Source organism: Gossypium hirsutum, chromosome A07 (assembly GCF_007990345.1).
Source record: "Gossypium hirsutum isolate 1008001.06 chromosome A07, Gossypium_hirsutum_v2.1, whole genome shotgun sequence".
NCBI lineage: Eukaryota > Viridiplantae > Streptophyta > Magnoliopsida > Malvales > Malvaceae > Gossypium > Gossypium hirsutum.
In genome coordinates this window covers 8,492,238-8,564,326 of record NC_053430.1, presented here as the reverse complement: position 1 = coordinate 8,564,326, position 72,089 = coordinate 8,492,238, and the positions used below count along the sequence as shown (strand labels likewise).

The 72,089-nt window shown below is 32.0% G+C and overlaps 4 protein-coding genes, 1 long non-coding RNA gene and 1 other non-coding gene across 9 annotated transcripts in view; 4 read left to right on the top strand and 2 right to left on the bottom strand.

Moving 5' to 3' along the window:
- Window positions 1-2,414, top strand: part of LOC107926582 (uncharacterized) — a 5,045-nt gene extending 2,631 nt beyond the window's left edge. Inside the window, exons 6-7 of the mRNA XM_016857467.2 lie at window positions 1,405-1,480; window positions 1,717-2,414. Of these exons, the coding sequence (XP_016712956.1) occupies window positions 1,405-1,480; window positions 1,717-2,222 (582 nt within the window). The 3' untranslated portion in view covers window positions 2,223-2,414. The remainder of the gene's footprint in view (window positions 1-1,404; window positions 1,481-1,716) is intronic.
- Window positions 2,415-12,885: 10,471 nt separating this feature from the next.
- Window positions 12,886-14,241, top strand: LOC107926663 (protein C2-DOMAIN ABA-RELATED 4). The gene is made up of 4 exons (XM_016857556.2): window positions 12,886-13,240; window positions 13,326-13,564; window positions 13,647-13,742; window positions 13,823-14,241. The coding sequence occupies exons 1-4, from the start codon at window positions 13,237-13,239 to the stop codon at window positions 14,120-14,122; spliced, it is 639 nt and encodes a 212-aa protein (XP_016713045.2). The 5' UTR covers window positions 12,886-13,236; the 3' UTR covers window positions 14,123-14,241.
- A 4,609-nt stretch (window positions 14,242-18,850) lies between these two features.
- Window positions 18,851-20,814, bottom strand: LOC107926705 (guanine nucleotide-binding protein subunit beta-like protein). Its single transcript, XM_041117479.1, has 2 exons — window positions 19,725-20,814; window positions 18,851-19,075 (listed from the first exon to the last, which is right to left on the bottom strand). The coding sequence occupies exons 1-2, from the start codon at window positions 20,604-20,606 to the stop codon at window positions 18,974-18,976; spliced, it is 984 nt and encodes a 327-aa protein (XP_040973413.1). The 5' UTR covers window positions 20,607-20,814; the 3' UTR covers window positions 18,851-18,973.
- An 8,479-nt stretch (window positions 20,815-29,293) lies between these two features.
- On the top strand, window positions 29,294-31,870 carry LOC107926726 (uncharacterized). Its single transcript, XR_001692248.2, has 2 exons — window positions 29,294-30,553; window positions 31,462-31,870. It is a non-coding gene; the product is annotated as an uncharacterized lncRNA (long non-coding RNA).
- Window positions 31,871-38,464: 6,594 nt separating this feature from the next.
- LOC107926642 (protein REVEILLE 2) lies at window positions 38,465-41,773 on the bottom strand. 4 transcript variants are annotated; one of them, XM_041117476.1, is made up of 7 exons: window positions 41,561-41,773; window positions 41,210-41,275; window positions 40,567-40,683; window positions 40,330-40,441; window positions 40,179-40,240; window positions 39,572-39,991; window positions 38,465-39,476 (listed from the first exon to the last, which is right to left on the bottom strand). In XM_041117476.1, the coding sequence occupies exons 2-7, from the start codon at window positions 41,219-41,221 to the stop codon at window positions 38,826-38,828; spliced, it is 1,374 nt and encodes a 457-aa protein (XP_040973410.1). In that variant the 5' UTR covers window positions 41,222-41,275; window positions 41,561-41,773; the 3' UTR covers window positions 38,465-38,825. The 4 variants fall into 4 exon arrangements, with proteins under 4 accessions (XP_040973410.1, XP_040973411.1, XP_040973412.1 ...); XM_041117477.1 differs by having other exon boundaries at window positions 41,585-41,773; XM_041117478.1 differs by lacking the exon at window positions 40,567-40,683.
- A 20,324-nt stretch (window positions 41,774-62,097) lies between these two features.
- LOC121204022 (small nucleolar RNA R71) lies at window positions 62,098-62,204 on the top strand. Its single transcript, XR_005898950.1, has one exon. It is a non-coding gene; the product is annotated as a small nucleolar RNA R71 (small nucleolar RNA).
- Window positions 62,205-72,089: the final 9,885 nt, after the last annotated feature.

Here is a 72,089-nt window from a genome sequence, read left to right as displayed (position 1 = left end):
AGGGTCAAGAAACAGAATTGGGTGAGATATGATGTGGGACCGAAGAATTGTCTCGTGCAATTTATGCTAGGACAAGATGGGTGCCCACAAGCAGTTTAATGTACCGAAAGGTAGTCTTGTTGAAGAATTTGATATCGGTGAGGAAGCAAACCCCTTTCATGATGTTGGACAACAAATCGTGCTGTACTAAGTGGATTGGAGGAGTGGTTGGTACATGCCTTTGTATTAAATGGGAGCAGAACGACGAGCGAAGTTGCTAATTTTCTTGGTAAGATGCATGTGGAAAATTACTTTGATTGGGAAGCTAGCTTGGAGAATTATTTCGAGTGGAAACCTTTGGTGGAGGCTTGGAAGTTGTCATTTGTGAAACTAAAATTGAAAGGCACTATGCTTCAATGGTGGAAGGAAGTTGAGCAACATGCACGCTAAGGTATGCCTAAAGTCATCACGTTGGAACACATGAAAGCGAAATTGCACAGGCAATTTCTACCAACTGATTATGAAATGGAGTTGTATGAGAAGCTTCACTCATTAAGCAAAAAGGATTGTCTATTGAGGAGAATAATTCTAATTTTAACAATCTTTCCATTTTAGGTTGAATGAGAGTAATGAACAGATGTCATCTTATTATCTAGCAGGGTTGAACCAATATATCAAGATGAAATACTAGTGATTTGGTTATTCAACATTGAAAATGCACGAGGCCATGCTTTAATGGCTGAGAAGCATGTTTGGTGATAGATTGCAAGAAAGCCTATGTCTGGAAGGATTGATGGAGTAGCGGAAAGGGGGTTGGGGCTGTCGAGGCGTTAAAACTGAACAAACAACCTTTAAAAATCCAAAGGGAGTGACGCGAGAGCTGCTAATTGTTTTATATTGTTTTATTATTTCAGCTTTATTTTTTAATTATTAGACATATCATAGACAGGATGTAAGTTAACTTTAGGGTTTAAATATAGGGCTAGTATTATAAGTTATCTTAGGGTTTCAAGCTAGGATTAGTATTAAATCTTTATTGCAACCCTAGCATAAATAAGCTGAAAATATTTACAGCAACAAAATTATTATTTTCTTCGAATTATAGACAGAAACTAGAGGTTCTTATACCTCTATGTTTTCAAGAGTTCCAACTTCTATCTTGTTTTTAGCCTTAATTCTATTGATTTACTACTGTTTTCTCCTAAACTACACCACTTTAGCCACAGCCATTGACTTAACTGTTTATAATATGATATCTGGTCTTATATTTTTCCATTACCATTGACGTTCAAAACTCCAAACACATTAAGTAGACTTCTTAAACATCTAAAGCCCGAAGAAAAATCTTTGAGTCTACTTTTTGCATTAAAAGAAACTCTGCATGTTTACACTACTACTTGCTAATATAATTTACTAATTTTGCAGGCAATACCAAAGGATACTAAGCCTCTGTCAGAACTGAATAATACATCAAGGGTCATATCTACTGCTCATGGCATTGGTCAGTGACATTTCTTTGTCTGTTTAACCAGGGAAGTGTTTGGTTTTTGTCCTTCTGGAAGCACAATCGATCATTTCTTGGTTTGGTTTCTCGACTCAGTAGTAGGTTACACAAGGAAAAATTCTTTAGCTAATTTAATTTGGAACTCTTTGGATGGACCACAAGGCCACTGGTGTTTTTCTAAAATGTAAACCCGAATGTTACTCTGACTTGTCAATCCATGTTTGTTGCTACAGGAAACACCAAAGAGTCTTGGAACCAACAGAAAGTGTCCAGTCTGTCACCAGACAGAAATGCAAATATTATGGATAACCTCGGACAGACTGGTTATATGAGAGGGAGAGTGCTGAATGATAATGGAAATGAACCAGACGCAACATTGGGAAGCAGCTGCTATGTTAATGGAAGAAATAGAAGTCAACATGGCTCTGCAGGAAAGGAACCCTCAACGAGTCAGGTTATCACCAATGGAATGAAAAAACCTGCATTGCTAGCCGGCATCAATGGTCTTGAGGAAAATGTTGTGGTCAAGAAGCAGCCGGGTTCACAGAATCTGGTAGGGAGAGACTATCACCTGAAAAGCAAGCAAAGCAGTGGTGATCCAAATTTGTTTGGCATTGGTAACGAGCGAGAGAGTGTAACTATTGATGCAGATAAGGAACGAAGACATGTACCAATTTCAAGAGGCTCCCTTCCGCAATGGACTGATGAACAATTAGATGAGTTGTGTTCATTTGATTGAGTTGATGTTGAAGAAGGATCAAATTGAATTGATAATGAATATGGGATCATACTAATTTTGTAGTGCATATATAGTGGTGAGTTTGGTAACCATATACTAATTTTGCAGTGTATAGATTGCGAGTTGGTGGTTGTACATTCTGTTGTTTTATTATTATTATTATTATTAATCGATAATCTGTAATCTATATTATATTTAAGTGTGACCTGGCAGCATAAGTTAATATAATATTAGAGAAAATACTAAAAGTTCAAATTTTAAATCATAAATAAATATTATTATTATTATTATTTGTAATTTCATACATTTATATAAAATTTACAAAAAAAGAATTTGAACTTTTGAAAAATATGCAAATGAAGAGTTTTGAATTTAAGGCATTAAACATTTAAATATTTAACTTTTCCATTTTAATTATGATTTTACTATTTCAATAAAACTTTATTATTTTATATGAATTATTTACATAAAATTTGTTTATCATTCAGATTGTGTTCTGTGTCTATATTATTATTATTATTTAAGTGTATGTTATTAATTAATCTTATATCAATTCGATCAGAAAAAGAGTTAAAAAAGAAACTAAAAGATAAAATTTGTGAATAATAAATATTTATATATATTTAGAGTAATAAATAAATATTATTATAGGATTTTTTTTGTATTTTTATACATTTATACAAAATTTATGAGGGAAAAATTTTAACTTGAAATATGTAAATAATGGATTTGGAACGTAAGACATTGAGCATTTAAGTTTTTAACTTTAGCATTTTATCTAAAGTTTCACTATTGATATGTGTCAAAACCATCAAAAATAAAAATTTTAGGCCTAAACCAAAATTAAATGTTATAGTAGGGAAATAAGGTCGACCCTTAGAGATTAACTTGACTAATTTCGGTGGTTTCTTACTACCAGAGTTTTTGTAAGCTAAGGAAATTAAAGGTTAATGGCATATTAATCGAAATAGGTTAATGACTGGTTAATATCTTGATTGGACTATTTATTCAAGCCGTACTTATTTGCCTATCTTTATGAAGTCAGGTTAGTAGAATTCTAGGGATGTTACGAGAGTTGACCCTTATGACCTAATTGAATAATTACCAACTTTGCTCATATTTTCACAAATTGTTAGGTTCAGTTATAAGATATACACCAACTTAAGTAGTCATAATCGATGATAGTGATGATTAACGATTTAGGGTAGGTTTGGGGCTGCGGTGCAGTGCGTTTAGCTTACTTTTTGTCTCACGCTACAGTATCTAATCTCACCGTCAAAGCTGTCTTTATACTAACCGCAGGTAAACGCACCGTCCATCCAAACTCACTCTTAGTTAATGCCTAAGTTATAAACCAACTAATGTATTTTCTAAACACCTATGAACTAGACACAGACTCAAGTGCCTCTATATGGATAACTATACTAGTTAAGAACCTTTGTAACACCCTAAAATTTTGATATGTCATCTGGCATTATTTTGAAATCGAATATAATAAAAATTCCGAGGATATTAGAAAATAAGTTAGACAAAGAAAATTCATGAGAGGGAAATTGATATTCAGATCGAAGTCATGAAAAGTATTAAGGATGTAGAAATGTGACAAAAAAAAACTAATATGCTAATTTTGAAAAGTTTGAGGACTAAAGTGAAAATTGTGATAAAAATAGATATATGAATCATTACTGATTATTTTTGCATAGGAATAAATTAGAATATGTATTGATGTGAGGAAAATCACTTTTGAGACTAAATTAAAAAGATTAAAAAGCACAAGAGTTAAATTATAAAATTTTCATTTTAACGAAAGAAGGGTGAAACTATAATTTTCACCATCCAAGAATTTTTATTAAGACCTAATTGTGAATTATGAGAGTTTAATCCATATTTGTTGCGAGCAAAAATCATTTCTCAAGAATTTTATATTAGAATTATTATTTTGACATGATATTTGATATTTGAATTAAATGTAAATCGTTGGGTGTAGAATGTAGATTGCATGTTCGTATTTTAACTTTGACTTTGACTTGGCTAAAGAAGGATGAAAATTCATCCCTTTCAGCCCCTTAGCCGAATCTTCATCTTCCCATAGATCACTCTCTCTCTCTTCCTTTTCCTTAATTTTCTCCTCAAATTTCTTAAGAACTCAACCCTTAATTTTGAGTTTTTGTCAAAATCATCTAGAAAATAACCTCCTTGTTAGATTTCCACCTTTAAATTCTCCATTTTCAGCAAGCATATAGTTGGGTATAGAGAGAAAAATCTTATATGTATATTATATCAATTTGAGATTATAGAAAATGGAAACAAAACTTACGTGGCACATTTTATATGCTACCATTTGGCGCATTAATATAATGACAATTATAATTAATATGTTTCATTAAAAAAATCTTATAGGTTATCATAAACATAAGTAATTCTCATTTTTTTTATTTGGTAAAATAAAACAACTTTAAGCGGCACTATTAAGAAAACGCATTAGTTTCTTATATACTCAATATATTTTGCCTGAACTAAACCCAACATAGAACAACGTGGTTCTTCAAACACTTAAACCTTTGTGAATCTTGTAGTCGTTAACTTAGCCATATGGTCAGCAACTGCATTATGAGCTCTCGGAATATGGTGTATACAAACCTTAACTTAGATTTATCATTCAATGAATAGAGCATGATCTTACTATCAGTTGCTCACCACCCACAATCGTCTCCACCAAAAGAGCATTATCAAACTCAATATCTAACTGTCGAATCCCCTTCTCCCATGCTTAGCATAAACCCTCTAGAATAGCTTTTGCTTCAATCTTAAAAATTACGTCTTTACCTAGCAACATCGAGAATCCCCATAGCCAATTAACATCAGTATCTCTAATCACACCCCCAATAACAACATAAGATTGTTGGAAAATTTGGACATCACATATATAATAAGGATAATTACATGTTATTATTTACTATCATGATAGGTTAGCCCAAATTAAAAGTAATCTAATTTAGTTAGAATTTTATTGGGCTTTTAATTATTAAATAAATAAAGTATGGGTCAAATATGTGTAGATACTCTTCTAATCAAATTCTAATTAATGATGGGATAATTAGAATTTGATTAGAACTAATATGCTAAGGTTATAAATATTAGGGTTATGGTCCCCAAATTATACACAAGATATCTTTTCTAATATCCCATCATTAGGAAAGAGAGAGCAGATATTATCTGGATTTCTTGTGTGCTAATTTGGAAGATCAAATCCCCAAGTTCCAGAAAGTTTCAAGAAATCTATGGATTCAGGTACGTTTTCGCATCTAGTTTTGTTCTTGATTTATTCTTAATGATTTGACATGACAGATCTTGGTTTATTAAGTTATATTGTAGATTTATTTTATAAATTCTAACAAGTGGTATCAGAGCCTCGTCATATCGAATCAAAATAAAGGTTAGAGACATTGCTTTTGAGAATGAATTGGATTCTAACTCAATTCCTACTATCACTTTTGATGATGTTCAGGTTCTTATACCTATCATTGATCAAGAAGTGAATCTAGAACCTCTATAAGACAATGTTGATCAACTCCCCATTCAAAATGAGGTAATTGTTCCAGAAGAACAAACTCAACAACCTCAAGAACAAGTGCCATTAAGGAGGTCCACAAGAGAAAGGAGAAATGCTATTCCAGATGATTATATTGTATTTCTCCAAGAACATGAGGATGATAATGGAATGATGGAAGATGATCCAATCAACTTTCATCAGGCCATGAAAATTTCTAACTCTCAAAAGTGGATTGATGCCATGAAAGATGAGTATAAATCTATGCAAGACAATAAAGTTTGGGAATTTGTCCCATTACCTGAAAGTGCAAAACCAATTGGTTGTAAATGGATATTTAAAACCAAGAGGGATGCAAATGGTAATGTGGAAAGGTATAAGGCATGTCTTGTAGCTAAAGGATATACTCAGAAAGAAGGTATTGATTTTACAGAGACCTTCTCTCCAGTTTCATCGAAAGACTCCTTTAGGATAATCATGGCACTTGTTGCTCATTTTGATCTTGAGTTACATCAGATGGATGTTAAGACTGCGTTTCTTAATGGCGACATTGAAGAAACAATTTATATGGTGCAACCAGAAAATTTTGAGTCGAAAGGCTCAAAGAATATGATTTGCAAATTGACAAAATTCATCTATGGACTCAAACAAGCTTCTCGTCAATGGTACCACAAGTTTCATCAAATAATTATTTCGTTCGGTTTTGAAATGAATATTGTTGATGATTGTGTGTATCACAAATTCAATGGGAGTAAGTACATATTTCTAGTTCTATATGTTGATGACATTTTGCTTGCCACTAATGATATAGGCTTATTGCACGAAACCAAGAGATTTTTATCCAAGCATTTTGAGATGAAAGATCTTGGAGACGCCTCTTTTGTTTTAGGAATTCAGATACATCGAGATTGATCTCGAGGTATTCTTGGATTATCACAAAAGAGCTATATCAATAAAGTACTCAAAAGGTTTGGCATGTAGAATTGTAGACCAGGTGACACCCCTGTCGCTAAAGGAGACAAATTTAGTCTTACTCAATGCCCTAAAAGTAACCTTGAAATTCATGAGATGCAAAAGATTCCCTATGCATCAGCTGTTGGGAGTTTAATGTATGCTCAAGTATGTACACGTCCGGACATTGCGTACATTGTTGGGATGTTAGGCAGATATTTAAGCAACCCTGGTATAGACCATTGGATAGCAGCCAAAAGGGTTATGAGATATCTTCAGAGAACAAAAGATTACATGCTTACTTATAAGAGATCAAATCTTTTAAAGGTCATAGGGTATTCTGATTCTGATCAAATCTTTCAGAGGTCATAGGGTATTCTGATTCTGATTTCGCTGGATGCCAAGATAGTAGGAAATCTACATCAGGCTATATTTACCTGTTAGCCGGAGGAGCTATATCTTGGAAAAGTGTCAAACAGACACTTGTAGCTTCGTCCACTATGGCAGCAGAGTTTGTAGCATGCTATGAGGCATCAAACCATGGAATATGGTTGTGAAACTTTGTCACAGGGCTGCGCATTTTGGAGAATGTAAAAAGACCACTCAAATTATTTTGTGACAATAAGTCAGCAGTGCTGTATTCCAATAACAACAGGAGTTCATCTAAGTCAAAACATATTGACATAAAGTTCCTAGTTGTAAAAGAAAGAGTGCAAAATGGTCAAATCTCCATAGAGCACATTGGGACAAACTCCATGATAGCGGATCCGCTCACAAAAAGTTTACCACCCAAGGTCTTTCATGAGCACACTGCTTACATAGGTGTTACATTGTTTGAGGATATCATGATTTAGTGGGAGTTTATATTTCAAATATTTATGTATTTAGTTATTTTCTGATCAGAAATAAAGTATTCAGTTTATTCACTCTGTTTATTATTTTGAAATTGACCTCACTTAAGCTTAAGGAAGGACTAGTTGGAAATAGACATGTTTAGATCATATTGCATCTAATTTCCATGCTACACATCTATACTTGATCTATGTCATTTGGTTGTGTTAATATACGTGATCATGGATGGATTTAGTTACGATATTTGTAACGAAAGTCGCCTTGGTTCTATGTTAACATAATTAATGGACGAGATTGTGCGGAATGCCTTTTGGATATGATAGTAAAAAATTTTGAGCTCATAAGGTTATATAATGACATATAATTATAAAGTAATTAGTATATATATGTGGTCCAAGTGGGAGATTGTTGGAAAATTTGGATATCACATATATAATAAGGATAATTACATGTTATTATTTACTATCATGATAGGTTAGCCCAAATTAAAAGTGATCTAATTTGGTTAGAATTTTATTGGGCTTTTAATTATTAAATAAATAAAGTATGGGTCAAATATGTGTAGATACTCTTCTAATCAAATTCTAATTAATGATGGGCTAATTAGAATTTGATTAGAACTAATATGCTAAGGTTATAAATATTAGGGTTATGGTCCCCAAATTATACACAAGATATCTTTTTTAATATCCCATCATTAGGAAAGAGAGAGCAGATATTCTTTGGATTTCTTGTGTGCTAATTTGGAAGATCAAATCCCCAAGTTCCAGAAAGTTTCAAGAAATCCATGGATTCAGGTACGTTTCAGCATCTAGTTTTGTTCTTGATTTATTCTTAATGATTTGACATGACAGATCCTGGTTTATTAAGTTATATTGTAGATTTATTTTATAAATTCTAACAAAGATCCGTTTAACGACACTGCCCCATCTGTATTAAGCATACTCCAACCTCTATTCGGATTGACCACTACATAGCAAAAACGATAAGATTAACATGTAACACAGGTGCAAGAATCCTTACACAACTCCTTGTCCAACTAACACCCATATCCACGATCTCCTGAGCACAACTATGACTACTAGAAAACACATACATATTCTGATTTTTCCATAGCAACTAACACATTATAGGAAAAAAAATTGCCATTCTATCTCTTGACTATCACAATCTCCAATGTTCTGTAGGTTCCACAAGATCCATTCATCCAGTGGCAGAGAAAAAAATCTTTTCCAAGCATGAGTTAGCACAACTGGCCACCAAACAATCCTAGAAAAGATGCAATTCCGAACACCATGGATCCCCAATTCATATACATTGCTACATCTCAGACAATGGCTTTTATTCGCCATATGTCTTCTTAATCTCTCTTCATTAATCAGTAATATATTCTTCCACATGATTCAAATGAACACCCTAACTGTTTGGGGCACTTTGTTTTTCCAAATCAAATTCCAAACACTAGAATTATCGACTGGGTCAAGTTGGTGAATACCTCTATGAGTCTCTGCCAATGAAAAATTATCTCTTGTCCCCCATTAAAGATTTAGCCAAGGGTAATTAGAGATTATAATATTTATTAAAATAAAAGGTAAAAAAATACAAAGATTCAGCTCGGCATAATTAAAGATTGCACAAATTTTCATGTAAGTTACAATTTTATTCTATAATATTTATTTAATTTACATTCAGTGTTTAAACTAGAGCAAAGAAAAATACATTATAAAAAATCAAATACTAATAATTTTAACATTAAAACAAATAAACTTAACAATATATAATATAAATAACTTATAAAAATTATTTAAATTATAATAATAAATTAATATTAATATTCAAACCATAATGATTTTCTGTGTTGTTTTAATATTAAATATTTTTAAGATTAAACAACATTAATATAACTAATTCTAAATTTGTTATGTGTTTTTAAAAATATTTTGAATTACATTATTTTTTATTTTTTTTTTGAGGAAATCCATTAATGATGTTAAACAAAAGCTAATATTATAAAAATATTATAAATGTAATATACACAATTGATCCATGCATCGTACGGGTCAAGAGAGAAAGCTTCAATAAGGTAAGAAATGATATTTTTCCCCTCTCTTAACTTGATATTTGAGTCCGATTACCATGTGAAAGTTTGAAAAGCTTTTGTGCTAATTTTTGGTTATATTTTTGTGTGTACAAAAATTGAGAAAATGTTAGAGAATGAAAATTCCAAGCTTGTTGAAGATGGATTCATGTGTTTAGAATTTTGCTATTGAGATAATAAACATCCAAGAGGTAAGTACTCTTTAGATACTCATACTTATGTTAAGCTATTATGCTTAGGAAAAATTATAAATTTGTGAAATAAATATGAAAATAATATTGAAATCTATGCGTGTGAATTCTATAAATTAAAGTGTTGGAAATAAGTGATCTTGAAAGTTATAGCTTAATGAACTTTGATGATAAAGTATCAAAATTCTCAATAATGTGTTATGAGAATTTAGTTAGTTTGGAATGCCTATTAAATGTGATTTAAAATATATGTAAATTTGCGAAATATAATATTAATGTAGTAATTATGTGTATAATATGTTAATTTTATAAAGTTGTCAATAAAATTGGTACATTATTTAAATGTAGAGAATTTGTTAACAGGCCACCATGGGAGAATTTAAAGATTAATAATATGTTGTTATCAGCATCTTATTCAATCAATGAACTTGGTATGTGGTAAATTGTACATGAACTATAAATGAAAATTTGATTTTGTAAACAAGGTCATAATGATCATTTCCGAAAACTTGGGATTGTGAAAACCCAAGTTTGAAAGTTATAGTGTTGTTTGAGCAGAGGTTGACAGTGTAGTAATAGCTTAGTGTCTTCTTCGATATATAGAGTTTATAGAGGGAGAATTTGGGTGGGTCCACCTGAACAGATTGTCTACTTTATAGGGTTGATAGTAAGGTCATTGTCTGCTTTACTAGCATGCGATGGGATGTGACATGACTTTGCTCTGTAGCGTCAACAGTAAAGTTCTTTCCGTGGACATTGATATGAGGCTATGATTTTCTATGTAGCACGTATATAAAAACCTTCAATTGAGTTAGTATGGGTTGATTCGGGTTTAAATAATGTGTTAAATCAAATTTTTTTCTGTTCAAATTCGTTTTGGTAAAAAATATAAATTTAAAATTTTATTTAAGTCTAACTTAATTTTAGATGAGCTAATTTGAGCCTAACTCCGCTCAGAAAATTTAATTACATCTTTGTAAAATAGTAATTATAATTCAATTAAAATAATTAATGTTTTGATTAAGATGTGTGGCATGTATGTTAGATTTATTAGTTCTTTTTAACAATCTCAATATAAGTTCTAATCATATTTGTTTTTTTTACTCTGCTATACTAGGATACGCTTGTAAAACGACAAAGAATAGGATGAATGAGAAACATAAGGAACTTTGAACCACTAACAAAAAGGGTAGGATAAAATAAATAGACAGTAAACGGGCTTTCTAGGGTTAAGGATAGAGGGACTTGAACCCTCACGATTTTTAAAGTCGACGGATTTTCCTCTTACTATAAGTTTTATTGTTGTCGGTATTGATATTGACATGTAGAACGGGACTCTATCTTTATTCTCGTCCGATTAATCAGTTTTTCAAAAGATTTATCAGAGTAGTATTTAGAACTAACTATAATCCCTCTCCAACCCATAAATATAAGGGTAATGCGCTTCAGTACACTTAAACTCATATCTTCCTATATTGACAAAAATTAAATGTCAATCAAGTTAAGACTCAATCGATAATTTATTAATTTATTTAAAACATCTTTAAATTTAAAAAAAATACTTAAGTGGTAAACAAATGTTGCAATTTCAATTAGAAAAATTGTGATTAGATGTAACCTAAAAATTAAAATGAAATACAAGTCTTACAATAATTCAAAAGAAATCAGACCTTCTATTTTCAGGGTTTTGAGCTTCTCCCAACACATCATATTTTGCGAAGATACAAAGCAGGTATTACAAAAAAATTTATATTTGTGTCATCTTGTGTAATCAGCTTTGTGGACTTAACAACGTATTTGCAAATTTTATTATGTATTAATTATAAAAAGTTAAACATATTCGAATTTAGATAATTTGTCAATCCTAACTCAACGAACTTTTAAGATTATATAAAGATTACATAAAACGTTATAGAGACCTGAAATAATTAATTGCTAATCGATCATGTCAACAAATAAAAGGATCAAACAACCAGATAATCTCTCATTTTCGTTCTCATTCTAAATCTCTAAATTTTCTCTAAGAAATTTCATTCTATTTTCATCTTCTTTCCTTATTCATAACAATATTATTTTTTATTTTGGAGAATCATTTCAAAATTCTGAAAAAAAAAACCACATAAGTCCTTCTTCTTCATTTATTTACAATGAAAAAAAGAGAGGCTAAAATACAAACCTCGAAAAGAGATAGTCAGACGAATGGATGATAGACGGACTGGTGGTCGAATGGATGAAGGAATAAGACCATTAAACAGAACATAATTTGAAACCCTAAATTATCGTGATTGTGAAAAATACAGTGACAGGGGGAGGACAAATAAGTTTGAGAGCTGAATGAGTACTGGAATAAGAATTAGGTTTTAGCTTTCGAATTTATTAAGTATTGGGTTATATCTCAAAATGTAAATTATATATTTTAATCTTTATGTATTATAATTGGGTCCAGCTCAGATAAAAAAATTTATTCAATGCTCGACTCAATAAAAAACGGGTCCAAATTTCTACATAAGATTATTTTTTAGGCTTTATACTTTTGTTCGAATCAATTTATATTTCAAATAAATCTTTGAATTTTAATGACTAATCAAACCTTTAAACATGTCTAGGTGAGTCATTTGTTGGTCCTAGCGGTTGAGAGGTGGTTATTATTAACAATAGGTTAAAATATGCCTATAGTCCCTATATTTTTAAAAATTTAAGAATTTAATTTTTGTACTTGTTTTTTCAAAATTTTAGTTCATTTATTTTTTAGATTTCAAAATTTAAGTTTAATTATTAATATTACTAATTTTTTTGTTAAATTCGAATTAATTGTAACATCTTTTTTTAATTACATGACTATCTGGTGATTTTTTATTTGTCACAATAATTAATTTAACAAAAAAATTAATAATGTTAACAGTTAAATCTAAATTTTAAAAATTAAAGTATATGAAATAAATTTTCAATTTTTAAAAAATACATGAGGTGTTGACATATTTTATCCTTAACAATAATGTAATGTAAAGTCCAAAAATAACCAATTAAAACTAGTAAAAGAAAAAAAGAGAAAGGAAGGCAAAAAAGTTGGAAGAATGATAGATTGATCCGCAAAAACAGTGTAATTTAGACGTTGGTGATGGTTTGTCGGAGGTGAACTGAAGAAGCGGAATAATAGGAGGACCAGTTCCCTTCCAAGAACACTAATCGGGATCTCTGGGTCATCCTCCATTGATATTTAGCCCCCCACATCCCCTATTCTGCATTTGGGTCCACCATCCATACCTCCAACTGACAAGCTCCTTGATCATTCCTATAAAATTATCTCATTCTCTGCCTATCAGGTGCTTGAATAAAGAAACAACCCAGGTGGATCCCAGCAAACCAAAAACAATGAGTAATGCTTCATACCTTTCTCCTTCTGTTACTTATCGATTAAAAGATTTAGTTATTTATTTAAATAATCTGTTTTGGTTGGATAGAGGTAGAGAAAGGAAAGAGAAACCTCTTTCAGTTGGCCGTACAAAGGAGGAGAAGATTAAGAGCGAAAATGCACAGTTTAATAGAAGGGGCATCAAGAGCAGCAGACCTAGAATCGAGTGAGTCTGTGATGGACAACTTGATGGGTTTGCTGCGGGTTCACGTTAAACGGGGCGTTAACCTTGCCGTTCGTGATGTCCGTAGCAGCGATCCTTATGTAGTTGTTAAGATGGGCAACCAGGTTCTCTTCTTCTTCTTCTTATGATGATGATGATGTTATACACACACCTTTAATTATATATTTTGTATATATTCGTTTGCAGAGATTGAAGACTCGAATAGTAAAGAAGGATGTAAACCCTGAGTGGAATGATGATTTAACTCTTTCAATAACAGATCCTGATATTCCAGTCAGTCTGGTAAGTACGCAAATAAAGATTCCCAATTCATTCAACATAAACGCATGCATCATATATTAAGTCTTTGAACTAAATTGTAGACTGTGTACGACCACGACACATTTAGCAAGGATGACAAAATGGGAGATTCAGAGTTCGAGGTGAGGTCATTCATAGAAGCTTTGAAAACGTATACGAATTTGGAAGAAATACCAAGTGGAACAGTAATATCAAGGTTGAAACCGGGCACCGACAACTGCCTGGTGGATGAGAGTGCCATATACGTGAATGATGAAGGGAAGATCATCCAAGACCTCTTCCTTAGATTGAGAAATGTGGAGTGTGGGGAAGTGGAGATCCAACTGCAGTGGATTCATTACCCTGGCTCTAAAACCTTTTGATTTTTATATATGTTTATTTGTTTGATTTCTACGCCACCTTTCTACACAACTCAATTTGTTGTCCACTTATTTACCTCATTTCATTATATTCGTAATTCAACAATTTTCTTTCCACTTTATATGCTAATTACCGAACCTATAAATAAGAGGATAATGTGCTCGAAACCACATCCTCTTGTACTAGCAAGAAAACCAATAATAATCGAGCTAAGACTTAATCTAATTAATGATTCGATTATTGAATCTATTAATATAATTATATTTTTCATACATATAAATGTTTTAACTGATCTGATATCTTTATCATATCGATTTAACATATTTTCTATATTAATATTTATTAAACAATTAAAATTTTAATATATCATTAGAAATATTGGTATCTATTAAAAACTATGGTATAGACTAAAGTCCTCACACACGAGGGGGAAAAGGAAATTTTTGATATACCAAAACATCTAATTAATAGTTTCCATTAGAAGTATCAGTATTGCTTAGAAATTGCTTCCTAGAAATTTTACCATGGTAGTTGTTATCCACGGGCTTTCTTCCAAGGTGAGTAGAAGAACCAAGTTTCCAATTGAGAGAATCTCCACATTCCCTACTCCCACCAAGAGAACGCGTGCGGGTGTCAGCTCCACTCGTGATATTCTCATTTCTTCCATCGTTTGAAGGTAGAGGGTGTCATGGGACCTTCCGTTGTCAAATAGAATGCCCGTCATCATGCTCCTTTAGATGTTAGCGGGAATGATGAAAAGATTGTTTCGAGGTCTTTCATTATCACCACTCTTCTGGTCCAAAAATGATATGTAGACTTTTTAGTGCATTATTTCATATGACGTTTCTCCTAGCAATACATGCTGATTTTGTTCCTCCGCGTGGATGTGTATATTGTTTCAACACGTCTCCTAAGGGCTCTCCTTACAATTCTCGGTATGTCTGCCGCAACCTTTTTAGGAGGCATGCTTCTTGATTCCTCCTCTAAATGAAAGCACCAAATGTTGCGGATAAGACGAAGTTAAAGGTGGAGCGGATGAAGCTCATGGTTGTTCTAGAGAGAGGGAAGGACCTTGGGTCGCTATAAGGAAGCGTGGATGCATTGGGTGCTTTAAGGGACAAACAGTGATCGTGATGAAGCCTTCGGACAGTAGTGAACGCCTAGGATGCTTCAAGGAAGTGAACTTTGGTTATGGCGAGACCTTTGGACCAAAAGGAGACAAAAGTGAGAGGGTGTCAGAGATTATCCTCCTGGACACACTCCAACGATCAAATCAGTCTATTGAACAAAGGATTAGTAAAGCAAACGGAAATAAACCAAGTGTCAGAGCAATGTAGTTAGTGGCGTTTCTCGCTGGTGGGATCTCAGGATCGTGGAAAGAGAATTCTAAAGAGATGCTCTAAATGTGAAGAGTGAAGAATGGATTCTATAGGGATATGGTCAATGGGAAGAGTGGAAGGATGTGTCTCTAGCTAAAAGGTTCTTTTAATGGAGATTGAAAGTGTTGCAACAAGTGAATGGAATGTATTGAAAGAAGATAGAGAGAAAGACAAAAGTAAATTCGGTAACATTGATTTAATAGCAGGAGGTAGTTGATAAAGTAGATAAAGGAAAATGTGGTTGATTATAAGGCTAAACAAAAAGAAAAAAATTAAGAAATTTTAGAAAAATTGAGAAAAAGTACTATCAGTTGGAGTGAAAAAACCTTTTAAAGAACATTTAAACTTTTAAACATATGTTAATTACTATATATTTTAAGGAAAGAAAGAAAAAGGAATCTTCGGTAGCTTTAATTATTATTATTATTATTATTATTATTATCCCAACATGTTTATGAGGAGGATAATAAATTTGTCGGTGTCCTAGCATTATTGGCTTGGGGGCAAACACTATAAAGTGTTTTTTTATTATTCTCCTTCAGTGACACTTATTGATCAATTTGGTGTTGATGTTATTGGTGTTATGACTCCAAGAATTTTATATGTTTAATTTGTGTTTAATATCAATCTATGTTGTTTCCTTTGTCTTGGGGAAACCTTATAGTATACTCTTTGGAAACATAATAGTAAGTCTATTTTTACTTTTTTACAAAAAATATTATGATAAATTGTTTTGAAAACATTAAATTCGAGAATTTTCACCTTTTTTTAAAAAAAAACACTATAATAAGATGTCCCATATTTATTTAGTGATGCAATATAACTAATTCTTTTGGACACACTTTGCCTAGTTGTTTCCATTTTTTAGGAAAGCGCTATAAGAAGATATTCCTATTTATTTAGCCAAATTATATAACAATTTACCTAGTTGTTCTCATTTTTTTAAGCGAAACACTATATGGATTATTATTACCAATTTTTTAGAGAAGTGCACGAGCTTGTTATTCCTAAATTTTTAAGAAAAAAATAACACATGCTCTTCCAAAATATTATAACTTGCTCTTCTCAAAACCTTCAAAACAATTCTTGCATGTTCTTTCCAATTTTTTTATTAATATTTTATATAACTTGTTATTCTAGAATTTCTAGAGAAACATTCTAGCACCTTTTTCTAGATTTTTTTTTAAGAGAAAACGTTATCATATTTTTTTTCCATAATACACTTATTTAGGGGTGAGCAAAATTTAATTCAGTTTGAAAAAATCAAATTTTTTTTAAATTTTGAGTTAAGCGAATCGAGTTATTCGATTTTTACAAGTCAACTTGAATAAGTAAAATTTGAGTTTCGAGTTTGAGTCAAGTTGAATTTTAAAACTCAAATAACTTGAATAATTCAAATAAAAAATTGATGCAAATACCATTTTGGTCCCTGTCAGTTTTGAAAATGAGTAAATTGGTTTCTCTCGACAAAAATTTTTAAAATTTTCAAAATAATTTTTAAATTTCAAAATACTTATAAAATTTCCAAAATTTATATTTTAAAAAATCTAAAAAATATATAAATAAAGTTAAAATTTTAAAATATTCTAAAATAATAATTTTGAGACCTAAATAAGTTAATTAACAATTCAAGTTTATCATATTAAAGTATTTTTTTTCTTGTTTTACTTTGAAAAAGTTTTCAAATATACATGGTTTCAAATTTATGTGCTCTTTTAACATGGAATTAGTTATATTGTAACAAAATTTTAGTTTCGCATGTTTAATTTTTTAATTAACTCGAATAATTTCACTTAATTCGACTCAAGTTTTATTTCACTTTAATCGATTCAAAAAAATTTAACATTGAGTGAGGATGATAAAATAAGACTCGTCAACTCAATTAACTTGAAAACTTTCACCCCTATACTTGCTTTTATACATTTTTTTTTCTTTTCTCTCATCAAAACAAAAATTCATGCAGGGCTCAACAAAGTGGTAAATACTTTTTTTTCTTCTCCTACACAACGTGAACTTTTTACTAGTATAACATTATTATTTTTTTACTACACTCTTCTTGCATGACTACTTCTTCTCTTAAGAATTCTCATGCAGGGGCAAAATAGTGATACTCGATTTTGGCTATTAACATTTTATCTCTTCCTTAAGATAAACAATATTATATTATAGGAAATCATGCTACCTAGTATGGAACAATTGGCATTGTTGTTTCACCTATTATTTATTCTAGAGCAACAATTCTTGTTTACTTAGTTATTGTGAAAAGTTGTTCGAGAATAATTATGTTCAGAATAGGGTTTTAGTTAGAACAATTGTCATCCAATGTCATTATTTGAGAACTACTTTTGTTGAGAACAACTAAAGTTCAGTAGAATAACTTATGTTTAGAACAATCATTGTTTGTAACATCTTGTATTTAAACCAATTGTATTTTTTTTTTGAAGAGTCCTTACTTAGAATAAGCTCTACCAAAAAACACATTACCACAGAACAACTCTTGTTCGGAACAATCTCTACATTGAGAATAAGTCAAAATAATCATTATTTGGGATATTCCACTAAAGATGTTTTACATAGTACCGTTTCATAAAAGTATAAGTGGAAATAACCTTAGAATATGGTAGGGTTCCAAAGAGTTTTTTCCTTTACTCTTGGGATGTTTCTTGTGAAATTGACTGTTTTCTCTTCTTCCAAAAATAGGGTGAACTCTTCTTCACTATTTATACCATTATTAACAAAACTTTTCACCGTCCCCACGTAATTAATTAATTAATTTACCCATATTAATTAACTCCCATTTTCTAAAATATAATATTATTTATTTCAAAAAGAGAAAAGGTAAAACCATCTACAATACTGACTTGTGGTGTTGTAAGATAATATTTATCCGAAAGGAGAGTCCCCTCTTTTATACCCAAGTCCGTGAAGGATCAACTTGACAAGATGTGCAAATTGTTATCCATGGTGTGTGGTTGAGTTTGTCACCTTCAATTATTGTCAAGGGTGCAAGCGGTCATGTAAGGCCGTACGAGGCATTTTCCATAAATGGACTTCATGTCCAGATTGTAAACCTATTTGGCCAACCAAATGCCCAACAATGAGCGCTCATGCCTTTTGGTGATCTCATAGGCGAGAGAGTGGGCTACGAAACCCGTTCGAATTGAGGACCACTGTTGGATCCAGCCTAGCAACAATGTCGACGGACCAAAGGCAACACAGATTTCTGAAAAACTACACTTAACAAGTTTTTCACATAATACTATTATTATTATTATTGAATCATGATATAAAAAAGGAAGCAAGCAAAACTGAGAAAATTATACTCCATTCAATTCAAACCTAAGCCGGTAATTAAATAAACCAAACCAAATTAGAATAGAAGAGGGCAAGGCCTCAATATCCAACCATATTAAGAAAATAAACCAAAAAACCTTCCGACATTTGAAACAAAATCTTAACTCAAGACAAGCATATCTAGTAACGACCAATCCCCCAAACTCTGATTACACCATCAGTGTACCCACTAAACAAGGTGCTTCCATCGGCACTCCAGTTCAAGCTAGTGCAGTATATGACCTGCAATACATGGAAAATAATTCCATCATTTTCCTAACAATTAATGAACTCTTAAACCAAATATCAATCTAGAATTATACAAATGATTTTAAAGAAAGTCTTACATCACAACTTAAGGGCAAAAGCTTGTCAAAGTACAAATACTAACAATGGCATGTTTTGAAACAATAAACTGAATAAAAGAAACATGAGCATTTAGGTGAATTTAATCCGACTACTACTACGGTACTTTTACCTGATTAGCAAAATAGATACCGCAATATGTAACGAGCAAATAACTCCATATTCATAATTCACAATTCACAAACAAGATAAAACCTAGTAGTTATACACTCAAGAAACAGATTCAGTACAATTCATAAAAACAAGTGGGGTATCTAACTTGATTGTCTTAATAAACAAATTTATGGTAAAATGGAATTGACCAAGCAGCCTAGCCTAATTTCCATCTACAAGTTACGTTCAGTTCACTTCATAAAAACAAGGAATCTATACCATCATCATAAAATCCAAAAGCCAATTATTCACAATAAATCAAGTTGCACCTAAAATTTCCAACCAAAACATAGCATTCAAATTACTTATCATCTTGAAACCAAAAAGGAAAGCCCATAATATAGAATAGCAAAGGATGAGAAAGCATTATTACCTTCTTCTTATTTCCGATGTCAGTGACGTCAGACTTCTCAGCCTCAGCCTTAAGATCAACCTTCAAGTCCTCCACTATGCTCTTACTCTCCAGATCCCAGATCTTGATACCCTGCTCGGTGGCTGCGCAAAGCCAGTACCTATTAGGACTAAAGCAAAGCGAGTGAATGACGGAACCTGCATCAAGACTATAAAGCTTCTTTCCTTCAGCCAAATCCCACAACAGAATCACTCCATCTTTTCCTCCACTGGCACACAAAGACCCATCAGGTGAAACCGCCACCGTATTCACATAACCGGAGTGTCCGGCCAAGGTGTTACGAATCTTACAGTTGGTCAGGTTCCAAACTTTAACAGTCTTGTCCCATGAAGCTGAAACAATGGTGGGTTGAAGAGTATTTGGGCTGAAACGAACGCAGCTAACCCAGTCGGTATGAGCGTCACCTTCTTGGATTGTGTATTTACATTCTCCAAGGGTATTCCATAGCTTGATAGTTCGATCTCGAGAAGCAGAAACAATTTGACGGTTGTCAATTGAAAAGGCAACGGAGAGAACATCTTTGGTGTGGCCGACAAAACGGCGAGCTGAGATACCGGCAGATAAGTCCCAGAGACGAAGCTCACCATCCCAGGAACCAGAGAGAGCGAACTGAGAATCGGAAGAGAGGACAACGTCTTGGACGAAGTGAGAGTGACCGGTGAGACGACGACGAGGGACACCGTAGGTCTTTTCGTCCTTGGTTAAGTGCCAAAGGATGATGGATTTGTCGCGGGAGGAAGTGACGATCATGTCGGAGTTATCGATGGGAGTAGCAATGGCTGTCACCATGTCGGTGTGGGCACGCATGGTGCCACGTAGAGTCAATCCCTCAGAACCGGCCATTTTCGAACACGTTCAGGAGGCGAGGACAGCTATTAGGGTTTTGAAGGAAAACAGTGAGAGGCCAAAGAGCTAAAGAGGAGGAAATAAGTGAGTATAACAAGTATATATAGTTCCGCTTTATAGGGATTTAGGGTTTTGGAAATATGGGTGTTTTGACTCTATCTAATTCGATTCAAAACTCATATATGACAACCAGAATTGCATTTACAAAACAATTTTCTAAACCCATTTAGGTTCGTTTATATTATTTTTAATTTTTTAAAATATTTATATTATTTTATTTTATAATTTTTTATTTTTTTATATAATCATCTTAACATTATTTTAATACTTATATTCTAATAGTATTATATATTTAGGATATATTTATTTTTCTAATGTGTTCTAATTATATAATATATAAAAATAACATAATATAAAATATTATAAACTTAAAAATATGTTGTGCCAAACCGAACTCGAGCCTTAAATATTCAAGCCTGAGCCCGACCCATATTTTAAACAAGTCTAATTTTTTTATCGAAGCTCATTTTTCAGACTTAATATTTTTATCTAAACCCTTCCAAGTTTCAAATGAACCTTTGAGCCTAGGGAAATAATCCAGCCCATAAATAAGTCTAATGACAACACTATATAACTAAAACACAAGACCCACGATGTATAATGGACTTAAACTTTAGCACTTAAAAGAATCTAGAATTGGCAACAATCCTAATTCTTCATTTAGTTTTTATACTTCAACAAAATTTGATATTTCGTTCTTGTATTCTAAAATTAAAAATTCAATCCTCATTTTTTTTATTTGAAAATATCAGTCTAATTATTAAAATTGTAAGTTTTTTATAAAAAAACTTCAATTTAAGATTTTGATTGGGCTATTCTCATGGGACAATGGAAGTTGCCAGTAAAAGAATCATGAAAGTTCTTATATTAGGAGTTGGATTATATTTTGCCCATTTACTTAAAAAATAGACAAATTAGTCCTTGTATGTTATAAAAAAGTGCAACTTGGCTCTTATGTTAATAATTTCATCATTTGTGCTACTAGGTTGTGCATGTTTTAGGTTATGTATATATGTGAATGAATGTATTTAATTATTTAATTATATATATGATAAAGTAATTTAGTCAAAGTTCTGATTTTTAGAAAGTAGATTAGGTGTAATTTTAGATTTTAATAAATTTTGAGATATGTAATTAGATCATGGACTATCAACTTTATGTAGGTTTTATTTTATTTTTTAGAATTATTCATGTGAGCCAGAAATGGACTTAAGGTTATTTAACCTAATTTTTCGATGAAACACAGAGAACTGATACATATCCAAAATCGATCGAGATGATGCAAACCCGACTCAAACAATAGGAAAAAGATCAATTGTAGGTTGACCATTACCGATCGATGGCAATGACGGTGGCATCGGCGACGACAGCAATGACTCGTTGTGGTGATGACAGTTCAATAGTAGATCTTTTTGATGATTTTTCTAGTCTTTTGGATTTTGGGAAACCCAAACTAAGATATTTGGCTTTCACCATAAGACCCAAAGATAGCATGATGATATTTAAAGTGACTAAAAAAGTGTGTTCATGCATATGCATGACAAGCATGTCATATAGTTGAGGAAAAGAATGTCACGTATACTTGTCATGACATTTTAATCATATTCATGATTGAACTCAAAAGTAAAAATATTGCATGTTTTCTATAAGATTGTGTGGGAGAAGGTCTCTAAAAAAGACCTACAGAAGGTCTCTAAAAAAGACCTACAGCTTCCATCAATGGTCTCCTGTGATGACATGATAATTTGTCGGTCCTGAGGTAAGTATTGTCATGTGGATTTCACTGAGGAGATTTCCTAAAAAGAGATAACTATCTTGTAATAGCATATGATAATTTGTCAATCTTAAGGTAGGTATTATCGTGTGGAATTCACTAAGGAAGTTTTTTTTTCTGTGACGAAGCTTTACTTAAGTTAGAATGATGACCAAACGAGAAATGATTACTAGTACATGTGAATACCTAAGAATTTATGTTAAAGTATTAATGCTGGAAAAAATTTAGTTTAAAAATGGTTTTCTATTACAACGAAAATTTAAAAATTTGAAAGCCAAGTCGGTTTGTGATATTTATAGCGACAAAATTTTCTAGAAAAGTACATGTGTTTTGTACGAAACGAATCCTGTGCATTCCCGAATTTTAACCAAACGACCTTCTCCACTATTCACGTACCACAAATCGCTCCAAGTGTGGGTTCGAACAATTATGAATCAAACACGTAAGCAAAAACAATTTTCTTACTTCGAGTAGGAATGTAAATATTTCTCTCAATTGAAACTGGTAGAATTGTTATTCCTAGAAAATAGAATTTATACTTAGAAAATAAATTCTCACTATTTTCGGACAATATCTCAAAGTTGTGTTTTTTTAGCCCTACCAGTGTCATCTATTTATATGGAGAGATAGAAGAATCTCGGTTGAATTATTAGAAAGAAATAATACTTATCTAATAGAAATACTAGTCCCCCAGTTCTACTAGGAGTGAGGTTTCTAGGCCTCTCCTGTATTAGGTCAAATTATATGTGCTTTCTAGATTTTTAACCTAGCACTTTATAATTTAATCTAACCCAATACATGTTTTTCTATTTCCTAAAATAAATTTTATTTATTAAATTAATTTAATTAGATAAATTAATTTCCCAATTCAGTAATTTTCTCAACCCAATTCTAATTACGTTAAAGTCATAACAATTTTACCGTAAAAGAATCTATGAGAAAATATATTTAATTTTCAATGGATTCATAATGACCAATTAATTTAATTCCATTTTCGAACTTCAATTATTTAATTAAATAATATTTCGAAAAACTTAAACTAATTCTTAGGTAATTTCCGTACTCAGTAAGAAACACATTCATTTCCAAATGTAACTCATTTCTCAAACTTTATCATTTCAATTCATTTACGTTCATTTGGTTCTACATGCAATTCATTTTTGGTTTCAAAAAGCTAACGAAGGGACTGATTGAACATATATTATTAGGGATCAAATGATTTATACTTAAGTTCCAACTTTTCACCTATTAATTTTAAACTCATTTAGTCACGAAGTCATTCCACTATAGTATCATGACTAAGCTCTCCTTAATTACATTCCATTATGAAAGCTACTTCATTAGTGCTCGCCCAATGACCATGTTATAAGTGTATTACCATCATAAGATATCCTTAATCTCTTTGAGATAATTTTATTCTCCTAATATGATTATATTTTATCTTATGGTAATCATTACATCTTCCTTCATGAAAAATCAATTACTACCAAATAGTAATTAAGTCATTTATCACAAAGATAAACAATCCATGAGCACATTTACTTTTCATCTATCATATAATGTCAATGAAAGGTTATCATTTACCCATTTCTTGGGCTATGAATTTTACTTTTGTGAATGATACTACATATTGCAGAAGTCATATACCTAACACACTAGCTTTCGGTTCCTTATTTATTTGAACTCAGGCTTTTACTTAAAATCAAAGTATATGAGTCAGACATACATAGTCCATCATCTACTCAAGATTAAGATGTGCCACATTACAAACATCACAAGTGAATAAATCCATAAACAGATTCAGGATATATTCTTCTTCGGTCATGTCTGATGTACTATCAGTCCAGTTAGCCACATATATGTCTCTATCTTTTAGGAGTCATTTGGTCCTATGCTCAAGAAAAAAAATCTCCCCAATTGGTCCTGATAGACAGAATATTATTCTTTCAATCTATTTTCTTATTTCCAATTAGACTAAGGACATGTTTAGGTTAATCTACTTATATAAGTTGTCTTTCCGTATTATGGTCCGACCACATAATATCGCTTAGTGTTACTTAAACATTAAATAACTAGTGAGTCAATATTTACTTCCATTTGGCTTTGCGTGCAAAAACCATTAATGATAATATATAAAGGTTATTAATGTAATTCATAGAAAATATTATTAAACTAATTTGTTTGAGTATATAGACGAAAATATTACACTAAGGGCACCATATCCAATAATTAATTGGATGGAAATCCATGTTCTTACTAGTTGATTAACATTGCCCTAAGATGACTTAATTCAATGGGTGTAGAAATTATCATTGCAACAATTTTTAATATTTATTTAAGGTTTAATGTAAGACGTATGCATCATCTTAATGCATATTGAATGTTGCAAAAGTTTTTCAAAATATTTGTTTAACACAAAGATATTAATAAATGAACTTTTTTTTTAATTTCAGTTCAAAAATGACACCAAATCGTTTATTGAATAATCATTCTGAGAATAAAATTGAATAGAAATAACTATAAGGAGTGGAAAATAAACCTCATGATTGTCTTAAGCTATGAGAAACTCAAGACAGTTCTTGATGATAATTGCCCTTCGACCAACCAAGTTGAGGCTAGAAATTGCTGGAAAGAATCTAATGATATAGCTCGTTACTGTATGTTGGCAATCATGACTAATACTCTTTATAAGCAACCAGAGAGTTGTGATTCTGCCAAAGCGATTTGGACATATTAAAGGATTGTTGGATCTGGTGCCTTGAGTGTAGTATATTTGTTTGTAAACTTGTAATTTTTTTGAACAAATTGGTTAATAATACAATTCATGGATTACATTAATATACTTTGTATAATTGTCTTTATGTGATTTTCGCATGTAAAGTAAAATAGAAGCAAATATTGGCTCGCTGTTGTCTAATGTTTAAACAAATACTAAGCGATATTAAGTGGTCGGATCGTAATATAGAAAGAAAGCTTATTTACTAGAAGAACCTAAACATGTCCTTAATCTAATAGAAAATGAGCAAACTGATTGAAAGACTAATATGTCATCTATCAAGTCCAATTGGGGAGATACCTTATCTTGGGCATTGGAGCGAATGGCTCCTAAAAAATAGAGACATAGATGTGATTGACTAGACTGACAGTAACCAGATGGGACCCAAGAAGAATAGATCCTGAATTCGTTTATGTACTTAGTCACTTGTTACGTTAAAAGTGTGATATACCTAAATCTTGAGTGGATGAAAGACTATGTACGTGTGACTTTTATACTTTGATATAAGTAAAAGCCTGAGTTCGAATAGATAAGGAACCAAAAGCTGGTTTGTTGGGTATGCGACTTCTGTAGTATGTAGTGTCATTCACAATAGTGGAATTCATAGCCCGAGACATGGGTAAATGATATCCTCTCATTGGCATTACATGGTTGATGAAAAGTAAATGTTGCTGCGGGTCTTTTATCTTTGTGATGAATGACTTGATTACTATTTGATAGTAATTTATTTGTCATGAAGGAAGATGTAATGATTACTATGAGATAAAATAGGATCATATTAGGAGAACGAATTTATCCCAAAGAGATTAAGGATATTCTACGAAGGTAACACACTTATGACAAGGTCATTGGACGAGCACTAATCGAGTTGCTTTCGTTGAAACTAGAAATGAACTACATGTTTAATCAAATGAATATAAATGGATAGAAATGATAAAAATAGAGAAATGAGAAACATTTGAAAGTGAATATGGTTTTTTTTCAAAATGAAAATGACTTGGAAATGAATTTATGGTTTTTGAATTAAATGAAGTTCAAAAATGGAAATAAATCATTTGGTCATTGTAAATCCATCGAATATAGAAATATTAAATATATTTTCTCATAGATTCTTTTACGGTAAAATCATGATTTTAATGCAATTAAATTTGGGTTGAGAAAATTATTTAATTGAGAAACTAATTTATTTAAGTTGTTTATTTTGGGAAATAGAAAAACAAATATCGGGTTGGATCAAATTATAAAATACTGGGTTAAAAGTCCAGGAAGTAGTTGTAATTGGACTCGATATTGGAGAGGCCCAAAAGCCTTTCATGTTTAAAGAGAGGGATGACAAACCCTAGTTTGTTTAACTAGGGTTTTCGCCCTACCTAATCCTAGTTAGACTAAAAGTTCGTCTTTCTATTAAAATAGACTTCTACAATTCAAAAAGGGTTTTACCTCTTCTCCCTATAAATAAATGACATTGGTAGGGCTAAATACACAACTTTGAGATATTATTATTCTGCCCAAAAATAGTGAGAGTTTATTCTCTAAGTATCAATTCTATTTTTCGGAATAATAATTCTGTCAATATCTGTTGAGAGAAGTTTTGCTTTCACACTAAAAGTAAAGTAAACTATTTCTGGTTGTGTTTGATTGAAAATGTTCGAGCCCACAGCCTAAATAGTTCATAGTACAAGAATAACAAAGAAGGTCATTTGGTTAAAATTTGGGAACAACGAAGATCCGTTTAGCCGAAAACATAGGTGTGGTTTTGGTAAAAGGTTTATTGCTATAAATATCAGAAATCGGCTTGGTTTTCAAAATATTTATTTTTCGCTGTATAAGGAAGTTGTTTTGAAATCGAATTTTTTCCAACAATTAATATCAGAGCGTTAGGTTGTGCTATGTTTATAGTATAAACCTAGACCAAAATGCTCTCTTCTTCGTGTGTGATTAATTTTGATAAAATGTGATATTATTGTAATTGTATGCATGTCTAGGGGAATATATGTGAATGAATGTATGACATTGTTTTATTATTAGTATATAAAGTAATTTTGTCAAAATTGTGATTCTTAGAAACTTAAATGTAATTTTATTAATCTCTCGAGCATGTATAAATTAGATCGTGGACTATCATCTCCACGCAGGGTTTAATTTTATTATTTTAGAATAAAATATGTAAGCCGAAAAATGAGATAAGATTTTTGTAACCTATAATTTTTCGACGAAACTCGGAGAACTATGATGCATCCAGACCAATTGATACGATGCAAATTCGACCCGGGTACACCAGCAAGAAACTGGCGGTGGTTCGGTACCAAGAGGTTGCCAGTGGTCCAACAATGATATGCGACGACAAGGTTCAATCACTTGCACAAGATTGAAGCAGATTCAAGAGAAAATGAACTTGATTGTACAATAGTTCGTGACAAATGGACGTAACAAGCTTAAAGGAGACATGATCGAGCTTAAAAAAAATCACGAATTCAATTCTTTGAAATCTTGGTTCAAAATAAAAAATTGTGGGTGCTAACATGCTTGGAATAATTTATTGAGCGTCAATGATTGATTCAACATGCAAGAATAGGGAGAAATTAATTCAATTCAATCAATTCACTAAAGTTGCCAATTTTTTACTTTAGAAAATTAGTTGAATTGTGACACATTTTTGGATGGAATCCAAGTATTTTTGGGTCAAGATGTCTTGTGACCAATGAAAGAGCCATCTCTTATCTTCAAAAATGCACTTTGAATCACCTGATTTCGAGTTTTAGAGCTCAAGTTATAACTATTTTAGTAAAGACTACGCAAGCGAAAATTTTTGGAAGGAATTATTACGAGAATTACTAGTTTTTTGGTTTTGATTTGTGTTTAAATCATATTGATTTCAATTTTAAGGCTTAATTTTGATTATGTATTAACCCAATATTGTATTTATTAATTTTTATAATTTTTATATTTATTTATTCTAAAATTTAAGATATTTTTACGTATTTTGAATTGTTTAAAAGTTTTATATTTCTTAGTTAGTAAGAAAGTCTAGTTAAACTAGAAATACTTCTTGTTTAGCCAAATTAGAAATTTGATTAAATTGTAAGTTTGTTTTTAACTATTCATTAGTTAAGGCAATTTTGATTATTTTAATAAAGCACTTTTTGGAGTATTTTATTTTGTAAGATTCAATTTTTGTTTTTATTTAAAATATTCATTTTATTTAATCATATTCAAGATTTTGGGGGAAGTTTTTCGCACTTTAGGTTGCCAAGAACTCTTTTTTGGAGAGTTAGTTAGAACTGTTGATTAAGTCTGTCGAGAATATTTTTCGAAGGGTTCAATCGAGTATTTATTCATCTATCCATCTCCATCGATTTATCTATTCCATTTTCCACCTTTAGTTTTTGTTTTCTTTATTTACTTATGGTTTTTATTTCATTCGTCCATTATCATTCTATTAATCATCTTTTTTGTTGAATATTTCAAGTTCAAGCATCTAGCTTGCTGCCTAAATTTAGGGTTTGGTCTAGAGCATCCTAAGTAAAAAAAATCGTCTTCTGAAGCTTAAAACAACTTCGAATCATCCTATGACTTTTGGGACTTGTGTATGAGAATTGAGTTGAGATGAATTGGATAGTTTAGGTTGTCGACTATAAGTGAGAAGAGGTTGGGTCAGGTTAGGTGGATGTGGTTGGTTGAAGTAAGAGGGAGAAGATGTACCTGAAGTCGATTGACACAACTATTCTTTAGTAGGCAACGAAGAACCTTGTGCAATGAGTGTTGGGGAAGTTGATGGTTGTGGATTGTTAATGATAATCAAGTGATATATGAGGAAGATTTGGTGTGTTTTTGGTAGCTAAAAGTGTGCACCAATCAATATTTGATTGAAATTAGAAAAAATAGTTGCAAAAGAAAAAATATCTTCAAATAGTTGAACATCATGAGACAATTTTTGAAGGTGGTTGTGTCAAAGCTAAATATACAAAAGGTTTTATAAATAATTACAATGGTAAGTTCAAGAGAAACCTAAATATACAAAAGGTTTTATGTGTGGTTGTAATTTATTTTGTGTATGATTTTAGCCATGAATATCAAAGACACCATAAAACTCGTAGGTTTGTATAAAGTGAGTTCTTTTATAAATAGTTTTTTTTATATGGTGAGCCATTTTGAAGGTTTGGGGTAAGAAGATGGTTAATCAATTATACAACATGATGACAGGCAAAACTACAAAATTCAGACAGAAGAGAAGCTTGGTTTAAGAGGGTTTTTGTTGTTTCTAAGATGTGGCAATGTTATCATTCAACTATAACAACTCTTTGTGGCATGTATGGAGGTGATAATAACAGCCTGTTTGGTTGGCTGTAATGCTAAACCATTACAGCCTTATTCAGTGGGCCCAACCCTATTCCATTGTTTGGTTGGATGAATAGGCTATTACATCCATATTCCTTACAACCTTATTCAAGGCAAAATCACCGTTTACAATTCAGCACTCCCCCAAGGGAATACCTATTCAGCGTGAAAATTGTTCCACTTTACCCTTCGCACATCTGAGCATTTTCTTCTTTTTTTCAGTCTGATTCCCATTTCGTTCCAGCCTTCTCCCTCTTTTTCACGTCTGAAGCATCATTTCCAACCCCATCCAAGCTTGAACCCAGATTCAATTTCAAATTAAAAGTTATCAAAATTTTACCTACCGGTGAATTCCATCGATTCTCATTATCCTCAAGCTCCGGTTGAAATCAGGGTCAACGGTTTCAATTTCCTCTCAACAAAAATGCAGCAGTTGATGCCCTTTCTCATATAGATGGTTTAGAGAACCTTAATAAACAAGCTTTCTATGACGTTCTCCCTAGCTACATTTCTGGAAGGTGTCAATCTCCAAGATAAGTTTTTTTTTTTGTTAATGTTTCTATAAATTTAATGCAGCTTGTCTTTATTGTTTTCGCTGGTGAGGCCTGGGGTTACCTTGGTAGTAGAAGATTTTTTCTTGAACTTGATCAGTAGTCAGATGCTGTTCGTGGTCTCAATAACTCACTATTCAGTTGGTATTCTTCTCCTTTAGTTGATCTTGTTTTTCACTATGTCATTGGAAGGGGTTTCTTTGGCTATTGTTCTCTTACTTTGATCAATTAAGATTACCTGTGTGGGTGTGTATGTTGTGAAGTAATCGATCCTTCTTTTTTGCTTCTTCTGTGTTATGTAGTTGCCCTGTGATCATGTCAAGTTTGCTCCTTCATAGATATAAATATCAATTTTTTATTTGATTGCTTGGAAAAGGTCATGGAAATTGGATCAATTGGAAAGGGCTTCAGTCAAGGGAACAAAACCTTTTTTGCTCATACACAGGTAGTGAATGGCTTGTTTATTTCATTAATATTAATAATGTATCGGAAGTGTACAGTAACACCAAAAAATTTCCTTAGACATTCTACACATGATTGCTTGTGTTTTTTTTATTTTTAAACATTCTATGCAGGTGTTTGTTCTTTGCAATACAACATAGTGCCATAGGTTAGAAAGGTGGAGATGATAGAATGAATTGTTGATTTGACTTATTATTGCAGCTTGTGTTGAGGCATTAATGCCATTTGCTTTAATATATGGCTGCTGTAGTAATCAACTAATGTACCCAAAAGAAAGAATTCAAATAGCTCTACTATAACACACCATAAATTATGAAGCATCATATCTTATGTACATTATCCCTGCTTGCCATCCCATTCAAGGCTAATGAAAGAAAAAAGAATCCTAACCAGCCAATAAATTTTAATATGCCAAATATCCAGAACTATTATGCATCAGCTGCAATAAAAATTCCTTTCGCTTCTCAGCTCCCAGCGTTTGCAATAAGGAAAATATATGCCCTATGTTCACTAATTCTGCAAATACTTCCTGCTTTGAGTAAACACGTAGTTGTCCTCTCTCGGCTATAACATTCCCCTCCCTGATTGCTTCTGCAACATCTTTAATTGCTTCCCTTATACTTTTTAAACTCCCTTTCAAATACTTCAACTCTTGTCGCCTTTCGTTTTTTCCCTTTCAATGATGTTGTTGACTGGTATCATTCGTGTCTTTTCCCTCCATACTTGCACCAACTACATCTTGCAAAGGGATACCATCAAATACTCGGCCACCTATTGAGCAGCCCAATTGACCCCTTTTAGCTCATTTCCTCTTCTCTCTATCTTTAGCAAAAAGCATCACAAGTATATCATAATTAGCAATTCCTGTAATCATCCATTTTTTTGCATCAGGTTTTAACTGACAAACAAGACAGCACGAACTGGAAATTAGTTCCGTAATAACCAAGCACAAGAAGCAGATAACTTGGACAAGAACATTTTACCAACCTTCACAAGTGCTTTCCATAGTTCAAGCTTAGCAGTCCACATTTTAGTGTCTGGACTCCAAGCAAAACCACTTCTGCAATTGAAAAGGTCGTAACACTCATAAAAGTATGCTTCAGAGTCTTTATACGATTTTTCAAGAGGCCATTGATTTCTCTCTTTGACTTACACTTTGTTTATAAACTATTGTTAAATTATTTTATTTATATGTATATTCAAATATCTGTCTAAATAATAGTTGAGACATCGATTTGAATATAGAATAAACCGACTTATACTCCTCAAAATACAAATCCTAAATAAACAATGAAGAATATACAATGGAATGATGGATAATATTCTCATTACTAATTTCTTTTTTGAAGGTCTCATGCTAATTAAATTCAATGTTGGACTTGGATCATGCATACTTATTCATTAATTTGATTGGTATTTTGTTGCTGAAAAATAATGAATGCACTTCTTTTTATTCTCTTTTCCTTCTTGATTTGGGATGTTAAATTGGTTCTTTAGTTGTCTTTTTGTATGGTGTTTTTCTTATTTGGAAAGTTATGGTAATCTACAATTTTTTGTGTCAGCCATAAAAGGAGCTTGAAAATATTGAATAAACATCTTTAATCATTGGGAACTTCTGTTACTTGAGCCTTGGATCTCAATCTGTTCATTGATTTGTTTCAAATTGTGATCTAGGTATGCTTAGTCTTTTTATTTGGGTTTAACCTTTTATGAAGATGTTAATAATCTCTTGTACAATCCAAGTTATTTGACTTATAGCTTGATTTGGTAGTTCATTCATATTTTCAAACCATTCAAGAGGTGAACAAGTCTAGTCTTCTGTCAGTAAATTATTAATGAACGGGACTGACAACTTCTGATTCTCTTTTCATGGTTTTAGATATTCATGGTTCTCTTCATTTCTATTCTAAATGCTTGTGTGGATAACTTCAGTAATTCCGGATGTCTATTTTGTGGATTCTAGCATGCATGGATAGTTTTATACAAAACATGTGAACAAAGTAGTCTCGGCTTAATCACTATGAATCTCTTGAACTTAGTTGTAGGACTTAATAGGAATTTTATAGAATATTAAGCAGCATAAGATATGATTCTTCTACTTTATTTCTTCTTTTTGGAAACTTTTTTTGAAAGTGAGGATTTTACCATTACAGTTAGCAGGCAAGTGCTTTTTGGTTCATATACTACAAACTGGGATTATTATGGGGCTTTTTTTTATCAGAGGACATGAGGTTGTGTTATATGATTCTTCTTTTCAACAACTATTGCCGACCAACTGATTTTTGAACCTGTTTTCATATGCACTAATTTGATCAAATTGGTCTTTTCAATTTTCATTGTCTTTTTTATTGTTTTTCCTATTACAGAATTTGTTTCTTTTGGATGCACGATTTCTGCGTTGCTTCCATCAGTCGTTATTCTTCATTACATTCTACCGTTATGACCAGAATTGGATAGATGTAAAGGCCAAGGGCAAATATAAAACAAAAGGAGTATAAGTATTGAGTTATGTTTCTTAGTTATTAAAATTTGTGCCTTTTAAACTTATTTGAACAATTATATCTATTGTTAAAAGATGTAAGTATTCAAATAAACATTTATTTGGATAATTGTATTTATATAAATAAACATGAAATTCTTTGAAAATAAAGATCGAATTTCAGTTGCAACAAACTTTGAAACTTTGAAAATGATATTATTATTATACACTACTAAATGCTTGATAAATATTTACTTATACATAAGCAAATATATTTTTAAACAGACTTATCCTATTTATTAATATGTATTGTAATATTTGGATGGTATAATGACATAATAGAATATCATTACAATGTTGTAACTTTTTAATGTAAAATTTTAAAATATATGGATTATGACATATAAACTAATGCAATCATGTAACTTTTTGTTAATATATGAATATTATGCTTGGATGTGAAATATAATTCTCAAGTTATTTGTTACTTTTTTAACAATGAGTTATTTATTACTTCTAATATTTAATTATTTTTTGTTGTAGAATAATTACATTATTTGTTTCAGTAATGATATTTTAGCACATTAATTATGTATTGTAGTTTAAAAATAATAAAGTAGATTATATATTTTTTATAGTATTATATATTTTGATTTTTAATTCATATAATAATAATTATATAAAGAATGTTACTAAATTATATTTTTTATTAAATTATATTTAATAATAATTATGTTAAAATATGGTTTAAATATTTATTATTTTTATTAAATTATTTTCAATAATAATCTTATTAAAATTTAATAACAATAACAATAATCATCTACTTTAAAAAAAATTCTGCTAAGGGTATTCTGGTCATTTTAGTTTTTTTCCTTATGCTATTACAACATCATTCCATTCAACCAAACACAAGAATACTATTACAGTTCTATTCTATTCCATTCAACCAAATAGTTGAATTACTTATTACAGCTCTATTCCATTACAGCTCTATTTAATTACAGCCCTATTCCATTACAGTAAACCAAACGTACTGTAAATGTTCTACATCATGAGACTAAAAATAAGGGTCAACACTTTGTAACTCCTGTAACGCCCCTAACCCAAATCCATCACCGGAATAAAGTTACGGAGTATTATCGGAGTTACAGATTTATTTATCAGATATTTTATTTCATCTAACGTTCATATTTGGAACCAATTAAAATCAAACATATTGTCTCTTAAACATACTTATTTTTCTTGACATGTTTTACTTGAATTTATTACTAGTCTCAATATACTTAATTTCCTTGTATCAGCGTATCAAAGATAATCACATATTTACATGTCATGATAAAATATCATTCTCTTGCCATTTCTTCATAAACATAAATCAGGTAATTCATAATATCGATATTTCATGCATTTAAAAATACAATTCAAGTTACACTAACTTACCTCGTTACTTGTTCATGTTTATAATTTCATTAATCCGATTCTTTTCTTTTCCACGTTCAAGTCTTGTATTCGAGTCATCCAGATCTTTATAAATAAATTTGATTGTCATTTTCATTTATTTCATGTTCTAATACATTTAATTAATGCTCTAAACAAAATTATCATTTTACCCTTAAACTTTTAATTAATGACGATTTCATCCTTAGGCTCAAAAAAATAAAATTCTTGCAATTTAATCCTTATTTCCAGCCGTTATTCTCATACAAATTGATAACAACCTATGAGTTCTATAAAATATCAGAATTTTCTACAATTTCAACACTTTTCAATTTAATCCTTAAAATATGTTTTTCCCCGATCTTGAACTAAATTAATAATTCCATTCAATTTTGAAATTTTAAATAATAAAATAATCCATTTCATGCAAATTGGTCATTTCCAACATTTTTACAAAATTGCCTATAAAATTTTACTTTTATTCAATTTAGTCCCTGAGCCTAAAACATGCAAATTAGCCATGCTAGCTGAATATTCATACATATTTTCCTCCTCCTCCTCTCCATTCCACATCCTTAATTTATATAACATGCTACAAGTAACATTATCAATAATTTCACTATTTACTTATATGTACATTCAAAACTGTCCATTTGTGTCATAGTCACTAAATTATTTATATCTTGAGCTACAGAACTCGAGATTAAGATCAAATAATTTTCCATGAAACTAGACTTACGTATCTTCTTACCATAAAATTTTCAAAATTTTTGGTTTAGCCAATAAGTATAGTTTATTCTTTAAAGTCACCCCTATTCTGCTGTCTAACAGTTCCGACTCTTCTTTACTAAAAATTAATTATCTCATTGTACAGGATTTGGATGATGTTCTTGTTTATTTCTATTGAATATAGACTCATTCAGAATTTTAAAAATATAACTTTAAGAACCTAATTATTTTTTTTCTAATTTTTTATGATTTTCCAAAGTTAGAATAGGGGAACCCAAAATCATCCTAACCTTGTCTCATAAAATTTATTATAGCTCACAATTTACAATTCCATTGTTCACGTCGTTTCTTCTATGAAAAACTAGAGTTAGTAACCTTTAATTTAATATTTTATTCAACCTCTAATTGAATTTCTACAATTTTTGGTGATTTTCCAAAGTTTGACTACTGTTGCTATTTAAAACTATTTTAGTGCAACATATTAATTACCAAGTTTATAATACCCTTATTTCCGTTCTCTACCATATTTCCCATCATTTTCTCTTACTTCCCTTCACTAATATATCAAGAACATAGAACCTTATATAAGAAAACTCTACCTTAACATCATTTTCATGCTTTTGATATTACCTTACATGAGAAACTCTACTTAAAATATTTGAAATCTTAAAGTTCTTACCTTGTCCTATTGATTTCAATCTTTAACTTGATTTTTCTCTCTCCTCCAGCTTCTGTTTCTTGAATCTAACTTGATATTCTAACTCCCCTTAGTCTCCTTAACATTTTTCTCTCTTAGTAGCTATGGAAATTCTTTTGATTTCTAGGTGAAAATGGTAAATTTTTGGTGGAAGGACTAAATTGTAAAAAAGGAAGTTTCTTCTTCTCTTTTCTTTCTAACGTGGGATGCATGGAAATGGATGGTGTTGTTCCCTTTTTTTTTTCTTTCCATACACACACATATATATATGTACTAAATAAAATAATAAAATAATAAAAAATATCTTATTAAATATTAATAAAATAATATTTTTCTAATTAAATAATTATAAAATATCATCAACATCATCATTACTTTCTAAATTTCTCTCTCTTACAATTGACCATTTTTCCCTTCGTGACCTTTTAAAATTCCATCCTTGAGTCATCACTTAATTTGGTAAAATTGCTATTTAGTCCCTCATAATTCTTCACCTATTCAATTTGGTCCTAATTCATCCATTTTCCTTGGTTTCTATATCATTCCACCCTTAATATATTTGCACTATTAGTGCTTCAACTTTTTCATATTTATACTTTAATCCCTCAAGTTTTGAGTATTTACTCTTGGGCCACAAAACTTTTCTCACTTTTACAATTTAGTCCTTTCTTGAATCAATAAGTCATAATATACTTCCTAGTGACATAACTCAATTTTCCTCTTCTTGTCACTTTATTTCCTTATTTTACTATATTAAGGATAATATCTTACTGTAGAAATTTTCAGGGTGTTACAACTCCCTTTTACTGTCGGTATAAAAAGATAAAACATTTGCTTTGAATTTTTTTTTCTACCGAATGATGAAATTTGTAAAAAAATTGACTAAACTTCATTTTTATTTTTGAGTGTTTATAACCAAATATATTTGGTGTTTTGATATACAAAAATACAATAGTAAATTTGTTTATCAACCAAAAGCACAGGAGATGATCCTCATAAATCGCTAAAAATTCATTTGAGAGATTAACCATTTTGTAATGTATTTTGATAAAAAATGTAAATTTAAGACTTTTATTTGAGGAGCAAACATTACAAAAATAATTCTTTTTTATGTAGATAAGTGTAAAGAATTTTTATTTAAAATAAAAAAAAGTGTGAGAATTGGGTGACTCAGTCTTTAATTCCAAGGGGAAATGGAGCTCTTGTTTGTAGCAAAATATTACCGAGGAGGGGTAAAGTTAGGCTACATATAGTGTCCATTGTTACTTGGAGGACATCAATTGCATTCTTGAAATTAGATACTTCACCAAAAAATGAAAGGGAAAAAAATTAATATATGTTTGGTTCTTCTTACAAAATTAGGAAACAAAAACGAGAGATTGTTTAATTGAAGGTGCATATATTGATAAGTTTAAAAGAAGAATTAATGCTTGCACATTACCATTGTGGTGAATAGGAATAATATTATCATCTCTTATAGTATTTTCTTCATTGCCTTTATATTCATTAGCATTGTGAAGAGATTAAGGATCCGCAGTGAAATGATGAGAAGTGCCAATATCCAGAATCTAAGATGGAGCACAATTTGCATTGTGAGATGCAAAATTGGCTTTGGCATCCTAAGGATTATAAGACTTGGAGCGATACAAAATATAGTTTGACCATATTTATCACAAAATTGGCACTAACATGGGATTGAGCATTAGTGGGAACTTGTGTGCGGCAAGGAACTTGTTGATGATGAAAAAATTATGGCGATAAAAGATTGAGCAAATTGTTGCGACGAGTATTGTGAGAATATTGAGAAGGATTTGTATTGTGTTGTAAAATGATGGCACTGATAGGAGAAGACATTTATTTCTCCTATTGTTGGAGAAAGAGTTCATCAACAAGAAGTTTTTGAAAAAGTTATTCATATTTGATTGGTGTTGAATAGGCTCAAATATTAGTAAACTTTTCGATATTCTGGACCTATACCACTATTTTAGTTGTAAGTTCTTCATAAATAATCTACAACACTCTTGGCTTACTTTGTAACTTTAATAAGTTGGTCACAGATGTTGTAGATTCGTATGCGACCTTTGTTTGCTTATAGAATATACAAAAGAGCCCATGCTTTTTGTAGAGTATCAAGCAACAACAATTATCGAGGCAATTGGGCTATCAACAGAAGCTATCATGGCTTGCTGGATGAATCGATCTTGACAAAATCAAATGCGGTAAGCAAGATTTGTTTCGGTGGTTTATTGCCTTCAACATGTTTTAGTGGAGCGAGTTTGATGCCATCAAGATGGCCTTGGAGATCATGTCCATCTAACATGGTAAACTACGCTTTTCAATTCGTAAAGTTGAAACTACCGTGAAGCTTAAGAAGTAATAGGGAAGCTGGTTTGAATTGGACAATTTGAATAGTTGTAGACTGGTAGTAGTTGCGTCAAACTTCAAAAGGGGGATAAAAATGATAGACTAAAGCTCATATCATTAATATTGATGAACCATGCATAAAGAACTGATTAACATTTATGTTGTTGTAAGATGACAGAAAGGGAAAAAATTAATTCGGGAATCATTAATAATGTAAAGATACAAAAATTGCTGCAAAACAAGTTACCATTCATGACATGCATATACACATGACGCCTCAAGTTGCAAAAAAAACAGAGTTTCAACTCTCCAAACATAGGCGTATAGAATCAAGCCAGCAGCTCCTCCGCCTCAAATGTGTCACCTGAAGGGCCCCGATATACAGCAGCAGTTAAAAATAGTCTACAACCCATTCAAGCTTTTTGCCTAAAAATATAATCTTTGGAAAGGAACATCTCAAATGATTATTTGTCATCCTCCCACTATCTAAACTATCTTAAAAGCTTTTTGACATTTCACTATCGGAACAACATAGCCGGCCAGCTACTATGAGCATACTCGGGCTCTGTGTGTCTCCTGCCCTTCAGACACAACAGATGATGTCATATCTCTTTCTGCTAAACATCTTTTGTATGGCACAAACCCCTTAGTACATCTTTGGAGAGACATTTTTCCCTCAAGACAAGGACGTTGGCTTTCGGAATCAACGCAATCCGAAACCCTCCTACTTACATGACTAACAGAACCAGTATTTGAACCACTACAGGATCCTTCATTTAGAATTTCTTTCTCTTTCATCCTCTCTCCAACACTAGAATCCGAGCGGGTTTGATTAAATGAAGTAATGTAACAAAAGGGTACACCTTTGTAAAAGGCCCACCATGGCAGAGGAGCATCACTGGTAGATAAGTTAGATCTAGAAGGCACTGCATTCCAATTATCAATAACTGTACTGAGTGACAAACTCGTGTCTAAGTGTGTTGAAGGAAATGCCTGAACTAGCATTTTATTGACAGCATCAACATCATCTCGACTGGTCTTAGATGCTTGTGACTCAAAATTTTCTGCATTTATGGAAGGTTTAGGGGAATCTTTCACCTGAACTGTTTTCCCGAAAAGCTTAAAACTAGTGGAAGGTATAACAGGTGCTGCATTGCCTTCACCAAAAACAAAGTCCTTGAAATCTGTATTGAGGTTCTGGATCATACATGACAGAAAAAGAAATTAGAGTCATAAAGGTTAGCAATAGTAGTTTACAAAATAAAGGCAGAGATTTAACACTATAATTTTACCATGGACAGAATGTTCTCCGCATCTGATTGACCAAATATTTTCACAGATGACAAAGAGGGTTTCTCTTCCTCAGCAGCTAAGTTAGAGGTTGCATAGTCAGTTTCCTTTTCAACAGGGGATGTATTGATTGACTGCAAATTTGTAGTACAAGATGTTGGGGAAGAACATCCTTTCTGTTGCTCCAAGGCAGAAGACCCCACTGCATCAGATAAAACTGACGTTGGTGATTTGTTATCTTGTTCTCTGAAAAATTGGTTGGGGGATGGAGATCTCTCTGGTTGAGATGATGGTGATTTTCCTTTGACCAAATCGACAGATTTGCGGGGATATGGATGTACTGGCTTTCTTTTAGGTCGAGGAGGCGGTATCACTATTGGTTTAATGGAACCATCAAAGCCACCATTTGACTCTCGGGCAACCTAGAACCACAATCAGAAAGTATGCATATGAGAAACGGATTGACTTGGAGAACCTGCCTATGACTATACACATTGCAAGGTAATAAAACATACAAAGCATTTTCTTAATCAAGTAAATCTTGGTAATAAAAGATATAATACATTTACTTAATCAAGGAAATCTTGTAATGAACTCAAAGCAATGAACCTTGGAGAAAAACTTTTGAGCATGGCTTCGAATTTGAACTGCAGATTTGGTGCCTATATGCTCTGCATGAAAATAAGAGTAACTTAAACTGTTCAAACCATAGTGAACATGGCAAAGATAAGTAAATCAGTTCAACTCATTGTGCACTTACCTTCTATTTGGCGCCAGCCACGACCATACAACCTTAAAGCTTCAAGAAACCTCTGATGCTCTTCCTCAGTCCATTTCTCCCTCTGTTTAGTTATAGTGTAGGGTTTTCTAGCCTATTTTAACAGGAAAGAAATAAATGAGAGATATGAGCATATAGCCATGAAAAGATTAACAATAATATGTTGGAAGCAGTCTTGAAAGGAAAGTATAATTAAACAGGTAACACGAATAACGGAACCTTGGGTGTGTGATCATGATTAAATGTGTATAACTCCTGCAACTGGTTCAATGTCTTAGATTGGGGACATATGCCAGATTTAAAAGCATTGGGCGATGTTTTGTCTTCAATTTGGTCCTACATCAGAATTTCCAATAGCAATTAAACTAGGAAAGATCTCACTTTCAAGTAACAACTGTTTGTACTAAAACCTATGATAATTCACATTGAACCATATTCCCTTCCACAAATATATATTTACGCATAAGAAGAAAACACACCATTCAGAAGAACAGGAAAAGCATGGGATTCCAAAACTTGCAATAATCCATAAAACATGGAGCAGTTCCGAAGTTAAGCAATCACATTGATGACAACTAATTACACCTGAGCAGAGCATTTGGCTCAAAGAAATGGATTTGAATCCTCCACCATCCCATTCCCAATATAAAAAACAAGTCTTAATATGCAAATCTATCTAGGATTGAAAGATAAAAGAGGAAAATTCCACCGATTTCAGTTTACCCTGCAAGCCAAATTATACTTAAGGATTTACACTGCAAATTGTAGCGTCTTATCTAATTAATCAACTAGAATCCATAATACAAAACACGTGCAAGTAGAAGCCATATAAACAACAAAACAGGTTTCTATTTCTATATACCTGAGTAGCCATCACACGGAAAAAGATTTTGCTTCAAATCTTGCGAAGTGAATACTAGAATAACCCCTGCAACTCCGCAAAACCAAAACAACCACTCTTTAGTACATTTAATCTCTCTATACATAACAATAACAATAAGAACCTTTAATAATCCAACTAAGTCAACTTGCTCAACCACCACTCAGAAATTTTCTTTCAAACTTAACAAGAAATTTACAAAAAAGAAGAAGAAGAAGAAGAAGAAGAAGAACTTCTCTTCTCGCCAATGAATCAGTGAAAAAAATATCATTAAAAATATCAAGGCAAATGAAATATTATCCACAAACGGAAGCAGATCAGCCACAAACGTACCAGTAAAGAAGGAAAACAAATTACTTGGAAATGAAATCTCGACTTGTGGCAGAGAAATCCCCAGTGAAAATGAAGGAAAAAAATAATTAGTGGTACTGGTGTACTTTAAAAGCAAAAAAGGGCAAAGAAAATTCAAGGAAGACTCGAAATTAGAAGATAGATTACAGAGAGAATGAAAGCAAAAAGGAAAGGGCAACATAAGGTTTTTTTTTTTTGTTATTGGTCTTATTGGGTATAAAAGCAGGGAAGGTGACACGTAAGATACATTTTTTTTATTTTCTTTATTTTTTCATTTCCATGGAAAATTCGAGAAGTGCTTAGAGTCTTGTGGCTGAGAACTCTCGGGTCCCTCGACACGCGGCATCTTTTACTTACACTGTCTTTTCTATTTTTTAAAAATATATTTTTTGTGGAAGATATTGAGTGATGATGAATGGATAAATGATAAATGTAGGCATTTTCCAGATATTTTATGATTTTTACTTTCACACGCGATTGCTTCACGTTCCCGCTTGTTTCTTGTCTCTGATTCTCTGTCCCACTAATGATAGCGCGTGCATACACTTGCTGGGGATAAAATGGGGGATGGAATAAAAGGGGAAAAAAGAAATGGGGGGAAAATATCACGGAGGGAGAGAGTGAGAGAGACAAAGACGGCTGGCCAAGTGCTTGTGACATAAAGGACGTCTTTGATGAGCTGAAGTGGGGTCCACCACACCTCCTCTGCGCTTTTTTGCCACATCAGCTCTCCTTTGGCCTAACGCCACGCGTACCAACTACAATCAATACCGTCCATGTATATATATTTGATAGATTTTAGTGGTCTCTTTCCTGTTTCCAGACACTAGAAAGTGAATAAATTATGAAAAAAATTAATGTTTTCAAATCAATGATTCCTCCGCTTTTAATTCAATCCCATGTCATTATTCTTTTTAGGTTTAAATTGATTCATATATAAAAATAAAAATAAAAACAAAATCCTTCCGCGAAAATAAAGCAGCGGATTGTATTTTGTATCTTTACTTAAAAATTAACAAATTAAATATTATCTATTAGATCAAAGAGTAAATTAATTTTTTCGTTAAAAATTTCATCTATATATACTTTTAAAAACTAATAATTGTATATTTATATGATGTACACATGACACACTACGTGTCATTGTCTAATTATTCTATGAATCATGTCAATTTTAAATAGTACAAATGAATTAAATTAAAAAAAATTAATTTACTCTTTAGTTTAATATAAAGAGACTAATTTATCCTTTTTTGAGGGGTAAAGTGCAATTTATTACTCAAAACATAGATCTCCCTAGTACTTTTACCCAAAATGCTCCCATAATTATATTTATTTATTACTTTACAATAAATTGAATCGGTATTCAATTAATTTGTAACACTTAGAACCTTAGGCAATAATAAATGATTTCTAATAATTTAATTGTTGAATAGAACCCAAATATATTAATTTATTTAATCTTTCAAATATTGTAATAAAAATTTAAATATTTTTTAGTTTTTTTTCATGTGATTAATGCAACACAACATTATTTAAAATAATAATTAATTTTTCACCAAAATAAAATAATAACTAATTGAAAAAATCAACATATACAATTATTTTGATATTTCAAATATATGCTAATAAAAATTTTCTAATTATTATTAAAACATTTGTAAAAATTATAATTTTTTTTATATGTTGATTCAAATTTTATTTATTTTTCTTAATAATTTGTAGATAATATATAAATTATTAAAAATATTACTTATAAAATTGTATATATAAAATCTAAAGTTAGCTATTATATAAATAATTAAAATTTACTATTTAAAACAAAACTATTATAATCTTTTTTTTTCTTTTTGGTTTATAAAAACATAACAATTTTAATATAAAATAATTTGATATAATATTTTATTTTTTTATTATATAAATTTATTTAGTAACAATCTTTTAATAGAATCAAATTTTTTATTTATAAGTATGATAACTTTTTTATTAGCTAATTTTTTAAGTAGTTATTTTAATAAAATTAAAACTATTATAAATGTGATAAATCTTATAAACTATAAAAATTATTTAAAATGATAAATTCAATAATATAATGAAAAATAGGAATTATAGTGGTTAGCTTAATAGTTTGTTAAATTTATACTTATATATATATTATAGAATATAAATATAAATATGGAATAATACAACATATTTAACATTAAATATGTCTGTTTAATATTTTAATTATTTAATTTTATTTGTATTTTTATAATTTACATAAAAAGAATAAAAGGCATAATACGCTTTTAAGATTACCAAATTTACTTATAGGCCAACCTTGTTTGGCCACGGTAGTCGTATTAGGCAAATTTGGTGTCCGATTTTATTAAGAAAATATTCTAGTATCATTTTCATCATATTATTTATAGTTTCATTTAATTAAAAAGTAATATATCATTTTTTTACATTATATGTATATTTAGATTAAACTTTTGAACTAAAGATGATATATTTTTTTAATTGGACGAACCATAAATAATATGATAAAAATAATTCATAAAATAATTTTTCGATTTTATTTGAATTCCAACCGCATGTTTGTTCATTTATCATTTTCTTTGTGCTAGCCTCAGCCATCAACCTTATCATATATTTTATTTATTATTTATCTACCAATCATGTTGAATTAATTTCCCCTCCTATGTATTTAATTTATTGTCTTTAAAATTAAATTAATGGTCGAATCGGTCATATCATCCATTTATCAGTTTGATTGATCCAGATGATTTAATTAAATAAATCGTTAAATTTTCAAATATACTTTACACCAAAAAAAAATTCAAATATGCTAGGAAATGAATTGAAAATGTTTAAATTTAAATAAATTTGAGAAAATTTTTTGAGGGATATATGTGAATAATTTAAATGAGACTTTTATACAGTTTTATAATTTTATTGTTTTTTAAAAAAATTGACAAGGATTTATTTTTGTTATTCTTATATTTTAAGGGCTATTTAAATTTAATTTCAAAAGAGAACGGGACCTAACATGCAAATAAACCAAAAGTTGAAAAATAATTTAATTTGGTGATGGACACCCTTTTTTTTCTCAGCCAATCTAAAAAAAGATAATTGCTTCGTCAGATCCCTGAACGTTTTATCTAATCACATTTAAGTCCAGTGTCGCCACTATGTCAAGCGACACCCCTAAAAATTGTTTTTTAGAAGTTAATAATTAAAGCATGATTGAGGGAAAAATAAGTTAGTGCCGCTTGACATAGTGGCGACAACGACAAATACTGTAGAAATTGGGTCATTTTCTTAATTTTTTTCAGTTCATTTTGTTAAATAATTAATATTTTTAAGTTATTTTAATAAAAAAAAGCCCTGGTTTAGTAAGTTTCAACATATCATTTCTGATGACAGTCTTTGATACTAATATATTTTCTGTAGTTTTAGTAGGAAGGCCAACTAATATGTCACTGAACCTATTCGTTCAAATATTTCATATGGTCTAATAAATCTTAGATTTAACTTACCTTTCTTGCCAAATCAATGAACTTTCTTCCACAAAGACACTGTTAAGAACACTTTGTCTCTCACATTATATTCAACGTCTTTTTTTAAAGATTTGTGCCTGATTTCTATCTATCAAAGGCCATCTTCAAATGATCTTTGATCAACTTCATTTTCTTTCTAATTTCTTTAATTAAATCTGAAACTACTAATTTGCTTTTGCTTAATTCTATTTTGCTTATTGGAGTTCTACTTTTTACCGTAAAATGCTTCATAAGGTGTCATTTTTATGCTTGACTGGTAACTATTATTGTAGACAAATTCAACCAATAGAATATATTTCTCCCAACTTCCTTCAAATTCAATGATATAGTTTTTTTAGGATATCTTCCAACACCTACATGTATACAATTCTAAGGTTTAACTTAAATTCATAATTTACCTATTTAAAAATAGTTCTTAAGAAATTACTTGAATTAATTGTTTAATTTCTCGACTTGCATTCACTTATTTCTATTATATTTCACTTATTTCTAGTTCACCAATAGTAGAGCTTCAAATCATCATACATTTTAGTACTCTAGACTTGTGTTCATTGCTTTCAAAGTTACACATAGAAAAAAATGATTATATCAATATTCTTGACCAATTACTAACATTTAATCTTCAATTCAAACTTTAAATTTTATTTGAAAATGACTTTCTACTTAATGCATCAACTACTACATTTGTCTTCTCTAGATGATAGTCAATGATACAATCATAGTCTTCTAGTAACTCAATCCATCTTTTTTGTCTTAAATTCAACTCTTTTGGTTGAGAAAATACTTCAGACATTGGTGATTAGTATAAATATAACAAATCTCACTATATAGATAATGTCTCCAAATTTTTAAAGCAAATACAATAGTTGTCAACTATAAATCTTGTGTATGATGATTTTTCTCATGTAGTTCTAACTATCGAGAAACATAAGCAATTGCCTTTCCATCTTGTGTCAACACACATCTAAGTCCACTATAAGATGCATCACTGTAAATGACATACTCCTTTCTCAATTTTGGTGATGTTAACATTGGAGCTTTTGAAGTGCTTTCTTCAATCTCTCAAAGTTTTGTTAATGTTCTTCAATCCACTCAAACTTAACATTCTTCTAAAGTATCTTGGTCAATGGTAAGGCAATCATAGAAAATCTCTTCAGAAACTGCCTATAATAACCAACTAATCCTAAAAAACTTCAAACATCAGTTACATTTTTCAATTGTCTTCATTCTAGGATATATACAACTTTTTAATGATTGACTCAAATACTTTTAGTTGATATAATATGTTCATGAAAAGAAACTTCTTTCAATCAAAATTCATATTGACCAAGCTTACGATAAAATTACTTTTCTTTCAAAGTCTATAGCACAATTCTCAAGTGTCTATTATGTTCTTCCTCATTCTTTGAATTCTTTGAATACACTAAAATATCCTCAATAAACATCACTATAAACTAATCCAAACAAGATTGAGATATATGATTCATCAGATCCATAAAAGCAATAACTGCATTAGTAAGTCCAAATGGCATCACTAAAAACTCATAATGACTATACCTTGTTTGAAATGCAATTTTAGACACATCTGATTCCTTCGCTTGAAGTTGATAATATCTCAATTTGAAATAAATCTTTGAAAAATACACTTATTTCTTTTAATTGATCAAACAAATCATCAATCCTTGAAAATGGATATTTGTTCTTCACTATTACTTTGTTTAACTGCTGGTAATCAATATTTAATCTTAAGGATCCATCTTTCTTCTTCACGAATAAAGTTGGGGCACCTCAAAATGATACATTAGGACACCCAAACCCTTGATTTAACAACTCTTGCAACCGAATCTTCAACTCTTTTAATTTTATAAGTGTCATTCAATAAGGAGCAATGAATATTGGTGTAGTGTCAGGTAACACTTCAATGGTAAACTCAACTTCTCTTTCAAGTCGTAAACTTAGAAATTCTTCAAAGAATACATCACGATACTTTCATACTATAGGTATCTTTTCGAATTTAAGATTTTTCATTCTAATATTAAGGGTATAGCCTAAGTATGCCTAACACCCTTTTCTTATCATCATTCGAGTTAACAAAGCAACAACATTAGAAAGAACAACAAGTTTATCACTTATCACTTCAACTTCAATACCATCTGAATTTCTAAGAATAATTATTTTCAACTTGCAATCAAGATAAAGCTTGATGCTTTGTTAACCAATCCATTCCAAGTATCAAGAAAATTTCATAGAATATGAATGATATAATATTGGCAAGAAATTCATAACAATGTATTTTTAAAGGACTATTCTTGCATACTTTGTTTACTAGAGTACTATGTCTCAATGGATTAATTGCTACTATATCAAACTTACTAGCCATTAAAACACTTGAATCTACTATGAATAATCATTCAATAAAGTGAAACCTCAACTTCACTTTTTCTAACATTTAACTAAACTCTCAAGAAATCTAAACTAACCTTACCTAAATTGAAATCTATTTATATAATTAAAACTTAGATACACTCTAAGCCTCACTCAAAATTCCTTACCAAATCTGAATTTTCACGTTCAAATGTGATTCTAAACTTAAAAACACTCAAAATTTAACTTATCATCATTAGGAAAACATAAATATCAAGTTCTCTCACTTTACTCAAAGTTAACGAGAAATGAAGAAATATAAGAATAAAGTGATTATATCAAGTTTTTAATACTTACAATAAAGAGGAATGAATTACAATTCATACAAATTTGATCAGGAATCAAAGAAAATGAATCGGAGAGTTGAGAGAACTTGATTGATTGTTTTAGAAATGTTTACATGAAAAGTGAAATCTCATACTCTTCCCTCATTCGGATATAAGCTAATGGTTTATTTGCTCACATGCATTTGGTCAAACTACCCATTTAACCCCTTACATGTCTCAAAATCACATCTCAACTCTTAAGACATTTAACCTTCAAAATTTGACATTTTTTACAAAATAGTCCATACATCAAAATTATAATTTCTAAATTCCAATCAATTTAAGTCTATTTAGTAATGAAAATTCAATTGTAACGAGTTTTTAAAAAACTCAATACCCATTCTTGAAAAAAACCTCACAATTTAACTTCCAAAACAGCTTGGATTTGTTATTTCGAAACCTTATGAATTTTTTGACATTGGGAAATTTCGAGCTCTTATAATTGGTTTCACCCATAAACTAAGTCCCAACTCAGTTGTAAAATTACCAAAAGTTCATTCCTTTTACAAAGCAACAAATATTATTTTGATGGTATTTATATCTTTTTATGTTTGAATAAATCTAAAAAAAAAATACATACATAGGATTGGCATTATAAAATCTGAACCCAAGACATTATGATTTTTACTATTTCAACTAAAGTCACATTTAATTTTTATATAAATTTTTTCTATCAATTTGATATATAAAATTTTGGTTAAATTCTACTATTAGTCCCAGCTTGTATTTGATTAATTTGTCTTTGTACTTTTTCAATTGAACACTTTTAGTCCCTGTACTTTTCAAATTTTCAAATTTTAGTCATGACCCAAACAATAGCAGTTAAATCAAATTTGTTAAATCAATAACTAGTCCTATAGTATGTGTACAGTGTAAGTTTAGCCAATATTTTCCAAATGGATCATTCTAAGTCCCTATATTTTTCGAGTTTTGAAATTTCAATCTTAATGCAACTGACAATCGTTAATCCATTAGTTGGATTTTTAGTGAGTAATATGTGAAAAAAATAAGTTAACATAGCATTACACATACGATAATATGTTTTCCACATTAGATTATGGAAATAGAAAAACTTAATTAATTTAACAATTATTGCTTGGTAAGGACTAAAATTTCAATTTTCGAAAAAGTATAATGACTAAAAATGACTTAATTAAAGTATATGGATTAAATCCACAACTTTCATAAAATTAAAGACTAATAGCATAATTTAACCTAAAATTTTCCACCTAGTGTGTCATAAACCATTATAGTATAAAAAAGTGTGACCAACATTAGTGTTACGAAATAAAGACACCAGCTTAGTTAAATAAAATACTAAAAAAAAGAGAGCAAAAATCAAAATTATTATAGTAAAAGATTATTAGACATGTTCAAATTTTTATATTTTAATAAAAACTACTAATTATCAGAAATATTACTATTTGATACATTGACAATATATTTTTTTATTATTTCATAAACAGTATTAAAAAATTATCATATGTCTCTCTTTTTATATATTTATTTTTTAATATTTTATTGTACATTTTTAGGATATTTTTCAAAATTATTATAGTAAAAGATTATTAGACCCTGCTTGTGGAATTTAAAAATTTTCTTAAAAGTATATCAAATACTTTCCCTTAAAAGAACTTTTAAACCATCAACTTAAAAAAATCATTTTTAACTCATTTAAAAATAATTAAATATGTAGGAGAAGGATCTCAGTTACACAATGTAAAAACTAAAGTATTTTTACAAACTTCGTAACTATTTATTTTATTAATATTATAACGATCTAATCATGGAATATATCAATATAATTATGCTTGTCATGCATATAAATTTTCAAACCAATTTGATATCCCTATCATATCGATCTAAAATACTTTATATATTAATATATTAAATGGTTAAATATTTTTTACATAAAACAAATAATTAGAATTATTAAATTTACATCAAACTTGACATGCATGATCTACATAAATAGACCATAAACTATATAAAAAATAATTTATATTTTTATTAGGCACGGATGAAAGATAATCTAAATATTGTTGCATTTGGTTGGTTGGATGTAGCAGAGAGAATGAGAAAGGATCAGCAATGCATTCACATGTGATCTATAGACATGTATATTAAATAAGAGGAAAATTGTGAGCCATGATTTCGATACTTCCAGATCCGCGTGGTTTCAGGCATAAAGGGTGGGCAGAGATTGTAGACCTCTAATTCTCACATGCCTTGCCTTGTCTTGCCTGCCTCCTTCCTTGCTTCTACTTTCCTTTTCTTATCTGCCTACCCATAAACTTGTAGTTAGTTTCATCTTTTTAACACGCTCACGTTATCTCCCTCGCTAACAAACTCTCATATTGTTTGATTTCTATTATTTGGAGTCCAGTAATTTTTTAAATTCAAATAACGAGGAGGTGGTGGTTCACTCTTGAGAGAGATAGGTATTGGATGAATTAGTGAAGAGGAAGTTGAGTGTCTTAGTCTTTTTTCAGGTGTTGTGAAGAAGTTTATGGGGATCAAGGAATCTACGTGTACTAAGCTTGTTGACAATGGATTCAAGGATGAAGATAAAGGGACAAGCAGTGACCTTAGGCCCAAATGGTAGATTGCCGTTTAGTCCCTTAAATTTATATGAAATTACATGTTAGTATAATAATAAATATACACTTTCATCCCTAATAATTTATGATTCATCTCTAGTCCTCTAAATAATTTTTTAATTTCATCATTGAGGAGAATTATACCATGTTCCTTTGTAATAATAGTAATATGACGTTCTAACTAAAAAATATGACCTCTTAGGACAACTAAATTATAAATTAATCTAAAACGTCACGTGCACTTAATGAAAGTAATTTTATAAAAATTTACCATAACATGAATTGTGATTCAAGATTCACAAACTCTCCCAATGTAAACACGTGTATAACTTGTGATTCGTTCGTTGATGAACATGGAAGGGATATAACACAAATATGTTTTTAAAAAAATGTAATGAAGATGGTTACAAACCGTCAAAACGGTGAAGACGAGGTCGGCCATAAACGACAGAAGTGAAAAGGACCACATCAGGTCATAGAAAAAGAGACTGCATTAGGTTGAACAACGGTAAATAACAAACAAAAAACCAAGATACAATGTAGAAAAACTTTTGAGGGAAATTTTATATAAGAAATAAATTTACTTCAAATATATATAGAAAGGTTTAAGTTTATTATTATATTAATCAAAATTATATAAAATTGACGAAAAATATTAATGTTGTGATTAATTATCTTAGATGCTCATTTTTTAAAATTAACATGGAGTAAATTGCTCCATTTTTTAAGAGTGATATTAAGTAAGATTAGAGATATTTTTTTACCAATCAATTTTTAGTTATGTAAATAGTTGACTATGAATGCTTCATTCTTATAAAAAAGATCGAACACCTAATATAATTAAGAGGTAAGGTGAGCAATCACCATATCATATCTCATAATTTAAGTCAGATTATTGGAAAAAATAGATTAAATGATAATATAAAGAATTACAGTTTTCATTATCAAAGATTGCATTATCATTGTTTTTACATCTAAAGTTGTACATTATTAAATTACTGAATTTTTTAAATTCTTTTAATAAAATAATATTACTATATTTTATTTTCTTTATATGTATTATTTGATGCTGACTTGAGAGATTTGCCAAAAAGAAAGAAAGTTGGAAGAGAATCAAAGTTTGACCTCAACAACATCCTCCAATACTTAAAAGGTAGGTGAGGGACAATTTGCAAAGTTTGGTTTACTTACCTCACATTATCAGCACTTTACCCTATTCTCCGCCAGGCACGTCCCAGATCTAATTTGTAACGCTACAAAATATCCATATGGGATTTCATGCCGATTTGATATAGAAGAATTTTAAATAATTTTTTCCCTCTTATTTGTATAGGAAAAAAAATTATTTCAAAAAATTTGGGGTAAAAGGTGAAAATTGGGGATTTTAGTAATTTTTATGGGCCAAGGACTATTCGGTAAAAGGAACAAACTTATGCGGTTAATGTTATGGACTTAGTTATAATGTTATTAAGCAAGGTTTTATGCTGTTATTTCCCAAGGGTTTATTAGCAAATTTTCCAAATAGGAATAGAGAAACAAAGTCACCATCATTCTTGTCCCCTTCTTCGCTTTTTGCGTCGACTTTTGAAAGAATGAGCGAAAGAAAAATCCCCCCTTCAGGGGCGTAGCCAGGGGGCTGGCATGATACCCGGCCCCCTAAAATAAAAAATTATATTTTAAGCCCTTAAAATTTTTTAAAAAATTTAAATTAATAAAGATAAAATTATATTTTAGCCCTCTTAAAATTATAAAAATTCAATTTAATCCTTTACAAATTATAAAAATATAACCTATAAAAAATTAAAATTTTATCCGGCCCCTCTAAAAAAATTTTCTAGCTTTGCCCCTACCCCTTCTCATTTATTAATCTGGTTTAAGGCACATATTAGTCCCTACACCTTTTTTTTAACTTTAATTCTTAAAGATTTTCTTTTTTCTATTTTTGTCCCTAAGGTTTTCCTGTTTCAACATGTGTCATAATTTGATGTCATAATGACATCATCATTCAAAAAAACCCTAAAAATATAAAAATATAACATAATAAAAATTTACAAAAATTTAAATAAATTATAAAAATATATAGTTTTAAAAAAACTTAAAATATGTTAGAATTTTTAAAAATTGTAAAAAAATAAAAATAATTAAATATTATAAAATATATATCAATTTTATTAGAAATTGTAAAAGATTGTAAAAATATTTTAACTTTTTTAAAAATAGTATAAATTGTTGCATCTTAGAATAAAGTATACATTTGCTAAACAAGTTTAAACTATTAAAAATCGATAAAAAAATGTATAGAGTTTAAAATACACCCCTCTATATAAAAATTGTTTTTAAAAATATCTTAATAAATATTGAATTTCTTTCAAATAGAAAAATTGAATAAGTTTTTATATCAAATTTTTAATATGTTAAAATAAAACAATTTATTATAATGATAGCCCTTGATGCGTGATGATGATGGAAGCAGTGGGTAGAGGAAGAGATGGTACAATAGCCAAAAGCAGGGAACAAAGGAAGAAGAAGAAGAATGGTGAAAGTAGGGGGTGGTGTGGAGGGGAAGATGATGATGAACAATAGCGGGTTAAAAAATAGTAAAAAATGATGATGATGATGAACAAGTATTTAATTATTATAACTCCATTAGTGGGTTAATGGTTAGGTGACTAAAATATTTAATTATTATAACGACGATGACTAAATTACAAGTATTTTTATTTGGGTGACCAAAATGAAAGCGCCAAAAAAGTTGAGTAACCAACTAGATAATTTACCCTTTTTAATTTCACCAAACTCAATTTCAACTCACGGCAAGTCTTAATTAGTTATATTATTGTAAAGATTGTGCCAATTCATCTTGTTTGAAAACATTAATGTGGAATTAAATCCAAATCATAAAAACTTGTTATTAAATGACACTAGATTTGTGTACATGCCAAACTCATAGAGAGAAGAACTTAGTATTAATACATACACTTCAAATTTGCAAAGGTAATGGAGACTTCCAAATCGGATGTGGCTTCACGAAATCCTCAATGAATCTACGCGTATGAAACAATGACACGTTAAGTATAAAGACTTAGTAAGTACTCAAGGAAGATACTCAACTTACCTTGATGACTAATATGGATTTATTTCACATTATGAGTAAAATTATAATGAGCATAGTTCAAGTTCAGATACCATACATTTAAATCCCTTTTTATAAATGGATCTATAAAATCCATGTAACACCCTAACTCATATCCGTCGTCGGATTAGGGTTACAGAGTAGTACAATATAGTTCAGAATATTCAGTACACATAGTATCAAATTTACGATTTGGTTATCAAATATTCATATAATATTTAAATTAAAGTGAAACATGTAATTTATGGGCCTTAAATCGAGCCTACAAGGCCTTAAAAATAGTCTAGGAACAATCAGGGACCAATCCGATACAAATTAAAAAATTTGGGGTAAATATGAAAATTTTGAAAATAGGGGTCACACGGCCATGTGTCCAAGCTATGTGACAGAGCCTAGACCGTGTGGCTCCAAACATGGTTGTATGGTTATCCCACACGCCCATGTGCTCACCCGTGTGTCCGCCCGTGTAACTCACTGACTTGGATCACATGGTCGTGTTGCAGGCCTTGTGCTAGCCCCTGTGAACCCTGCGCCTAACACATTTGGGGCACATGGGCGTGTGACATCCTGTGTCCCAAGCCGTATGTGCAAAAAATGACCCAAAACTTGCCCATTTCACATCCAATTGCTTAAGTACCTAATTATACACTTACACACATGTTCATAAGAATTTGGAATGCATTTTAAACCACTCAAATCAAGTTAATCAACCATCCTATGTTTCTAACCAATATGCTACCATTGACACCACATTTTAATCACAAACAAACCATTATTAATCTAAACTTTCATGTAACATCCCTAACCCACACCCATCGTCGGAACAAGGTTTAAGAGTATTACCAAAATATTCAGAACGTTTTATAGATAATTCTTATAATTTACTATTCATTTACAGAGATCATTCAAAACGTCCCTTAATTGGACCCTCGAGGTCCAATACGAGCATTAAAATCAAGTCAGGACTTAATCAGAAACTAATAAAATTTTTTGCGACATTTCAAAAATTTTTCAAAGTTGCAGGGCTCACATGCCCGTGTGGTCAGGACGTGTACTACACACACCGGTATCCCTAACCCATGTAACTCTTTGACTTTTAAGGCATGAAGAAATTGAAATCACATGGCCAAGTCACATGCCCATGTGCTAGGCCGTGTGGGGAATTTAATTTTTGAAAATTAGGTGCAGTTTTCACACGGCCATGTAACACGCCCGTGTTCAAGGCCGTGTCAACCACACAGCTGAGACACACGCCTGTGTCTTTGCCCGTGTGCCCAATTTTAAGCATTCTGTTTCTCATTTTTAAAATGCAAGGGACACAAGGCCAGACCACATGCCCATAGAACAAGCCGTGTGTCACACACAGCCAAGACACACACCCGTGTGTCTCTCCGTGTGGACAAAATAATGCCATTTCCTAGCCTCATTTGTCACCCAAAACTCACCATTTTCCTACACCAAAACACACAAACACATTCTAACCATTTCAAGCACTCAAATTAAGAGATTTCCATCATTCAACATGACATATCATCACATGCATACATGTTTACAATCTTACCTTGGATTTACTAGGCATTAACATCATTTGATCACATGTACTTAACATAACACATATGAATATATGTCTTAATAACCTACTTAATCATACCAAAATAATCCATTACTAGACATTCCAATGGTTAGGTTACAAAACATCATTTTCAAACCACTATTGGTCAAGTTGTCCTATATATGCCATTATACCAAAATGATTTTATTACATATACCCAAGACAAGCTAGTTGATAGTGTGACAATGCTCCAATGATCTTCCAACCTTTGTGAGCTTTCGAGCACTATAAAACAGGGGAAAAATAAAACAGAGTAAGCATTACATGTTTAGTAAGTTCGTATAACGAAAACTAAACTTACCAATCCCGTTAATTAAATCTAAGCATACAACAAGTTTTTTCATCCATTTGTCAAAATTGCCTAAACACATGCATCCAATCAAACATGTTAGTCACAAATTTTACATATACATCAAGTAAGGATAGGTGAGCTCATCATACATTACTATTTTAATACATGATCGCGTTATTTCGTGATAGGTTTTAAATATTTATAATTACTCGTTTTTAAACTAACTATTATTGCGATGTAGGCAAGTGCACCTATCGAACAGTAGTATAGTTTTAGTAAAACTGGATTGTTGAACCTAAAGGAACTAAAAGTACTAGTAATGACTATTTTTTATTATCTAGCCTAAGAATAAAGAGGTTTTGTTTTAATTAACTAATTATCTAAACTAAGAACTCACAGAGAAAAGAATTGGGGAATTGCTTTTGGGAAAAATCGATTGACTTAAGACAATACCTAAGGAAAAAATCCACCTAGAATTTACTTGTTATTCATTCAACTTGTTCCGTAGAGATCCCTAAGTTATGCTATTATCCCTATTCAAGTCTAATAACGTCTAATCCCTAGATTGAATAACCGAGAATTTTCTCTAATTAACACTCTAGGGTTGCATTAACTCAATCTATGGATCCCCTTATTAGGTTTCACCCTAATCCAGAAAAATCTTGTCACCCTATGTCTAGGCGTGCAATAAACTCCGCTTAATTATGACAAATGTACTCTTAGACAAGGTCTATTCCTCCTCTGAATAAGAGCATGTCTTGAATCAGTATCCTGGGATATCAAAATAAGAATTAAGAATACATAATTAAGAACAAGTTAAATATTTATCATACGATTCAGAAAATAATAACAAGATTCGTCTTAGGTTTCATTTCCCTTAGGTATTTAGGGGTTTTAGTTCATAACTAAATAAGAAAACATCTCATAAGAATAAAGAATACAAAACATAAAGAAAACCCAAAACTCCTGAAGGGAAATTGAGGAGAGATCTTCAGTCTTGATGATGAATCTGGCTTCTGAGATGGATCTGGCTTCTGAGATGGATCAATCGGCTTCCTTGGAGTAATTCCTTACTCTCCCTTCTCCGTCTCCCTTTTCTTCCTTCTCTAGGGTGTATTTATGGTCATTAGAATGCCTAGAAGCCCTCAAAATTAGCTTTTTCCGAATTGGACTCAACTTGGACTCGGCATGGACACGTCCGTGGCACACGCCCGTGTTCGATTACTTCAGGCAGTGTTCGAGCCTGCCAAATTGACACGGCCATGTGGTCTGTCCGTGTGAGGAGGTCCAGGCCCTGTTGATTTCGTACTTTGGCTCATTTTCTCCGTTTTTGGCCTGTCTGTCATTCCTTTCGCTTTTCTATGCTTTCCTAAATATAAAACATGAAATTAAAGCATTAGGAGCATCAAATTCACCAATTCTAATGAGAAATCATCCATAAAATGCATTAAACATGGGGTAAAAATATGTATAATTTATGGTTTATCAAATACCCCCACACTTAAGCATTTGCTTATCCTCAAGCAAAATTCTCAACTCAAAATCAAAATAAATTCTTCTCAACTTATAATTCCTATCGATAATATCTCACATTAATCTATAAGTAATCATACATTGAGAGTTCAACTAAAAGAACATAAAAGTTTCAAACATTTCAAGTTGAACATTTTAATTATGCAAACATAGGTGTCTCCCCTCATTTAAGTAATTACCTTTGATTCAGAATATCACAGAGTTTCACATCCTCACTAAAGATTCACTCAAATCACTCGAGGTGTTTAAGGACAATAAATGAAGCACTCAACAGTCAATAATGAAAAAGTCATTACCATAGGCTTGTATGAAAATCAAATCTTCACCACTATAATTTAAGATGATACATCAATCAAAAGGTCTTTAGAAGGTTGTAGTGAGGCTTGGTTAGGGGAGTGTGGTCACAAGCTGAAAGAAAGGGCTAGAATCGAGATTGAATTGAAAAATTACTTAACTAGAAAAAGAGTTAATCATTACTTGCGTACAACAGGGCTTCTTCTCAGACTATGGAATTTAACTTCTGAAGCTTACAAACAGAAGATCACTACTAATATGTATAGATTTTTTTAGAACAAGTTGAATAATATAGACTAACTATTAAGAACAAAACATAGCTAAGCAATCCATTCAACTCAAATCTCAACAAAAATAGGGATTAATTTAGGGGATTTCAACAATAATGGGTTAAAAGTTAATATTGAGGGTAATACAAGAAATGACTTGTTAGGATCAAGGGGGTTTACTAGGGGTTAATCGTGAAGGTAGGCTTTTCATGGCATGAGTGGGTTAATCCTAAGTGCCTTAATCATTTTGACATATCAAATCAAATGGTGTGGTCTCGACATGCATAATCAAGCAAGTTCTAGAATAACAGTTCAATACTGACGCACTCAAAGCAATAATAAAAGTGAGCATGAAAGAATTAATAGATGCTCAAAAGGCTCAAATATCTCACAAAATTATGGCTTTTTGATGTTGAGACTTGTGAATTCCAATTCAAAGTAATACCTAGACTTGGGGAAACAACCTATAATTTTAAATTCTTAAAAATCAACTTATCATGCTTGATTTTCTAATGTCTTAAAGTTTAAACAATCAATACATAAATCCCTATATTTTAATTCAAGACATATCAATCAAAATCATAAATCAATTAAAATTTATCCTAAATATGATATGAGAGCTTTTCAAGAGAACAAGGTAATCATTCAGGGATTTTTCTGATAATGAAATGAATGCCCTCCACACTTAAGATGTACATTGCCCTAAATGTACAAAGATAGGTATTATAAAATAGAAAAATAAGATAGGGAGAGAAGTGAAACTTCTTGTATGATGAATTCCTCGAACTAGAGTTTTGGAGAGTAATCGGTTCGAGAGTGGAGGAGGATATTCCGGCGGTCGTAGAGGTTAATTAGTCCATAAGTCATGCGCCAAAAGGATATTATTTTGAGTGGTAGCTATGGTCGTGGGCGAGCAAGACATGGCAGTCGTGGAGAACCTTTCTCGGTGGAGTTCTAGTTCCTATGTGATGATGAGCTTAAGAGCTCTATATAACTCAGGGATGGTGGGAGAACTGATGCCTTGGAGCAGCTAGGATTGTAAAAGGCTGTGCCAGGGGCCAAAGTGTGCCAGCACTTTGAGGGAGAGAAATGTATGTGGCGACTGAGAGCATGTAGTTCATTCTCCTCCTTGAACTCCTTCGTATATAAGCCTAGTGCAGCACCAAAATCTGGGACGCTTAGCTGGCAGATTAATTCGCCTCGGAGAAATTGAACCGTACCGGGATCATCGTAGTTCGTCATTACGGTCTAAAGATGGAATGTTGAGCATAGTTCCATCGTGAGCTCAAGGTATGTTGGCTCGATAATCCCAAAGAATAGCTCCCAAGGGTCAGTGGTTAGGAGGGCTCGAATCGAATCAGCCAACTGAACCTGTTTTACAGCAGCCTAGTTGATGCAGTGACCCGCAATTAAAGGTCGGGCTTGAAGTATTTGGAACAGTTCTTCCTGGGGCCCTCGGGGGAACTGTAGGAGAAGGTGACCAATTTTTGCGGTTGGACCCACGGAAGAGGACGTTCCCTTCCTCTTCTTTGAAGCAGGTAAGGCAGTTTTCTTTCCTCGTGAAGACGACATCAAAAGCCTGTAATATAAAGAATAATAATAATAGGTAAATAAATTCGAAAAAATAAAAGACATGAATTGGGAACTAATTATTTCAACTAATACTATTAATATGAAGCAAACTCAACCACAATAACAATAACAATGAGAATGAGAATAGAAATGTAATGGGTATGAGGTTTTCCTAATCTCAATTTAACACGGAATGTATGATATTAACTTAGGAATGCAAATTAAATGATATACATTGGCATGGTAATAGCATGAGAATAAACATAGTAATGTCATGGGTATGAGGTGTTCCTAATAACTTGATTTAACACAAAATGTATGATAACTAACCTAAGAATGTAAATTAAATGATAGAAAAATGAAAAATAGTTCAAAAGATATGAAGAGTATGTTGATAATAAGCATTAGAAATAAGTAAAATAGAAGTGAAAAGAGTAAAGAAACGCTAAGGGAAAGAGATTGAGCGTCAAAAATAAAGTGGGAAGCGGCGCACGGGCGTGGCAGGGAGGCCGTGTGGAGTTGCAGCGGCTAGGGTTAGGGTTTTTCAATAGGGAAGAAAGCGAATAGTGCAGGGTATTTATAGATTTTGGGCCACACGGCCAGGGCACACGCCCGTGTTTAATTTCAGCCCGTGTGATTCGCAAATTTCAAATTTGGGCGCGTCTGACATTTAGTACACGCCCATGTTCCTCGGGCGTGTGGGTTCATACGGTAGTGTCGTAGCCCGTGTTGGGAAATCTTTTGCCTTGTTTTCACACGGCCTTAAGCACGCCCGTGTGCTTAGTCATGTCTCTGTGGAAACACCTATATTCAAGATTTCTATTAGTAAGTTAGGAGTTTAATACCAAATTTAAAGAAATTAATATTGTTAGTGCTTGGGTTGCCTCCCGAGAAGCGCTTATTTATAGTCTAAGCTCGACTTACCTCTTCAGTGAATGGTCATGGTGGTTTGAGGAGTTTATACTCCTCATTCCTGCTATCAATCTCATCAAAATAAGGTTTTAATCGGATGTTGTTTACCTTAAAAGTGTCAAACTTGGGGTGACTCATCTCCACCGTACCGAATGGAAAAATACTGAGTACCGTAAGAAGGATTTCCTCATTAGGTGTGGTAGTGGCAATGTGGGGATCTGCGGCATCTAATAAGACTTTATCACCAACCTTAAGTTGATTTGGAGAGGTATCGGGCCTGTTCTGGCGTAGTTTCGGTTTATCGTGTGTTCTTGGTTTATGTGTTCGCCATTCATCTGGCTCCTCTATTTACAACATTCGTTCTTCATGAATAGATGTTTGAGAATGGCTCATGTACGTCCTTCAGACTTAGCTCCTGTGAATGGCTCATGTACGTCCTTCAGACTTAGCTCCTGTGAAGTGGGTTGTATCATGTGGTTAGTTTTAATAGGATGGTTTAGACGATCACCTTCAACTTTCGATGTGTTGTCAAAATTGCGAGCTTGAAGGGTGAGTGTTTCGTCCCCTACGCGAAGCATGAGCTCACCTGTGCCAACATCAATAATTGTTTTATCAGTTGCTAAAAAGGGCCTTCCTAGGATTAAGGGAGTATTGCTATCCTCCTCTATGTCTAAAACAATAAAATCAACGGGAAATATAAATTTATCGATTTTGACTAGCACATCTTCAATAATACCCCTAGGAAATCTTATAATTTTACCTGCTAATTGAATGCTCATCCTAGTCTGTTTGGGTTTTTCGAGACCTAGTTGCTTGAACATTTTAAAAGGCATGACGTTGATACTAGCTCCTAAATCAGCTAATGCATTATTAACATCTAAACTACCAATTAAGCAAGGAATCGTAAAACTCCCCGGTAGCTTATTTTTTAGAATAGCTGAGCACACTGCTTTAGTTCCACATGCGATGCCTCATCTAACTTCTGCTTATTTGCTAAAAGCTCTTTTAAGAATTTCATTGCGTTTGGCATCTGCGATAGAGCTTTAATAAACGGTAAGTTAATATGTAATTTTTTAAGAGTTTAAAGAATTTACCAAATTGTTCATCTGAGCGGTCTTTCCTTGTCGCGTTGGGGTATGGTACACGAGGTTTATATTCGACATTTACTGATTTGTTTGTATTTTGATCTACCTCACCTTGACCTGTACTTACCATAGTTTCTTGCCACGGTTCTGGTTCAGGCTCCACAAATCCTTCTTCATTTTGAATATTAATCGTGTTGAGCTGTTCCCTTGGGTTGGGTTCAGTATTACTTGGCAAACTACCTTGTGGTCATTTGGAGATTAATTTGGAAAGCTAACCTATCTGAGTTTCGAGTCCTTGGATCGACTCTTGTTGATTCTTAAGTGCTATCTCGGTGTTCTGGAAATGAGTTTCTGACACTGATATAAACTTTGAGAGCATCTCTTCTAGGTTCGGCTTCTTCTCCTGTTGGTACGGTGGTTGCTAAAAACCTGGAGGATGTTGTGGTCTTTGATTTCCTTGGCCTCCCCACAAGAAATTAGGATGGTTCCTCCAACCTGCATTGTAAGTGTTACTAAATAGATTCTTTTGAGGTCGAGGATTATTACCCATGTAGTTTAGTTGCTCGTTATCCATGTTATGGGCATAAGGTTGATATTCCGGATGGCTTGTTCCACCGCTACTTGCTTCGCACTGCATTACTAGGTGAACCTGTGAAGAACTAAGAAAACCATCAATCTTTTTGTTTAAGAGTTCTACCTGATTAGAGAGCATGGTGACCGAACCGATGTTATAAACACCCGCTGTTTTGTTGGCTTTGTCCTCATGACTTGCCACTGATAGTTATTCAGTGACATCTCCTCAATAAACTCAGAGGCATCTTCAAGTGTTTTATTATTGGTGGTTCTGCCAGCAGCTGCATCAACCATTTGCCGAGTCAAAGGATTCAGACCATTGTGGAATGTTTGAACTTGGAGCCAAAGCGGTAACCCATGGTGGGGGCACCTTCTCAGTAAGTCCTTGTATCTCTCCCATGCATCGTAGAGGGTTTCTAAATCCATCTGCACAAAATAAGAGATATCATTACGTAATTTAGCTATTTTAGCCGGTGAAAAATATTTTAGTAAGAATTTTTCAGTCATTTGTTCCCAAGTAGTAAGTGACCCTCGTGGTAACGAGTTTAACCACTGTTTAGCTTTGTTCCTCAATGAAAAAGGAAACAACTGAAGACGTATGGCATCATCAGAAACGCAATTAATTTTAAATGTATCGCATAGTTCTAAGAAGTTGGCTAAATGAGCGTTGGGATCCTCATCCTATAAACCATCAAACTGAACAAATTGTTATTGTATCATTTGAATAGTGTTAGGTTTTAATTCGAAAGTATTTGCAGCTATAGCAGGTCTAACTATGCTTGATTCAGTTCCTGTTAAAGAAGGTTTAGCATAATCATACATAGTGCGTGGAGCATGATTTTCATTGACCACAGTTGCAGGAGGTAGCTGATTGCCTTGGTTTTCAGCTATCTCTTCGGTTGGGGGTTGAGTATCGTTTTCTTGCTCGTTCTCCGTGAATCTTAAGCTTCACCTTATTTCTCTTTGGTTTCTACGAACTGTACGATTGATTTCTTCGTCAAAAAGTAATAGTCCTGATGGGTTTCTTCTAGTTATAAAATATAAAAACCTGCCAAGAGAAAGAACAAAATTAATAAATAATAATAAAATTAAATTAAATTTCAAGAAAAATAAATGGATAAAGTAATAAAAATTGAGCATTCCTAATATTTCAGTTCCCCGGCAGCGGCGCCAAAAACTTGATCGCGTTATTTCGTGATAAGTTTTAGATATTTATAATTACTCGTTCTTAAACTAACTATTATTGTGATGTAGGCAAGTGTACCTATCGAATAGTAGTATAATTTTGGCAAGACCAGATTGTCAAACCCAAAGGAACTAAAAGTACTAGTAATGACTGTCTTTTTATTATCTAGCCTAAGAATAAAGAGGTTCTATTTTAATAAACTAATTATCTAAACTAAGAACGCACAGAGAAAAGAATTGGGGAATTGCTTTTGGGAAAAATCGATTGACTTAAGACAATACCTAAGGAAAAAATCCACTTAGACTTTACTTGTTATTTTGGCTCTGAACCGGACGATTTATTCATAAAACTTGCTCTGTAGAGATCCCTAAGTTATGTTATTATCCCTATTCAATACTAATAACGTCTAATCCCTAGATTGAATAACCAAGAATTTTCTCTAATTAACACTTTAGGGTTGCATTAACTCGATCTATGGATCCCCTTATTAGGTTTCACCCTAATCCGGCAAAATCTTGTCACCCTATGTTTAGGCGCGCAATCAACTCCGCTTAATTATGACAAATGTACTCTTAGACAGGGTCTATTCCTCCTTTGAATAAGAGCATGTCTTGAATCAGTATCCTGGGATATCAAAACAAGAATTAAGAACACATAATTAAGAACAAGTTAAATATTTATCATACAATTCAAAAAATAATAAGAAGATTCGTCTTAGGTTTCATTTCCCTTAGGTATTTAGGGGTTTTAGTTCATAACTAAATAAGAAAACATCTCAGAAGAATAAAAAATACAAAACATAAAGAAAATCCAAAACTCCTGAATGGAAATTGAGGAGAGATCTTCAGTCTTGATGATGAATCCGGCTTCTGAGATGGATCAATCGGCTTTCTTGGAGTAATTCCTTACTCCCCCTTTTTCGTCTCCCTTTTCTTCCTTCTTTAGGGTGTATTTATAGGCTTTGGAATACCTAGAAGCCCTCAAAATTAGCCTTTTCTAAATTGGACTCAACTTGGGCTCGGCAGGGATACGCCGTGGCACACGCCCTTGTTCGATTGCTTCAGACCGTGCTCGAGCCTGTCAAATTGACACGGCCATGTGGTCTACCCGTGTGAGGAGGTCCAGGCCGTGTTGATTTAGTACTTTGGCCCCTTTTCTCCGTTCTTGGCCCGTTTCTCGTTCCTTTCGCTCTCCTCAGTATAAAACATAAAATTAAAGCATTAGGAGCATCAAATTCACCAATTCTAATGAGAAATCATCCATAAAATGCATTAAACAAGGGGTAAAAATATGTATAATTTATGGTATTATCAATACATTATCATTTCATCTCATAATTCTCATACCATGTCAAGATTTTTATGTCCGTTGAATCATTAAAATTCCTATAGATGCTCATGTAGTACACTCGAGACGTACGATTCAATAATCCTTCAATTCTTGTTCAAGGGTACCCATTGGGGCACTAAATCAAGGAACACACTCTCGAGCCATATATCGTATAACAGAATTACTTGTCCAGGCTAAATCCTTTATATAATTTATGCTCAAAAAGCTCAATGAGGATTACCAGTCCAGGCTAAACCCTAATCGTAACATATACTTGAGAGGTATTATATCAGGATTACCCATCCAAGCTAAATCATTTCTCTAACAAGGTTAATAGGATTACTCGTCCGAGCTAAATCCCGACCGCAACAAATGCAGAACCTTATTAGTTTTAGGAAAGCGCATATAATCATCGGAAGTCAATATTCATTCGAGACTTAACCCCTTTTTTTCACCATATCAAACATGTATTAATTCTCTCATTATAGCATTCAAGTAATATATATCAATATAAATAACATTCCATACAATACAACATTCAATTAAACATATTACATGCCCGATTAAGTTACACGAACTTACCTCGACAATTGTTCGCGTTAGAAATCTACTAATCCAAAATTTTTTCTTTTCCTCGATCTAACCTCAAATTAGTGTTGCCCAGATCTATATAAATGAATTTAATCATCAATTTCACACATTTCATATTTGAATGGACTCAATTTATGTCCTAATAATTTTGCCCCTAACTTTTTCGTAAATTCTGATTTCGTCCCTAGCCTCGGAAAATGAAACTTGTGCAATTTACTCCCTATTCCAAGCCTAACCAAAATCCCATAACAAATTTTACAACACTTGTATTCATAAAAGTTCAGAATTTTTCTTTAACTTCACAAGTTTACATTTTAGTCCCTAAATCATGTTTCCATCCAAAAATCACTTTGAAAAAATTGTTTATCTATCAACAACCTTTCATTTTCTATCATAAATTTCTAATTTTTATCATATACATCATTGACCCATTTTTCATACTTTGATAACTTTTCAAAATTAATCCCTCAAATAGAGAGATTAAGCTATCCCGGTTTCAAAAATATTAAAATTACTAAAAACTGGACGAGAAAACCTACCCAATTAGGCCTTGAAAGTTTCTTCTCTCTCTCCTAGGGTTTCCATGTGTTTTTAGGTTGAAGATGATGAGAAAATAAGATGATATTTTCTTTTCATCTTTTAATTAATTAAGTATTTTACAATTTCCAATTTAGTCTTTGCCCTTTTTCCATATTTCCATGGATGAGTCACCAAGAATTTACATACTTTTCTTTAATGGTCTAATTACCATATAAGGACCCTAGATTTGAATTCCATAGCTATTTAATTCTTATAGCTACTAAAATTCAACTTTTACATTTTATGCTATTTAGTCCTTCTCGTAATTAAACACTTAATCGATAAAATTTTCGTATCATAATTTTCGCACGACATGCCTATTATAATACAGACCATATAATGAAATAAAAATAAATCTTATTTCGGATCGGATTTGTAGTCCTGAAACTATTGTTCTGATTTCACTGAAAAATGAGCTGTTACAACTCTCCCCCTTAAGGATTTTCATCTTCAAAAATCTTACTAGTAAAAAGGTTCGAATACTACTTCCTCATAGCATCCTCCGGTTCCCAGGTAGCTTGTTCAATACCATGTCGCTGCCAAAGAACTTTTACTAAAACTACCTTTTTATTTCTTAACTCTTTTGTTTCCCGCGCTAAGATTTTGATTGATTCTTCACTATATGTCATATCAGGCTAAATCTCTACCTCTATTGGAGAACTAACATGTGAAGGATCGGATTGGTACCATCGTAACATAGACACATGAAAAACATTATGAATCCGATCAAATTCTGATAGAAAAGCTAACTGATAAACAACAGGTCCAATTCTTTCTATAATATCATATGGTCCAATGAACCGTGGACTCAATTTTCCTTTACGACCAAACCGGAGAACTTTCCTCCAATGCGACACTTTTAAGGATACTTTGTCAACGACTTGAAATTCTATTTCTTTCCATTTTAAATCAGCGTAGGACTTTTAATGATCAGAGGTTGCTTTCAAACTGTCCCAAATTACTTTCACTTTTTCCTCGATCTCTCTGACCAAGTCAACTCCGAGTAACTTTTTCTCACTAAGTTCTGTCCAGTACAATAGAGTTCTACATTTTTAACCATACAAAGTGTAACGCCCCAAATTTCTCTAATTTCGGCTTTTGTAATTGTTGGGCTTGGAAATATCTAAACGATTGGGTCTGTGTTATTTTTGGCTTTAAACATGTTGGGTTAGGTGGTTATGTGCTCTGGGGTGTGTTTGGGAGGTCCTAAGTTCAAGCTTTAACTTGGGCTAAAATTTTGGTTTTTATTTGAATAAAGCCTTACTCTTGTCTAATGGGCTTAAGTTTAAATGTTAGTAAGATTATATCATAATGGGCCTACTGGTCTAATGGTTTATCGCGACTTTCGTGACAGGTAAGTTTTATATATTTATAATTAACCATTCTTGAACTAACTATTATCACGATGTAGGCAAGTGTACCTATCGAACAGTAGTATAGTTTTAGCAAGACCGGATTGTCGAACCTAAAGGAACTAAAAGTACTAGTGATGACTGTCTTTTTATTATCTAGCCTAAGAATAAAGGTGGTTTTGTTTAACTAACTAATTATCTAAACTAAGAATTCGCAGAAAATAAAATTGGGGAATTACTTTTGGAAAAACGATTGAATTAAGACAATACCAAAGGAAGAATCCACATAGACTTTACTTGTTATTTTGGCTCCGAATCGGACAGTTTATTCATTTAACTTGTTCCATAGAGATCCCTAAGTTATGTTATTATCCCTATTCAAGACTAATAACGTCTAATCCCTAGATTGAATAATTGAGTCTTTTCTCTAATTAACACTCTAGGTTTGCATTAAATCGATCTATGGATCCCCTTTGTAACGCCCCCATGCCCGAGACCGTTGCCGGAGTCGAGCTTGAGGTGTTACCGAACATAATTTATCAAATTAAGAACTTCAATCATTTGTTTCTACATTCACAGCTTTCTAGCTACCTGCGTCATAGTTACAAGAAAAATCATATCTCGAGTTACGAAACTCAAAATCAAGATCCATAAATTTTCCCTAAATTTAGACTCGTATATATATTTACTAATTTTTTTATAGAATTTTTGGTTGAGCCAATTAGTACAGTTTATTAGTTAAATTTACCCCTGTTTCAGGACTTGACTGGACTGACCTCTGTTTACTACGAACCATATTTCTCTCTATACAAAATTTATATGACTATCATGTTTGTTTATACTGAAAATAGACTCAATAAGGATTCCAATAATATAAAATAAACCACCTAATTATTTTTTTACAATTTGTGGTGAATTTCTAAAGTTGAAACAGGGGATCCAGAAATCGCTCTGGCGCTGTTTCACTAAAATTCAAATATCTTCTAACATATAATTCCTTTACATGTTTCGTTTGTTTCATGTGAAACTAGACATATTAGGCTTCAATTTCATATTTAATCCATTACCAAATTCCATTTCTATGATGTTTTGTAAATTTTCAAACTCACGTCAATGTTGCTGCAATGTTCTGTTTATGACAAATTTCATCTTTTCATGAGTTTTTATGGACTAGATAACATATTAACCTTCCATGACATCAAACATGATCTAACTTAGCTATTTCCATGACTTATCAATATCAAGCATTTTCTCAACCAAATCATGGCCATATCACAAAATTATTTACACAAAATAGGTATATTGTTATACATGCCATACTTAAGTTTTACAAGCCATTTACCAAAAGAAGTCCTTCGGATAGTGTGATCGAACCTTCGACCAGTCCCGATTCCTGAGCCGGCTTGTTCAAAACTACAATGAATGAAAAGGAGGTAGTAAGCATAAATGCTTAGTAAGTTCATATGCAAATAACAAGTAACATAACAACACAATTATACCAAACAACCTTAGCATGGTATCACCAAAACATATATCACATTTCTAAACATCATTCATCATCTTACCATCTTATCATTGTTGTATAAATTTTCAACCCGAGGGTTAAGTACGTACCTGTCCAAAGTGTCCATTTCACAACACTTACCAAAACGTCACTTGCATTTTAAGTGTTCTTCCATTTCACTAGAAATTTTACCCGTTGAACACATCGGAATATAACTCGGATACATGGATAATTTGCACATAAGTGCCACATATGTAATCAAGCAATCATGTAACCCGCCCCTAAGTGAACTCAGATTCAACTCAACGAGCTCGAGCGTTTGCATCCATAAGTAAACTCGGACTCAACTCAACGAGCTCGGATGCCTAGTTATATCTCACGAACTCGAACTTAACTCAACGAGTTCGGACATTCACATCCATAAGTGAACTCGGAGTTAACTCAACGAGTTCGGATGCTCAACCATCCTAATTCGGGATATTACAACTCTCCCCCTTTAAGGATTTTCGTCCCCGAAAATCTTACCAGTAAACAGGTGTGGGTATTGGTTTCTCATAGTTTCTTCGGGTTCCCATGTAGCCTCTTCTACTCCATGCTTTTGCCACAACACTTTCACAAGTGCAACACTTTTGTTCCTTAGTTGTTTGACCTCTCGAGCTAAAATCTTAATCGGTTCTTCTTCATAGGTCATGTCTGGTCGTAGTTTGATTTCTGTCGGTGAAATTATATGTGAAGAATTTGAACGATACCGACGTAACATAGATACGTGGAACACATCATGAATCTTTTCTAATTTAGGTGGTAATGCTAGCCGATATGCTACCGGTCCAACTTTTTCAATTATTTCATACGGTCCAATAAAACGCGGACTTAACTTGCCCTTCCGTCCAAATCTAAGGACTTTCTTCCATGGAGACACTTTCAAAAATACCTTATCACCAACTTGAAACTTGATTTCCTTTCGTTTCAAATCCACATAAGATTTATGTCTATCTGAAGCAGCTTTCAAACAATCTCGAATCACTTTCACCTTTTCTTCGGTTTCTTTTATTAGATCAATTCCATAAATCTGATTTTCCTTGAGTTCAGTCCAATACAAAGGCGTCCGACACTTATGACCATACAATGCTTCATAAGGTGCCATTTTCAAACTCGTCTGATAACTATTATTATAAGAAATTCTACCAACGGTAAGTACCTTTCCCAACTACCTTGAAATTCCAATACGCAACATCTGAGCATGTCTTCAAGAATCTGAATTACTCTCTCTGATTGTCCATCAGTTTGTGGATGAAAGACAGTGCTGAAATTTAACTTTGTACCTAATGCCTCTTGCAACTTTTGCCAAAATCGTGAAGTAAATCTCGGATCTCTATCCAAAATGATTGACAAAGGTATTCCATGAAGTCTAACAATCTCATGGATATACAATTCAGCCAACTTATTAAGAGAATAATCCGTACGTACCAGAATAAAATGAGCTTATTTAGTCAGTCTGTCAACTATTACCCAGATGGCGTTTTTCTTCCCTGGAGTTAACGGCAACCCTGATATAAAATCCATAGTAATCTGATCCCATTTCCATTCGGAACCATGATAGGCTGGAGTAATCCCGAAGGCACTTGGTGTTCATCTTTCACTTGTTGACAAACTAAGCACTTTGATACAAGCTCGAAAATATCTCTTTTCATTCCACTCCACCAGTATATTTTCTTCAAGTCATTATACATTTTCGTACTGCCCGGATGAACCGCCAAACAGCCATTATGTGCTTCATACAAAATCTTTTGAATCAACTCATCATTTTTTGGTACACAAATCTGATTTTTAAACATCAAGCAACTATCAGAACCGATTCTGAAATCTAATCCCGTATCAGCTTCACACTGTTTTCTCTTGGCTAGCAAATCTTCATCATTTTTCTGAGCTTCAGAAATCTCTTGTAAAAACATCAGTCTTGCTCTTATCTCTGCTAGAATCGAACCATCACCTGATATCTTTAACTGTGTATTCATAGCTCTCAAAACAAATAACAACTTTCTGCTTAAAGCATCGGCAACCACATTCGCTTTTCCCGGATGGTAGTCAATATCAAGCTCGTAATCTTTCAACAACTCCAACCATCTCCGTTCTCTCAAATTCAAGTCTTTTTGTGACATCAAGTACTTAAAGACTTTTGTGGTCGGTATATACCTGACACTTTTCACCATAGAAATAATGTCGCCAAATCTTCAAAGCAAACACCACTGCAGCAAATTCCAAATCGTGAGTAAGATAATTCCTCTCATGAGGTTTTAACTGCATCGAAGCATAAGCCACCACTTTTCCTTCTTGCATGAGTACACACCCCAAACCATTTAGAGAAGCATCACTATACACGACAAATTCTTTACCTGATTCGGGTTGTACTAACACTAGTGTCTCTGTTAATAACTTTTTCAATTCTTCAAAACTCTGTTGACATTCTTCCGTCCATTCAAATTTAACATTCTTTCGGAGTAGTCTAGTCATAAGAGTAGCAATTATAGAAAATCCATTTACAAACCACTGATAATACCCGACTAGCCCCAAGAAACTTCTAACTTCGATTACATTTTTTGGTGGTTTCCAATCAACAATAGCTGAAATTTTACTAGGATCAACCCGTATACCATCACCTGAAACAATATGACCCAAAAATCTAACTTCCCAGAGCCAAAATTCACTTTTACTAAACTTAGCATACAGCTTCTTATCTCTCAAAGTTTGCAAAACTATCCTCAAATGCTCAGCATGCTCTGTCTTATCTTTTGAATAAATTAAAATATCATCAATAAACACCACAACAAATTTGTCCAAGTATCGCCGAAATATGCGATTCATTAAATCCATAAACACAGCAGGAGCATTTGTCAACCCAAATGGCATAACTAAAAACTCATAATGACCGTACCTTGTTCTAAAAGCAGTTTTAGGCACATCCGACTCTTTTACTCACAGCTGGTAATACCCAGATCTCAAGTCAATCTTTGAAAACCATGTCACTCCTTTTAACTGATCAAACAAATCATCAATTCTTGGCAACGGATACTTGTTCTTGATTGTCACCTTGTTTAATTGCCGATAGTCAACACACAATCTCATAGAACCATCATTCTTTTTCACAAATAACACGGGAGCACCCCAAGGTAAAAAAACTTGGTCTCACAAAACCTTTATCAGTCAACTCTTGCAACTGCGACTTTAATTCTTTCAACTCTGCTAGTGCCATTCTATATGGAGCAATCGAGATTGGAACTGTTCCCGGTATCAAATCAATACAAAATTCTACTTCCCTAACTAGAGGCAAACCCGACAATTCTTCTGGAAATACGTCCGCAAATTCACACACAACCGGCACTGATTCAACTTTCTTTTCAACTTCTTTTGTATTAATTACATACGCCAAATAAGCTTCATAACCCTTTCTCAAATATCTTTAGCCTACATTGAAGAAATCACACTAGACAATGCCTCTGATTTATCTGATTCAACCCGTAGAGTTTCACCATTTTCACACTTTAATTCTATAACCTTTTCTTTGCAATTTACTATAGCATCATGCAATGTCAACCAATCCATACCCAAAATAATATCAAATTCATCAAACGGCAACAACATTAAGTCGGCCAGAAAGTAATGACCCCGAATCATTAAAGGGCATTTCTTGCATACTTTATCAACTATCACACATTTTCCTAGTGGATTCGACACTCTAATCATAAATTCTGTGTTCTCAACAGGTATATTCATACTAGACACCAGTTTCATGCATACATATGAAT

Coding starts and splice junctions, on each gene's coding strand:
- LOC107926705 (XM_041117479.1), bottom strand. CDS start 20,606: ATGGCCGGTTCTGAGGGATTGACTCTACGTGGCACCATGCGTGCCCAC. Junction 19,076..19,724: donor ACATCGGAAATAAGAAGAAG/GTAATAATGCTT, acceptor CATGTATTGCAG/GTCATATACTGCACTAGCTT.
- LOC107926642 (XM_041117476.1), bottom strand. Junction 40,442..40,566: donor ATCATGATCACACACCCAAG/GTTCCGTTATTC, acceptor CTGTTAAAATAG/GCTAGAAAACCCTACACTAT. Junction 40,241..40,329: donor TGGCTGGCGCCAAATAGAAG/GTAAGTGCACAA, acceptor ATTTTCATGCAG/AGCATATAGGCACCAAATCT.
- LOC107926663 (XM_016857556.2), top strand. Junction 13,565..13,646: donor TTGTTAAGATGGGCAACCAG/GTTCTCTTCTTC, acceptor ATTCGTTTGCAG/AGATTGAAGACTCGAATAGT. Junction 13,743..13,822: donor CTGATATTCCAGTCAGTCTG/GTAAGTACGCAA, acceptor ACTAAATTGTAG/ACTGTGTACGACCACGACAC.